At 34.9% G+C, this 72,089-nt stretch overlaps 5 protein-coding genes and 2 long non-coding RNA genes across 9 annotated transcripts; all 7 read right to left on the bottom strand.

The window, feature by feature from the left end:
- Positions 1-5,704: 5,704 nt before the first annotated feature.
- On the bottom strand, positions 5,705-8,130 carry LOC120332999 (uncharacterized). The gene is made up of 4 exons (XM_039400343.2): positions 7,756-8,130; positions 7,391-7,477; positions 6,451-6,674; positions 5,705-6,367 (listed from the first exon to the last, which is right to left on the bottom strand). The coding sequence occupies exons 1-4, from the start codon at positions 8,081-8,083 to the stop codon at positions 6,305-6,307; spliced, it is 702 nt and encodes a 233-aa protein (XP_039256277.2). The 5' UTR covers positions 8,084-8,130; the 3' UTR covers positions 5,705-6,304.
- Positions 8,131-19,246: 11,116 nt separating this feature from the next.
- Positions 19,247-23,821, bottom strand: LOC144431210 (uncharacterized). Its single transcript, XM_078119043.1, has 4 exons — positions 23,729-23,821; positions 22,990-23,152; positions 20,756-20,994; positions 19,247-19,608 (listed from the first exon to the last, which is right to left on the bottom strand). The coding sequence occupies exons 1-4, from the start codon at positions 23,819-23,821 to the stop codon at positions 19,423-19,425; spliced, it is 681 nt and encodes a 226-aa protein (XP_077975169.1). The 3' UTR covers positions 19,247-19,422.
- A 390-nt stretch (positions 23,822-24,211) lies between these two features.
- LOC120332875 (uncharacterized) lies at positions 24,212-26,692 on the bottom strand. Of its 2 annotated transcripts, XM_039400203.2 has the most exons (4): positions 26,366-26,692; positions 26,001-26,087; positions 25,060-25,283; positions 24,212-24,977 (listed from the first exon to the last, which is right to left on the bottom strand). In XM_039400203.2, the coding sequence occupies exons 1-4, from the start codon at positions 26,685-26,687 to the stop codon at positions 24,792-24,794; spliced, it is 819 nt and encodes a 272-aa protein (XP_039256137.2). In that variant the 5' UTR covers positions 26,688-26,692; the 3' UTR covers positions 24,212-24,791. The 2 variants fall into 2 exon arrangements, with proteins under 2 accessions (XP_039256137.2, XP_077975764.1); XM_078119638.1 differs by lacking the exon at positions 26,001-26,087.
- Positions 26,693-33,706: 7,014 nt separating this feature from the next.
- On the bottom strand, positions 33,707-38,201 carry LOC120332876 (uncharacterized). Its single transcript, XM_039400205.2, has 4 exons — positions 38,108-38,201; positions 37,358-37,504; positions 35,145-35,383; positions 33,707-33,892 (listed from the first exon to the last, which is right to left on the bottom strand). Exons 1-4 carry the CDS (start codon positions 38,199-38,201, stop codon positions 33,707-33,709), a joined length of 666 nt encoding a protein of 221 aa, XP_039256139.2.
- Positions 38,202-54,625: 16,424 nt separating this feature from the next.
- LOC144431181 (uncharacterized) lies at positions 54,626-57,717 on the bottom strand. Of its 2 annotated transcripts, none has more exons than XR_013479855.1 (2): positions 57,492-57,717; positions 54,626-54,951 (listed from the first exon to the last, which is right to left on the bottom strand). It is a non-coding gene; the product is annotated as an uncharacterized LOC144431181 (long non-coding RNA). The 2 variants fall into 2 exon arrangements; XR_013479856.1 differs by lacking the exon at positions 57,492-57,717 and adding an exon at positions 56,290-56,358.
- Positions 57,718-59,839: 2,122 nt separating this feature from the next.
- On the bottom strand, positions 59,840-62,360 carry LOC144431466 (uncharacterized). The gene is made up of 4 exons (XM_078119623.1): positions 61,986-62,360; positions 61,621-61,707; positions 60,675-60,898; positions 59,840-60,591 (listed from the first exon to the last, which is right to left on the bottom strand). Exons 1-4 carry the CDS (start codon positions 62,311-62,313, stop codon positions 60,406-60,408), a joined length of 825 nt encoding a protein of 274 aa, XP_077975749.1. The 5' UTR covers positions 62,314-62,360; the 3' UTR covers positions 59,840-60,405.
- Positions 62,361-65,966: 3,606 nt separating this feature from the next.
- On the bottom strand, positions 65,967-67,090 carry LOC144431464 (uncharacterized). The gene is made up of 3 exons (XR_013480036.1): positions 66,727-67,090; positions 66,472-66,593; positions 65,967-66,292 (listed from the first exon to the last, which is right to left on the bottom strand). It is a non-coding gene; the product is annotated as an uncharacterized LOC144431464 (long non-coding RNA).
- Between the last annotated feature and the right edge of the window lie 4,999 nt (positions 67,091-72,089).

The following is a 72,089-nucleotide window of genomic DNA, read 5'->3' as shown; positions in this document are numbered from 1 at the left end:
TTGCGGGTGACTCAAGTCGGCCTGTGTGCTTTCATTAAACAAATCGACATAAAAATTTTTGCAAATGCAAACAGTATTTCTTCGACTTTTGATGGAGCATTTGGGACCGTTTTTCAGCAAGCTTAAATACGAACGGCAGCGAAACGTTCAAATAATGCTACTGTTGTTGTTAATTCACTATGGACCTGACACTTTAGTGTCGAGATTTTATGATCTAACTGATTATATATCATGTCCTATCCGCCTATATTATACGGAAAACAAACAAATACAAAGAAGGTGTCGGGAAAACTGTCCATTGTGACAAGTGGAAAGATGGGGAATGCGATTTAGTCCAGAGATAAGCGCAAAACCTCACAGTCGAAAGTAAAGAAGAAATTCAAGAAAAAAATTCTTCGCGGTAAATAAACAACCTCGGACACATGATATTATTTATTGCTTTGTTATCATCATTAAATTCTAAATATGTAATTAACTTCAAATCAACATGTAAAATATAAATGATATAGAATGCAACATACAGGGTGATCAAACCAAGTGTAGACAAATGTTTATTATTTAAAATATCTACATTAAAAATGCGAGAAAGAAAAAAATATTTTGCAGAAAATATCATTATAAAATTTAATAATAAAATTCATTGTTATTTTTTGATATATCCTCCCTTTGCTTTCACTACACGCCTCGATCTGATTGAAACTTGACTGCACGAGGCACGTATGGTGTCTTCAGAAATCTTGTCCCAACAGGTCATCAATTTATGCCTTAATATTAGTTGTTGTCAGTCTGATACACGGGAGTATTTCACGTGGTACGAAAGCAGCTTTGAATTATTGCAACAATTAACTTTTGTATTCGCTAAACGGCGTTTATAAGGCTACCAATCCTTGTCGTTAGAGAGCGCCCTCGCCCATTACTTTACCAAGATTACCAAAACTACTGACTACCTGAAAACACGCGTATTCCTGCGTCGATCGGACCCGCTAGCTGTTTCAATCTAACTTGGAAAAAAAAAAATTTTAGAAACCCTTTCAAAATTTTTGGCTACGCCCCTGTGCCCACCTGAACGAAACAGGGACGTTTTTGCCAATTTGTCCGTTACGTCACAATACATCTTATCATAATCGCTAAATTATTGGAAACCTCGTACGAATACACTTTGAACAGTACTAGCCGCTATCACGAACGCTCCCTCATTTAATGCAGACGCACTGTAAAATATCATGCAAAATGGCGAAACATGCCCGTTCCGTTTTTAGTGGACAGTAACCGACGAGGGCGATCTTTAAAAGACAAGGATCTGTAGCGCTACAATCGCTTTTCAGCGAATACAAAGATTGATTGTTGCAATGATTCAAAGCTGCTTGCGTACCACTAGTGGTGCGCGTAACTCAGATTGAGAGCAACTGCTCTAAAGCATAGATGACTTATTGGGACAAGATTTCGGAAGAAACCATACGTGCCTCGTGCAGTCAAGTTCCGAACAGATCGAGGAGTGTGGTGAAGGCAAAGGGAGGATATATCAGAAAATAACAATGAATTATATTATTTATCTTTATAATGCCATTTTCCGCAAAATAATTTTTTCTCTCTCACATTTATATTGTAGATATTTCAATAAACATTTGTCTACATTTGGTCTGATCACCCTGTATGTAAAAGGTTTGTGAGCTGCACCACAAATATCATGGTATGGGAAACTAACCCACAGCTCCATATGTCATTCTGGAAGGATCCGAGTTGACAACAGTGGAAACAGGAAAATCAATGACAAACAAAAAAAGTCTTGTCCACGTTTTCTGCTGAGGAGCATCAAATATTCCATACCAAACGAAGTTGTCTAAACTACCCGGAGGAGAAACCACTCCAGTCTGAAATAAATCAAGAAGATTAATGGTATTAAACTTGATGAAAATGTAGATAGTTGTAATATCGGATAATCAATATGTTAACGTTTACACAACATAAATCGAACTGAATTATATTGGTAACCTGCGACAAAGGCAGAGACTCAAAATTAGAAAAGCTGAAATGTTTATACAGCTTTGTAGCATTGAGTCAACATCACGTATCTGATCTTCAAATCTCGAGAAAATATTGCTTTGATCGATGATTTCAACAATCTGATCAGAAAAAATATAATTCTTCCTACTCAATCTCTGAAAATTATGAAGGCAAAATTGGAAGTATGGAGACTGCAGCCTTTTATCAGAAAATTTTAAATTTGGGCATTATTGTTCATTGCGGTCAAGTAAGGAATGTAAGTTTGTTGATTTAATAGTCCAAGTTATGAAACTTTTTGAATAAAACTTTCTGTAAACACGATTTGAAATGGACGATAAATGGAATTGTCTACGATGACTGGCAACTGTGTTTTGTGCGACGATAACAGAAAAAAACCGAATCCACTATAATACACGTGGAAAAAAATATCGAACTCGCTTTACGATGATTAAGTTTTCAAAATAGTCTCATAAATTTGGTCGCGGATCTATAGCAAGGGCAATATTTTATATATGAAATAACGAATCAACAATTTATAAAGGTCAAATGTGCACATGATTGAACCAATATTTCTTAACCTTTATGCCTTTGAAAAAAATCGTGGGCGAGAAAATCTAAAAAAAATATATTTGGATTATCATAAAAATGTTGTTTCTTCATTATTAACCGTGAAAATAACTTACAGTCAAGTTTAAAAATCCATAATATAGTAGATAAACTGTGAATTTCAATACAATACAATTTTCGTGAGACCAAATTTACAACCAAAATTACAGAAAGATTTTTTGCTATAAACGAAATGAATTCTCCATTGATTGTCATGGCATTAGATTGATATTGATTTGTGATGGAATCTTTTTTTTTTTTGAGGTGATAAAACAGTTGCCACTGCTTTCCCCAATTTCCCGAACCCGATCTACGTTATATGTGATCATAAATCTTATCTATAGACATCAATATTAAGTAATGACGTCGGCATAATCGGAGATGAGATCATTGATCATGTTGATTATAAAATTGGTTCTGCAAAAGAACATCGATAGTAACGCACATCTTCAAAATCAATCCATCATGATAAACTCTAAAAAAAGTTTTAAATCTAACACACTTGGCGGTAGTTACGTTTATACCTTCAAATCAAAAGTCATATTTGTCCATGCGCTTGACCAATAACGATGTGGAGGAATCATTTTCATCAATTTCGAAGAAATGAACGTATCAATACTGGGATCATCTTTCGGTATGACAGCAATTTTAATCGACATTTGTTTGCAAATAGAAACTGCTCGTAAATAATCGACATCTGGTTTTCGATGGATTTCAGTCCAGTAACACAGACCTCTTTTTCATTTTTTACTTCACAAAATTCTGAGAAAACATAAACGCAAATAAAAAGATTCCTCAAAACATATCTCAATGTCATAGTTACATGCTTATATAGTATATAAATTATATCATGGTATACTGAAATTAGACTTTTTAGAAAATGTTCATAAGTCTTACTTTTTTGCTGTACGCTCATAGATACAGTCGATCCTGCGATAAACATTCCAAATTTATTTTATTTAAAACTTGCCGGATCCTCTGTCTAACTCAGGGTGTTCCAAGGTTATCGGCTTCGGGGCCCCAAAATTATTTTTGCATTGTTCGCGGGCCACAATAGTGCCAAGAATAGGTAATCAGTGCAATACATAACAAACACTTTTATTTTGCAAACACATTGATCAGTATCTGTCATTTATTAAGCTAACACATTAAGGCATGTAAAAACCACCAAAAAACTTTCTAAAACCTACAAAACTCTTTCTATATCTACATTTAATGTAGGATTTCAAACTCTTCATAACGGAAAAAGTGCTTCCGCAAATTTAAGTAAAATCTTGACTCCGGAAAAGCTCATTGCTCACAAGATTTCAAAATGTCGTTCTAAATTATATTCTTTTCTCACCGACACAACTTGCAGACATATCAAGTGAGCATTGTGGTGTTTTTCCTCCCACATCTAGTTAAAAATTTGTTTGAATTTGTCAACTTTTTTTTTCAAACTTACGTTTACAAAATAACAGATTGATTGATTACACAATGTGAGGTACAGGAGAGTAATTACTAAATTTTCCGACATATAGGCATCATTTTCCGCATTCGATTTTTAGATTTCTATGATGCCAAAATTGTTAGCATATATTCCCGACTAAACGTTGCCTCAGCTAGCCATATCACTAGTCAATTCAGTGACATTAGTGATGTAACAATACGTCAGAAAATTTTTCTGGTTAATTTTATGACTGAACAACACAAAATGCAATTTTTTGATTACCGTATATTTTCTCGTTTTGTAGCCCGGGCCCATATTTTTAAACCAAACTCACTAACCGGGCCCTTATTCAAGCACGGACGCTCGTTGTTTTGTCAGGTTGTTTGTTTGTCAAGTCACATATAGATAAGATCGATTGTTACAATAATTAATATATTGTCATTTCCAGTTCTCAAGTATGATTCGAACGAGAATAACGAAAATTTTGACTTTTTCTACGCACCGCAGGTACAAATCCGCAGAAGAGGAAAAGTTTTGCAAAGCCCTATCAATATTGAAACGAGAATATGATTATGGATGAATTATGTCGTATAATTAGCGAGTTATTTGTTAATTAGTGATGGTAAACGCGGTGTCACTATAGAGTCATGAATCGAAACCGCGGTTTCGATCGATAAGTCTTCGGTCCCCGACCGATATTCTCGTTTTTATGTTCTGTTCACACGGACGGCTATTCAAATGGGCCTTTATTAATCAAGATCGGGCGGTAAAACGAGCATATACGGTACTTTCCGAATGCGACGCGGGCCACAGATAATGAATCTGCGGACTGCATGTGTCCACGGGCCTGGACTTGCACCATTCCAACCCTTTTCACATCAGCCTTGGCTATTCCGTTTGTGCCGCCTCTCTACCGTGACGATATAAATTTTTTAATTATTCATGAATTTTTAATTTAATTTGACTACATAATATCAATATTCCTGAACTGTATTATGCTGGCATAGATCAATTTGTAAGTGTAACCGCTTGTATAACAACGTAACGCGTACCCAGAATCTTATGTAAACAACCCACAATCTAGCAATCCTGAATTTTGCACACTTTCTATATCTTTCTACGTATGCTACAGGCAGCACTTTCTCGTCGTAGTTGTTGAAAACCCCACTATTATATTATAGTCCAACATCGAAAACGAATTTTTTTAATTTAATTCTAAATACTCCTGTAGCAGGCATATAAAGCAGACCTTTAAATGTAAATTATTAGCTATGATTCATTTTTATTGCAAAATGCCTAAATTTATACCCAAGTCTATCGAACGTGTACCTAATTCAACGCTGCTAGATAATATTCAGCGATTTTTTCAAACGTTTGCGAAGATTTCTTAGGTATTGATTTAGGTTTAGTTCATAGTTCAGTACGAAGTTTCTTTTAATGCTTCATTTACTTTCATTTTCACCTTCGATAATTCCACAAGCTAGCTGTGTGACGCAAGAGATAATTGCATTCCAATGTACATTTATTTGAATTCTAAGTCAATTTAGACACATGCGGAAAGTTAACAAGTTCATGAAATGTTTTGTTTTATGTGTGTTATGAAAATCCATTAAAAGTCGGGTGTATCACGCACAAATTTTTGTGGCAAATTTGATTCTATGTTTGCGTTTACCGCTTCGTTTGAGAAACTCGAAAGTCAACCCTGCAGAAATCGTCTGATAACGAGCATGGTTCATTGATGAAGTAGTACTGAGATCTCATCGACTTAATTTTGCATTAGGCTGAAGGCATTTTCAGCGTTTTGTGTTCTCATTCAAATAGTAAGCTAATCCTATTGGGCTTTTCATTTCGATAGGGTTGGTAACGTGACATACAAATACAGCCAATATATTTAATACAGCCAACTAATATTCATATAGCGGCAATGCTGACTAAAATCTTCAAATTAGAATTGAACAGACACGGGAATAATGGGGTCATCATTCAGACACGTTGATGAGCAATTGTAAAAAGCAATTCTTATGTAATGTCTTTACAAAAGTTATGCAGTTTGCTGTTCATTCAGCCTTTTTATGAATACATAGAAAACATATACAAAAGAAAACTTTGAACGAAGTATCAATATTAAAGTTCGCTTTCAATCACATTTCACACAAAACCCCGAGAAGTCTGTATGAGGAATTTTCATCAAACATTCCTTGATTTACATGATTTGAATCTGATGGAACGTGAATGCCCATGTAAGGTCTTGCAGGATTGAATGGTCTATTTGGTAACCAGCGTGTGTAGGCAGCTGTTCTTCCATTGGATAAATAAATTTTTTTTTGTCTGAAAAGATCAAACAGAAAAAAGATGAACACAAAATTTGCAGTTATTAAACATTGTGGTTGTATTTGCAGGTGAAAACTTACACTCGTGTTTAATGTCATTCCCGTCCATAGGTGATGGTAATAATGCCCGATGACGATCCGTGACCGGATTAATGCAACCATCTTATAGAAGTGATCTTTGCTATAAATGTTTGCTGCATTCCCGCCGATCCTTCGACAACTCGCTTTTGCTTGGTCTAGATTTAGGCGGTTATCATTTGTGATCAACACGTAACACGTTCCATCGTAAACTTCATCGCAATTTTCTAAATATAAATGAAAATGTTTAGGATTGCCCATTTCAGAGGTTCCCAAACTTTTTGTTCGTTTGGCGCCAAATTATCAGTGAAAAACTCTAAAAAATAAAATAGAAAATATAAAAATTAAATAAAGTTTACAAAAATAAAACAAAAATGAAATGAAAACGGAATAAAAAATTAAGATTAAAATATCGTTGACAGGGGGTTTATTTTGAAAAATGTTGCTTCTGCCTTGCACCAACGTTGTCATACATACTTCTACGCTTACAAACGGTGTTCCTTGGGTTTCCAATTCACTACTAATTTGCATTGAGTGGAATAAGTTTAATTTCTAAATGATATATGGATTAACCTTTCCACAGGTTTCTACCTGCCCCGAGCAGAAGCAACACTTTTTCAAATAAAAACGTCTGACAAGGATAAACCTCTTTATTTTCATTTTAATCGTTTTTTTTTTGGCTATTTCATTATTTTTTTATTCCGTTTTTATTTTAGTTTCGTTTTTTTGCAAATTTTGTTTTATTTTGTTTTAAATTATTTTTTTTAATTTTCCGCGTGACAACGATGGACCACCATACTGGTCTATTTTATAGTCTTAGTGAATATAGCTTGCATAAAACTAATAAATTATTATTTAAAGATTTCTATATTTCAATCTGTGGAACATTTCCACAAAGTTTAAAACTCAAATAAAAGTAGAGAAATAATCTTGTGTATCATACCTAAATCTCTTCTTGTCATACACTTTCCTTCCAAATCGTTTAATCTAGTCTCAATACCTTTTGCTATACCATCAACGTCGGCAATGTCTAATAGAAAAAAATTAAAGCTATTTGAAATAATGTTCAGAAATTCCATTTTTATTTTGATATATGTAAGTTGGAAATACTTGTGGTCAAGTATAAGTTCTGGAATCTGTTGGCGTTGAATCGACTTATTAATGGTATTAATTAATTAATCAATTTCGGAAATTTAATATGCTTGATAAGCTTTTTCCTACACTTGCCATAGTATCGATAACAATTAGTCTCTCAGGCGCAGAAAGTTGGCAAAGTCATTGTTCAACAAATGTTGTTGTAATAATTACCTTGATGAATTCTTTGAAGTTCAGTTTCATCAGCAACACCAGGAGAGCCTGTTGCACCTTTCAATCCTCTCGTACCCGGTGGACCCAATAAACCTTGCCGCCCTGTGGTGCCAACATTTCCTTTCTCTCCCTTAATTCCAGGGGGCCCCTTTTTGCCGGGGGGTCCATTAACTTGAGACCGGACATCGGGTCTTTGTTGATTTTCATTTCCGAACACATCATCCAAGTCTTCACAGACCATTATTTTCTTATTGTCATGGCCTTGCGTATGACCTAAGATAAATGCCAACAAGAAAATGGCCAAATAAATGCAAACATGCATTTTCATTGTCAATCTATTCACTTGAATCGCAAATCAAACACGTATCTACAACGGAACCGATTTTCCTTTTCTTATAGTCTATATATTGACACGCTACTTATAGTGTGGTATGATACCCCTTTTTTCATTTTATGCTACAAAAAGCTGACATTTTCTCGAGTGTATATGTGTGATCGTTGACGTTGCCTAAAATCAATCACCAGTTTGATATCGTGAAAAACTTCACAAAAAGGTTTCTCAAGTTTATTACATACTTTATAAGTGGCCTCTTTTGTGCTATACCAAATGGATGAAAATGAGGCTAACTATATACAACCATAGTATTTGACCTCACTTAAATACGAAAAGTGATGCTGAAAGAAAATGTTTTCGAAAATGTCCATCAAACTTTTTTATTATTCTTTTACGTGTTTCCGTTACAATTGAATTACATTGAAATCGAGAGATACATTTAATTTTGTCTTCATTTAGATAAGTTAATCATTGATTTACTATGTCAACACGGAGAGCATCAACATTTATAACAACAACGTACGTATCAACATTATACGTACAATCGTATCTTTCTCCCATCACCAGAAATTCGTATTAGACCGTGCATATTCATTTTCACATCAGATTAAAAATATATCACTATCGTCTAGATAAGCAGTAGCCTATTTATTACATTGATGTTGGCAATATTGACATTTTGAAGTGAATTTTAAACTGAACAATACGGTTTTAAACCAAAGGTTCCGTTCTGCGGTGCTAGCCTTGTTAAGTTATATATTAACATAAATCGGATCCGAATCATGAAAATCACGGAATGTTTGATGAACCTACATACTACCAGACTTCCTGGGGTTTTGCGTGAAATGTGATTACACGATCAATATTGATTCTTCGTTCAAGGTTTATGTGTTTTATATGTGAAAAGTACTATCTATCAGATCAAAAATTATTGATTTGTCGAATTTGATAGCTTGAATGTTGAATTTATATCATGGAAGTATAATAGTTTTTTTCTTATAGCTTTGTTTCGAAAGTTCACTTGCGCTTCCACGATTCAAAATAGGAAAAATTCTTTGCTAATATTATGACAAACTAAGTATATATATTGTCATAAGCTGCTAAAATTTCAGTTTCAGCTGTAAAATTTAGGTTTATAGAAATGCACTGTCGTGTCACTTTGTCCCAATCCTTTCAACTTTCTTAAAGTGTTTACTAAATTTTAGATCGTTACCTCAGACAAAACATTGTAACATTAAAGTTTGTTTTTCCGACCTTATTGACCTGAATCATACTTAAGGTCTCACATGACTTCGGATCATCTAACTTCGGTAAATCACTTTCAGATCTTGGATTAAAGTTTTTCGAGTTTGCCAGGGAATCGGCTCGAGTTTATATCAGTTTTTTTCACATCATTTTCGCCATCGTTTTTGTAGAACAGCACTCAAAAATAAATTCCCACATTTGTTCTTAGAAGAAAACATGATAAAATACCCTCTGTTCAGGTTCAAACATTAATTTCAGATTTGTATTTGAATAGAACGACCGAAATAAAAACTCAGCCCCGAAACCCTATACCAACAATATAGTCTCATCTTAGCTAAAAACTTTTCTGAGATATTGATCTTGGGATTGACCTTAACTTCTATATATGGCGCTTGGCGCTTCGACGTGACATATATTTTAAAAAATATTTATACAATACAATACATTTATTAGACAATTATAATGAAAATATTAGTACATATTTTGAAGTCTGTAAATCGAACTTTTTAAAACGGACAGTTTTAAAACAGCTGAAATAAACAATGGCATTCTTTCGAATGCATCTTGAGCGTCACATGCGTTTTATATAATTGGTGATTAATTTTACATGTGATAATTATCTCAAAACTTTTCTTCTTCGATATAAGCAGTTTTACATGTATGTGTGGGCTGTTTGATATTTAGAGAAGAAACTGACCAACTTAAAATATACAAATAAATTGTGAGAATTTAACGTCATAACCATGACTAGTTATATAGGAAGCGACTGACTTGTTGAGCTTGTAGACAAACATTGCTTCATCGGATTATACGGATTTGTTATATTGACGGGGAAGAAAGCCAAGAAGGTCTAAAATGCAGTTACCAGATATTACAAAATATTTTTCAACTTAATTGCAGTAAAATACGAGCAATGAAATTATATATGGACTGCAGCACAGTAATTGGCTGTAAATACTATCATAATAAATGTTCTGAATGGGCAAATCAATGTCAGTCACTGTTATATGATTACCTTATCAAAGTCCTGCATATGGAACAATGAACTGGTCAACTAATTCAAAAACTAAGTTTGACTGGTAATCTGACGAATGTGCGGGGTCCATGAACTTTCCTTTATCGGGATCAGTATGAATAAGCTAAGATTTTTGTAAGAAAGTCTCAGAATGTGGCGTCTTCAAAATTAAAATTGACGATATAAACGAGTTATATTTCTAACGCTTCGATTTACATAAAATATGAACTATAAATGCAAAAAGGACCTACTGTGTAATTGTCTTCGATACGTTGGGTCCAATTGAACTACAACAAGCATATCATAAAACTATGTGAATAAATCTTCATATAACTATGTATATTTATATCTCAAAAATAAATATACCTTTGTACTCGGAGTTGGAGGTTGTGATAAGCGTAGTTTGAATGAAAATGCAATAAGATAAACTAGAAATGGTAAGAAAACGCGCCAACTATGCATGATTACTAAACCATAACGGCACTATCACTTGACACATTGCACAACCGTTTGTGATGTTTCCACCTCTGTCGAATGTCGAAAATCATCAATATGGAGAGCAAATTGAAAGAGAAATATTGAGAGCAAACTCAATATCCGTGAGTGTAAATTTTGTGGTAAAAAGCACATTTTTGGTAGAAATTATTGTCCAGGGTGGGGTAAAGTTTGCAACAGATGCAATATGAAAAATCACTTTGCAGTAAAATGTCGACTGAGAACTAAATATAACCATGGTACCGATGGCCCAAATGCTGAATGTGTCGATACTTATTATAAAAATGACATTGATATGTGTGAAAAAATTTATACCAATAGCAGTACCCATTTATCTCATAAGAAGTTGTTGTTATGTTAATGTTATTTCGAAGAGCCACTATATTGAGGCCAGCAACGACTTTAAATTAATTAAACTAGTACCTACATCTGCTGAATTATCGATGTACAACAAGACGTTAATCTTGCCGTTGGGGAAGATTTCTTTACCGGTTTATAACCCGAAAAATCGTATATCTTATTTTTTAAATTTTATGGTTTTAAAACGACCATTAGTACCATTACTGGTATTTGGGGCAATTCAAGAACTGAATTTAGTTACTGTCAATTATGAAAATATTTTTTGTACCATTTCCAATTCATGTAATTTTGAAAAATTCTCAAGATGTCGCTCAGCCAAATTTTTGCCGAGTTTGCTGATATATTTACTGGCACGGGCAAACTTGAAGAAAAATTGAAACTGGAGGTTGATAATACGGTTACTCCAGTTCAAATGCCAGTGCGAAAAGTACCATTATCACTTCAAAACAAGGTTAAGAATGAGCTGGACAGATTGGTGAATGACGGTATTATATCCCCTGTAGATTGTTATACGCCATGGATTTCAAATTTGATTGTAGTATCAAAGAAATCTGGAAATATTCGTTTATGTCTTGACCCAAAGCCTTTGAATAAGGCTTTTAAACGAAACAATCATCCAATGCCTACTATTGACGATGTATTACCTACCTCACTTGCACAAGGCAAAAGTATTCACCATTGCCGATGTTAAAAATGGTTTTTGGCATATTGAACTCGATGTTAAAAGTAGTTATCTGACAACGTTTGGTACTCCATGGGGTCGCTATTGGTGGCGAAGAATGGCATTCGGACTTAAGCCGTCCCCTGAAGAGTTTGTGCGCCGTCTGAACTTTGCTCTTAATGGTTTAAGTGGAGTTATGCCAGTTACCGATGATATCTTGATATATGGTGTGGGTGATACCATAGAATAGGCAACGCCCGATAACAAGAAAAAAAATTTATGATCTTCTACAAAGATCTAGAGAGAAGGGTATTAAATTGGATAAAGATTAATTACAATATATGAAAACATAAGTTGCTTACTTGGGTCTCGTTATCAGCAAAGACGGTTTAAAACCAGATTTGGCAAAATTGGAAGGTATCAGAGATATGCCTCATCCGACTGATAAACAAGAGGTGCAAAGAATTTTGGCTAACACAATATTTCTACAGCGATTTGCTCCGAAATTATCTCAAATTAGTGCACCTATTAGAAAACTTATTAGAAACTATAATGAGTTCATATGGGACAAAAAAGTACACGGTACATGTTTCAATACAATGAAAGATACTCTGATGAAATCTCCTATTTTGCAATATTGTGATGAGAAATCCCCCATTGTCCTACAATGTGATGCTTCTTCAAAGGGCTTGGGAGCTTGCTTGATGCAAAATGACCACCCTGTTGCTTATGCTTCACGTGCCCTGACATCTACTGAGTGCAATTATGCCCAAATAAAAAAAAGTCTTGGCGATTTTGTTTGGCATGGAAAAATTTAAACACTATGTGTATGAAAAGACTGTACGAGTTGACTCCGATCACAAACTACTCGAAACTATTACTAAAAGCCATTAGTAGATGCACCAAAACGACTACAAAGAATGCTTCTTCAATTACAAAAATATGACTTTGTGGTAAATTACAAAAAAGGTGCAAATATGTTCATTGCCGATAGTCTGAGCCGAGCATATATTGATAAAAGTACTGACACGATTGGTGAAGATGATGTGTATCAACTGTCACTGGCTAATGAAATTGAAGAAATTGATAAGTTGGAAGATATTCCAGTGTTGGACAAAACAATGCATGTTTTACAAAAATTGACACAGAAAGAATCGTCAATGCAAACTCCTAGAGCCATCATTGAAGATGGATGGCCGATTATCAAGAAACAGCTTCCACGGTTCATGCAAGAATATTTCAATTTTAGAGAAGAACTTACTGTTCAAAATGGGCTAATTTCGAAAGGATGTCGCATTGTGGTACCAGAATCTGCCAAACAATATATTCTGCAGCGCATACACGCAAGTCACATTGGAATACAGGCTTTCATTCGTAGGGCAAGAGAGGTTCTACTCTGGCCAAAAATGGCCAGTGACATACATGATTATGTCTCGTCATGCACTACTTGTCGAGTGTTTCAACCTAATCAACAAAAAGAGCCGATAATTAACCATGAGATTCCTTCTCGACCATGGCAAATTATTGCGTCCGATTTATTTGAACTGCAAGGCAGAAACTGTCTGGTAACAGTTGATTTTTACTCCAATTTTTGCGAAGTTGACAGACTTCATACGACCACATCTGCAGAAGTTATCAAAGCGTTGAAACAACACATGGCTAGACACCGCTTACCAGAAAAACTGATTTCTGACAACGCTCCTCAATATAGTAACGAGGAATTTAGAATATTTGCTGAAGAATATGAATTTCAGCATGTTACAAGCTCTCCTACATATAGCCAAAGCAACGACAAAGCAGAGTCCGCCGTAAACAAATGAAGAGCATAATGATAAAAGCTATTGAGAGTAAGGGTGATGTATTTCTTGCGTTGCTCGATTGGCGTAATACGCCGAGTGAAGGAATACCAGGTTTACCAGCACAAAGGTTATTTGGAAGACGCACAAGAACTCTGCTTCCAACATCAAAATCTCTTTTGCGTCCGAAAATTGTTACGAATATCGAACCCCATTTAAAGAAGCGTAAAGACATTCAAGCTAACGAGGGAGCTGATGAAATTGTATCCGGGTCAGTTGGTCAGAATAAAGCCGGACCGTGGGAAAAGATGGCGCAAATGTAGAATTGAACGACAAGTTGTCATCAGATCGTATCTGATCCGAACTGAAGATGGTGGTCTTTATTGAAAAAACTTACAGCTATAGTGTAAGTTTGAGGGGTGCAACATACGGTCCGCTGACCCTTGTCCGACCCACGGTGCCCCGCTAGAGACTCGGTACCCCAGTATTTTCAAAACGTTTTATCAATTTGTAACGTAACTACCGGTGTTTTCTACGTTTTGTCATGTAACTACGTCAGACTGGGATAACAATTTGTCTGACAATGAATCATAAACGTGAAATTTTTCATTGGTGCCATGTTGTGACTAAAAAAAGATAAAATATCTATCAGTACAAGGCAAAATTGGTTATGAATGGCAAAATTTTCACTATATTTGGGGTATGAAATACTTCATTGTTGAACACAATCAAAATGTGGTTATCGTCATTTGTCAAAGCAAGCATCAATATTGTATGAAACTTTCTGCTAGTTACGATGATAAATGCGGGTTCAAAATATTTATTAAAAAGTATCTTTGGAGAAAGGTATATTGTGGCAGCAAGACTTATAAATCAAACAGAATGGTCATTGTTATCCTTGCTACAGTACCCATGCATTAAACGTATACAAATCCATTGGCGCAAATGCATAGAGCAGGTAAAATTAGTAAGTCTAGCGTAATCCCAACCGATAATAATGTCTAATGGTAAGCAACGTGAAAGGTGAAGTTGAAAACAAAGGTAAGTATAGTGAAGATTATATATGACTTTATCAATACTAGTTACGGAGAACAGAGACTTTGGTTTCAAACCTTATATAGTTCAGTTTAGATTTTAGTTCGATATGTAAATATTGCCATCATCAATGTAATAGTTTCAGCCTATCTAATTTATAATGGTTTATTTCTAATCTGATGTGAAAATGAATATGAACGGTCTAATGCGAATTTCTGGTGATGGGAGAAAGATACGGTTGTACGCCAAAAAATGTTGAGGCTTTCATTGTTGACATACTAAATAAATAATTAAGCTAAATGGAGACAAAAGTAAACGTATCTCTTGATCTGATTATAATTCAATTTTAAAGAAAACCCGTAAAAAATATTGAAAAACTTTGATGAACCTTTTCGAAAAACATATTCTTCCAGCCTCACTTTCGTAGTTAAGAGAGGTCAAATACTATGGTTGTTTTCAGCTAGCCTCTTTTGCATTCCTTGCGTATATTAATAGGAGGCCACTTATGAAGTGAAGTTTCTCATGATATCAAACTGGTGATTGATTTTCGGCAACATCAACGCTCACACATATACACTCGAGAAAATGTCAGCTTTTTGTAGCATAAAAAGGAAAAAGGGTATCGTACCACACTGGTGACCGTACATTTGAACCCATGTACATTTGAACCCATGCGTATATCCACGGGTTCAATCTATATGCGGGTGCTAAAACCCATGGGTTAGGATTAGTATGGGTTTAACTATCCGTGAAACAAAAAAAATTCCATAGGTGCACTAGCATACAGGTGCAATTGTCATGGGTTCAAATGTACGTGGGTTCAAATGTAATGGAACCTACCACACTATGAGTAACGTTTCAAAATAGAAATCAGAAGAAAAGGAAAATCAGTTTCATTGTATATACGTGTTCGATTTGAGATTTAATCAATCATAAGCTTACTCCGATATTTTGTTTTAATAGATGTCATTGCAGAGAATCCTACTTCACAGCGGTAAGTTGAAGGACATTGAATCGAAAATCTCAATGCCTTCTTAGAGAGAATGGTATATTCATGTTGGAGGCTAGTCCATAATTTTCCGATGTCTGTCCTTGCAAAATCAATTTTGAGAACTAAATCTTTACGCAAACTGGAAAATAAAATCTGAAAATATCGGTATCACTAATGGTGCTTTCTTTGCACAAAAATGATTTACAAATCCACATGTCCTAGTGTTGTTCTACAATTCCAGGAAAGTACCGATCGATCATCATCCATCATCCATCCAGCCACCATCAGCAGGAAATCATGTCTGCGGTGCCCCTTGTAACTGAAATAATGTCGTTTTCGGAAATGCACAGAGTATAAAACAATAATTGAGCACATGGAGAAACATCCGTGGATTCATCTAATTGCAAAGAGAACAACGGACTGGTCCTTAAATCTTCCACAACGTGCTGTAAAATATCGTCACTCGTTTTAGAAATACGATGTTTGATTGTATTGTTTATTAGTCAAATTAACTTGGTAGATTGCTGCTTTCCCAAAGTAGCTGCTTCGATGAGACAGGGCTTTATCAGTTATTCACCGACGGCGTGGGGTTTATTTGCTTGGGAGATCCGGAAGGCGATGCGGTACGATCCCTCCAATAATGAATAATTTTGGCGTGCTCACATTCCACAGGAATAAAGACGAGAAAATTTCAAATTCTCAGATTTTCTCCTGAAATAATCAACTGTTTATCCTGCCAAGTCGCCATGACACGACTCAAAGTGTTTCCTCAGTTTACCGGTTCCATACTTTTCTGGATGAGTATTTTACAGCAAACGACGCATTGCGGATTGTCCGCGAAATTTTTGATACTACTTGTAAAGCCGAATTCTATAAAAGACTGTTTTTAAGTTCTTTTACTCAAATACATCTCAACAGATTGCACAAGAATAAACACTGCAGCCTTATTAATATGGCCCGCTGGTGGCTGAACTCTGATCTAAAGTCTTCATACTTTGGTTTCCCGCAATGCTTATTATGTTTTGTGGTAGTATTGTGGGCACTGATTACTGATTTCCCCCTTTCTTGATGTCGCAATAGTAATAGTTATTAGCAAATTCCTTTTCATATTCGAAACTCTGACTCCTAGAAGAATGACTTCCTGCTGATACTCATGGAGGTGGCTTTCTCGGCAGTTTGAATAATCCTAGGTTTTTGTTTAGTTCGGGCATCTTCAATTGTTATCGTGATGATTATCGCTATTTCGTCGTCGTCATCTTTAGTGTGTTGTTTTTTGCATCCGACGTGTCGCCTTTTTCTCTTTCACGTGTCGTCGTTTTATGTATTGAATTTATCATCGTCCCTCCAAGCTCAGTAAGATATTTAGGATTGCATTTCTGGTGGTAACAGTTAAAAATGTATTTCTTGTTATGGCAGTTTAAGATTACATTGCCTTAAATAGCGTTGTGGTTTGAATTCATTTAGTAATCTCCATGTAAAGCGTCCTTTTATGCTGTATTTTGGATCGTTCAGTAACATTATGATATTTGCATGTACACAGTTCGATTTGTGTTGCATTTACATGTATTGTTTTACATTGATTGTGTATCAGGCATTTTGGTACTAGGCTTTTATATGGAGTTGTTTCCGTGTGTATTAGTTTTTTATTCCGTATCAGTTGTCTTTATTTGTTTGGTGCTAATTATTTTCATTTATGTTTCAGGCAACAGTTTTGAATATTCTCAATAAAACGAGTCTGGCAAATCGACATGCCCTCTTTTTAGAGTTTGTCATGTCTTGTGCCCCCCTTCAAAAACAACTAGCTAACAATAAGCTGCAAATAACAGATAGTGAGCCGAAAGTATGTTTTATTCAAAAACACGTTGAAAATGTGTGGATGAAACGTAAATATTCAAAATAAAGAAATGTAAATATCTAAAATAAGGCGGACAAGATCAAACCTTTAGTTTTCGTCCGAAGTAGCCAAATCTGGTAAAGGAAATTCATTTCACTACCGGTACCAGGCATTCTGACATTTAATATATTCCAGTGTTCGGCACTTACCGGTACAGGGTAACAGCGTATGGTACCGGTGTTAGAACTGAGACAACGCAGTTACCGGTACGGTATTAGGAATAAAATATTTTACATGTTCCTATTTATAATACAATGACTGAATAACCGTATTGGTCTAGTTACGGTCCACATACCGGTACATACTTGGTCTACATACCGGTACTGGTCTACAGGACATACCACAGTCTACAAATATACTGACACGAAGCAAGCAGTCCATGATTTCGAAAAACAAATACCGGTAGCGAAGAGCAAAGCAGTATTTATCTTTGACGCCACCGATACCCACAAAAAATTCCGAGTTTCGCGTAGAAATAATTTGCAGAATCAAACCGGACAGCCAGTGTTCCCATGGATAAAATAAGACAGCGAAATTTTAGACGGAATATCAGATTTCAGGCGAAATTTAGAAATAAATAAAAGTGATAGGCTTCTGGCAAAAAAATCAATCTTTAATCACTGAAAATTTGAAAGTAATTGGTCCAGTATTCGAAGAGAAACCCGATTTTTCAATGATAATGACGAAAGAAAATAACAATAACAACAAAATTTTGAAACGATCGTTATGGCCACTAAACGTGTCCAATAAACGTGTCCAAAAATAAATATTAAAATTCATTGTTATTTTTCGATAAATCCTCCCTTTGCCTTCACTACACGCATCTGATTGAAACTTGACTGCACGAGGCACGTATGGTGCTTTCTGAAATTTTGTCCCAACAGGTCATCAATTTTTGCCTTAAGATTAGTTGATGTCAGTCTGATACACGGGAGTATTTCAGCTTTGAATTATTGCAACAATTAACTTTTGTATTCGCTAAACGGCGTTCTTGTCGTCAGAGACCGCCCTCGACCATTACTGTCCAATTAGTGGCGTAGCCAGGGAGGGTGGTTTTGCGGGTGGACCCCCCCCCTATTGAAATATAAAAAAAATAAAATCAATTTTCTGTATCATAGTCCATAGATAACATTTTTCGTAGCTTGAAATGTTTTTTAGAACCTCCAAGACTACTAAAAACACGCGTATTCCAGCGTTCGATCTGACAGAACCCCCTACCTTTTGAAAAATTTCTGCTACGCCCCTGTGCCCACCTGAAACGAAACGGGCACGTTTTTGCCAATTTGTCCGTTACGTCACAATACATCTTATCATAATCGCTAAATTATCCGAAACCTCGTACGATTACACTTTGAACAGTGCTAGCCGCTATCACGAACGCTCCCTCATTTAATGCAGACGCACTGTGACATATCATGCAAAATGCCGAAAACATGCCCGTTCCGTTTTGAATGGTCAGTGATGGACGAGGGCGATCTATAAAAGACAAAGATCGGTAGCGCTATAATCGTCCTTCAGCGAATAGAAAAATTAATTGTTGTAATGATTCAAAGCTGCTTGCGTACCACTAGTGGTGCGCGGAACTCAGAACTTCTCTAAAGCATAGGTTGATGACTTATTGGGACAAGATTTCGGAAGAAACTATACGTGCCTCGTGCAGTTAAGTTCCACTCAGATCGAGGCGTGTGATGACGGCAAAGGGAGGATATATCGAAAAATAAAAATGAATTCTATTATTTATATTTGTAATGCTATTTTGCTATATTGTAAATATTTCACTAAAACATTTGTCTACACTGTCTGATCACCCTGTATATAGAAGGTGAGCTGCACCAAAAATATCATGGTATGGGAAACGAACACACAGCTCCATAGGTCATTTTGGAAGGATCAGAATTGACAATAGTGCAAGCAGCAAAATCAATGACAATCAAAACAATTCTTGTCCACGTTTTCTGCTGAGGAGCATCAAATATTCCATACCAAAGGAAGTTGTCTAAACTACCCGGAGGAGAAACCACTCTAGTCTGAAATAAATAAAGAAGATTAATGGTATTAAACTTGATGTAAAATCTAGATAGTTGTAATATTGGATAATCAATATGTTAACGTTTACACAAAATAAAGCGAACTGAATTATGTTGGTAATCTACGACAAAGGCAGAGATTCAAAGTTCGAACAGCTGAAATGTTTATACAGCTTTGTAGCATTGAGTCAACATCACGTATCTGATCTTCAAATCTTGAGAAAATATTGATTTGATCGATGATTTCAACAATCTGATCAGAAAAAATATAATTCTTCCTACTCAATCTCTGAAAATTATAAAGGCAAAATTGGAAGTAGGGACTGCAGTCTTTTATGAGAAACTTTTAAATTTGGGCACTATTGTTCAATGCGGTCAAGCAAAGAATGTAAGTTATGAAACTTTTTGAGAAAAACTTTTTGATTTCAAATGGACGATAAATTGAATTGTATACGATGACTGACAACTTTGTTGTGTGCGACGATAACAGAAAAACCGAATCCACTATAATACACGTGGAAAAAAATATCGAACTTGCTTTACGATGATTAAGTTTTCAAAATAGTCCTATAAATTTGATCGCGGATGTAGAGCAAAAGCAATATTTTATGTATGAAATACTAAATCAAAAATTTGAAAAGGTTCAATGTGCACATGATTAAACCAATATTTCTCAACCTTTATTCCTTCGAAAGAAATCGCGTGCGAGAAAATCTTTAAAAAAATATTTGGATTATCATAAAATAAATATTTATTCATTATTAACCGTGAAAATACAGTCAAGATTAAAAATCTATATTATAGTAGATAAACTGTGAATCTTAATACAATACAATTTTCGTGAGACGTGTGATGGGATCTTTTTTGAGGTGATAAAACAGTTGCCACTGCGTTCCCCAACCCGATCTAAGTCTGCGCACAGGACCTATACGAGATTCAAACGTTATATCTGATCATAAGTCTTATCTATAGACATCAATATTAAGCAATGACGTCAGCATAATCTGAGATCATTGATCATGTTGGTTATAAAATTGGTTCTGCAATAGCACATCGATAGTAACGCACATCTTCAAAACCAATCCATCATGATAAACTCTAAGAAAAGTTTTAATTCTAACACACTTGACGGTAGTTACGTTTATACCTTCAAATCAACAGTCATATTTGTCCATACGCTTGTCCAATAACGATGTGGAGGATTTGATTTCAGCAATTTCGAAGAAATGAACGTATTAAAAATGGGATCATTTTTCTGTATGACAGCAATTTCCATCGACATTTGTTTGCAAATAGAAACTGCTCGTAAATAATCGACATCTGGTTTTTGATGGATTTCAGTCCAGTAACACAGACCTCTTTTGTCATTTTTTACTTCACAAAATTCTGAGAAAACATAAACGCAAGAGAAAAGATTCTTCAAAACATATCTCAATGTCATAGTTACATGCTTATAATAGTATATAATTATATCATGGTTTACTGAAATTAAACTTTTTGAAAAATGTTCATAAGTCTTACTTTTTTGCTGTATGCTCATAGATACAGTCGATCCTGCGATAAACATTCCAAATTTATCTTATTTAAAACTTGCCGGATCCTATGTCTAACTCAGGGTGGTCCAAGGTTGTCGGCTCCGGGGCCCCAAAATTATTTTTGGGGCCACAATAGTGCCAAGAATAGGTAAGCAGTGCAATACATAACAAACACTTGTATTGTGCAAACACATTGATCAGTATTTGTCATTTATTAAGCTAACACATTAAGGCATGTAAAAACCACCAAAAAATTTTCTAAAACCTACAAAACTCTTTCTATATCTACATTTAGTGTAGGATTTCAAACTCTTCATAACGGAAAAAGTGCTTCCACAAATTTAGGTAAAATCTTGACTCTGGAAATGCTCATTGCTCACAAGATTTCAAAATGCCGTTCTAAATTATATTCTTTTTTCATCGACACAACTTGCAGACATATCAAGTAAGCATTGTGGTGTTATTCCTCCCGCATCTAGTTGAAAACCTGTTTGAATTGTCAACTTTTTTTTTCAAACTTATGTTTACAAAATAACAGATTGATTGATTTCACAATGTGAGGTACAGGAGAGTAATTACTAAATTTTCCGGCATATAGACATTATTTTCCGCATTCGATTTTTAGATTTCTATGATGCCAAAATTGTTAGCATATATTCCCGACCAAACGTTGCCTCAGCTAGCCATATCACTAGTCAATTCAGTGACATTAGTGATGTAACAATACGTCAGGAGATTTTCTGGTTAATTTTATGACTAAACAACACAAAATGCAATTTTTTTATTACCGTATATTTCCTCGTTTTTTAGCCCGGGCCCATATTTTTAAACCAAACTCACTAACCGGGCCCTTATTCAAGCACGGACGCTTGTTGTTTTGTCAGGTTGTTTGTTTGTGAAGTCACATATAGATAAGATCGATCGTTACAATTATAAATATATTGTCATTTCCAGTTCTCAATCTCAAGTATGATTCGAACGAGAATAACGAAAATTTTGACTTTTTCTACGCACCGCAGGTACAAATCCGCAAAAGAAGAAAAGTTTTGCGACGCCCTTTCAATATTGAAACGAGAATATCGATTATGGATGAATTATGTCGTATAATTAGCGAGTTATTTATTAATTAGTGATGGTACACGCGGTGTCACTATAGAGTCATGAATCGAAACCGCGGTTTCGATCGATAAGTCTTCGGTCTCCCACCGATATTCTCGTTTTTATGTTCTGTTCCCACGGACGGCTATTCAAATGGGCTCTTATTAATCAAGATCGGGCGGTAAAACGAGCATATACGGTACTTTCCGAATGCGACGCGGGCCACAGATAATGAATCTGCGGACCGCATGTGTGGGCCTGGATTTGCACCATTTCAACCCTTTTCACATCAGCCTTGGCTATTCCGTTTGTGACGCCTCTCTACCGTGACAATATATATTTTTAAATTTTTCATAAATTTTAAATTTAATTTGACCACATAATATCAATATTCCTGAACTGTATTATGCTGGCATAGATCAATTTATAAGTGTAACCGCTTGTATTACAACGTAACGCGTACCCCGAATCTTATGTAAACAACCGACAATCTAGCAATCCTGAATTTTTCACACTTTCTATATCTTTCTACGTATGCTACAGGCAGCACTTTCTCGTCGTCGTCGTTGAAAACCCCACTATTATATTATAGTCCAACATCGAAAACGAATTTTCATCTCACTACCAGATTGTAGGCCTGAGACAGTTATTGACATGAAATTGACCGTAATTGTAAAATATACAATTAACTGATTAAAAACTAACGAAAAAAAATATTGACTATAATTTTTTGCTTGAAATTACTTACCATGCATATTCCCCGATGTTGTTGCCCGCGTTGATGCCGTCGTATCTGGAATAGTTTCTTTTTTGAGACCCAATAAAGTCACCGGCACAGCTATTGACACAGCCATGATCACGATCACCACTCCAATAACAATGAATTTACGTTTTGCTGTTGAAAACACGAACTTGAAAAAATATTTCGGCAGAGTTTGTATGCTAAATTTAGAATATTTCCACTTAGGTTTCATGAAAACCATTCGACATATAATTGCTGTTTGTTGTATAACGTTATAATGAAGTACTATGTACAACACGTATAAATTGAAGCATCAATATTGGAAATATTCCATTTAAAGAACGATTCCACAAAACGGCACGTAATCACAATGAAGTGTTGTTGAAAGTTGCAACCAATCATTTGATCTTTATCAAACGTGGGCTAAGATCCACTGTTTGGGCTGAACTCTTTGGGTCGCCGAATGAAATACTGACCTAGTGACTCTACTAAGTTGTGAGTGTGTCCTTAGCAGGGATTACTATGTATTTTCATTATTTTTTATTATTGCAATTAATTAATTAGATGATGCTGTGTTCACAGTAACACTGTGCATTCTCATTTGTCACCAAAAAATCATTATATACCATAGAAAGCGTGCAAACCTCAGTACTTCAGCAAATATTTCACTTATAACTAAAGGGTTTGAATACGACAACGTGATGAACAACTGACCTTATTCAACAGTTTTTATAAATAAACTTACTTTTAGTATTTTCATTCCATAAAGTGCCAGTAGCTGATGTTTACCCAACTGCTTGTGTATTTTTTTCTTGCGATCATCTTTGTCTTTTACCATTGCGAGCCGTTATTGTCTGTATTGAAAGTTCTTCAAATTTTGTTTTAAAATTTAATTCCAGATACTCCTGTAGCAGGCATATAAAGCAGACTATAAAAGTAAATTATTAGTTATGATTCATTTTTAGTGCAAAATGCCCAAATTTATACCCAAGTCTATCGAACGTGTACCTAATTCAACTCTGCTAGATAATATTCAGCGATTTTTCCAAACGTTTGCGAAAATTTCTTAGGTATTGATTTAGGTTCAGTACGAAGTTTCTTTTAATGCTTCATTTACTTTCATTTTCACCTTCGATAATTCCACAAGCTAGCTGTGTGACGCAGGCGATAATTGCATTCCAATGTACATTTATTTGAATCATAAGTCAATTTAGACACAGGCGGAAAGTTAACAAGTCTATGAAATGTTTTGTTTTATGTGTGTTATGAAAATCCATTAAAAGTCGGGTGTATCACGCACAAATTTTTGTGGCAAATTTGGTTCTATGTTTGCGTTTACCGTTTCGTTTGAGAAACTCGAAAGTCAACCCTGCAGAAATCGTCTGATAACGAGCATGGTTCATTGATGAAGTAGGACTGAGATCTCATCGACTTAATTTTGCATTAGGCTGAAGGCATTTTCAGCGTTTTGTGTTCTCATTCAAATAGTAAGCTAATCCTATTGGGCTTTTCATTTCGATAGGGTTGGTAACGTGACATACAAATACAGCCAATATATATAATACAGCCAACTAATATTCATATAGCGGCAATGCTGACTAAAATCTTCAAATTAGAATTAAACAGACACGGGAATAATGGGGTCATCATTCAGACACGTTGATGAGCAATTGTAAAAAGCAATTCTTATGTAATGTCTTTACAAAAGTTATGCAGTTTGCTGTTCATTCAGCCTTTTTATGAATACATAGAAAACATATACAAAAGAAAACTTTGAACGAAGTATCAATATTAAAGTTCGCTTTCAATCACATTTCACACAAAACCCCGAGAAGTCTGTATGAGGAATTTTCATCAAACATTCCTTGATTTACATGATTTGAATCTGATGGAACGTGAATGCCCATGTAAGGTCTTGCAGGATTGAATGGTCTATTTGGTAACCAGCGTGTGTAGGCAGCTGTTCTTCCATTGGATAAATAAATTTTTTTTGTCTGAAAGATCAAACAGAAAAAAGATGAACACAAAATTTGCAGTTATTAAACATTGTGGTTGTATTTGCAGGTGAAAACTTACACTCGTGTTTAATGTCATTCCCGTCCATAGGTGATGGTAATAATGCCCGATGACGATCCGTGACCGGATTAATGCAACCATCTTATAGAAGTGATCTTTGCTATAAATGTTTGCTGCATTCCCGCCGATCCTTCGACAACTCGCTTTTGCTTGGTCTAGATTTAGGCGGTTATCATTTGTGATCAACACGTAACACTTTCCATCGTAAACTTCATCGCAATTTTCTAAATATAAATGAAAATGTTTAGGATTGCCCATTTCAGAGGTTCCCAAACTTTTTGCTCGTTTGGCGCCAAATTATCAGTGAAAAACTCTAAAAAATAAAATAGAAAATATAAAAATTAAATAAAGTTTACAAAAATAAAACAAAAATGAAATGAAAACGGAATAAAAAATTAAGATTAAAATATCGTTGACAGGGGGTTTATTTTGAAAAATGTTGCTTCTGCCTTGCACCAACGTTGTCATACATACTTCTACGCTTACAAACGGTGTTCCTTGGGTTTCCAATTCACTACTAATTTGCATTGAGTGGAATAAGTTTAATTTCTAAATGATATATGGATTAACCTTTCCACAGGTTTCTACCTGCCCCGAGCAGAAGCAACACTTTTTCAAATGAAAACGTCTGACAAGGATAAACCTCTTTATTTTCATTTTAATCGTTTTTTTTTTTGGCTATTTCATTATTTTTTTATTCCGTTTTTATTTTAGTTTCGTTTTTTTGCAAATTTTGTTTTATTTTGTTTTAATTTATTTTTTTTAATTTTCCGCGTGACAACGATGGACCACCATACTGGTCTATTTTATAGTCTTAGTGAATATAGCTTGCATAAAACTAATAAATTATTATTTAAAGATTTCTATATTTCAATCTGTGGAACATTTCCACAAAGTTTAAAACTCAAATAAAAGTAGAGAAATAATCTTGTGTATCATACCTAAATCTCTTCTTGTCATACACTTTCCTTCCAAATCGTTTAATCTAGTCTCAATACCTTTTGCTATACCATCAACGTCGGCAATGTCTAATAGAAAAAAATTAAAGCTATTTGAAATAATGTTCAGAAATTCCATTTTTATTTTGATATATGTAAGATGGATATACTTGTGGTCAAGTATAAGTTCTGGAATCTGTTGGCGTTGAATCGACTTATTAATGGTATTAATTAATTAATCAATTTCGGAAATTTAATATGCTTGATAAGCTTTTTCCTACACTTGCCATAGTATCGATAACAATTAGTCTCTCAGGCGCAGAAAGTTGGCAAAGTCATTGTTCAACAAATGTTGTTGTAATAATTACCTTGATGAATTCTTTGAAGTTCAGTTTCATCAGCAACACCAGGAGAGCCTGTTGCACCTTTCAATCCTCTCGCACCCGGTGGACCCAATAAACCTTGCCGCCCTGTGGTGCCAACATTTCCTTTCTCTCCCTTAATTCCAGGGGGCCCCTTTTTGCCGGGGGGTCCATTAACTTGAGACCGGACATCGGGTCTTTGTTGATTTTCATTTCCGAACACATCATCCAAGTCTTCACAGACCATTATTTTCTTATTGTCATGGCCTTGCGTATGACCTAAGATAAATGCCAACAAGAAAATGGCCAAATAAATGCAAACATGCATTTTCATTGTCAGTCTATTCACTTAAATCGCAAATCAAACACGTATCTACAACGGAACCGATTTTCCTTTTCTTATAGTCTATATATTGACACGATACTTATAGTGTGGTATGATACCCCTTTTTTCATTTTATGCTACAAAAAGCTGACATTTTCTCGAGTGTATATGTGTGAGCGTTGACGTTGCCAAAAATCAATCACCAGTTTGATATCGTGAAAAACTTCACATAAAGGTTTCTCAAGTTTATTACAGACTTTATAAGTGGCCTCTTTTGTGCTATACCCAATGGATGCAAATGAGGCTAACTATAAACAACCATAGTATTTGACCTCATTTAAATACGAAAAGTGAGGGTGAAAGAAAATGTTTTCGAAAAGGTTCATCAAACTTTTTTATTATTCTCTTACGTGTTTTCGTTACAATTGAATTACATTGAGATCGAGAGATACATTTAATTTTGTCTTCATTTAGATAGGTTAATCATTGATTTACTATGTCAACACGGAGAGCATCAACATTTATAACAACAACGTACGTATCAACATTATACGTACAATCGTATCTTTTTCCCATCACTGAAATTCGTATTAGACCGTGCATATTCATTTTCACATCAGATTAAAAATATATCACTATCAATTAGATAAGCAGTAGCCTATTTATTACATTGATGTTGACAATATTGACATTTTGAAGTGAATTTTAAACTGAACAATACGGTTTTAAACCAAAGGTTCCGTTCTGCGGTGCTAGCCTTGTTATGTTATATATAAACATGAATCGGATCCGAATCATGAAAATCACGGAATGTTTGATGAACCTATTACAACCAGATTTCTTGGGGTTTTGCGTAAAATGTGATTACACGATCAATATTGATTCTTCGTTCAAGGTTTATGTGTTTCATATGTGAAAAGTACTATCTATCTGATCAAAAATTATTGATTTGTCGAATTTGATAGCTTGAATGTTGAACTTATATCATGGAAGTATAATAGTTTTTTTCTTATAGTTTTGTTTCAAAAGTTCACTTGCGCTTCCACGATTCAAAATAGGAAAAATTATTTGCTAATATTATGACAAACTAAGTATATATATTGTCATAAGCTGCTAAAATTTCAGTTTCAGCTGTAAAATTTAGGTTTATAGAAATGCACTGTCGTGTCACTTTGTCCCAATCCTTTCAACTTTCTTAAAGTGTTTACTAAATTTTAGATCGTTACCTCAGACAAAACATTGTAACATTAAAGTTTGTTTTTCCGACCTTATTGACCTGAATCATACTTAAGGTCTCACATGACTTCGGATCATCTAACTTCGGTAAATCACTTTCAGATCTTGGATCAAAGTTTTCCGAGTTTGCCAGGGAATCGGCTCAAGTTTACATCAGTTTTTTTCACATCATTTTCGCCATCGTTTTTGTAGAACAGCACTCAAAAATAAATTCCCACATTTGTTCTTAGAAGAAAACATGATAAAATACCCTCTGTTCAGGTTCAAACATTAATTTCAGATTTGTATTTGAATATAACGACCGAAATAAAAACTCAGCCCCGAAACCCTATACCAACTAGGTATGTTACAAAAAAATTAAAGTTCATCCGATTAAAATAAAACTGCACCAGTGGATGGATCTAAGTGAAAATAAGAAAACAATACCAAGTTTGCGAAAAACGGTCAAGAATTAACGGAGATATCGGCATTTAAGTACCGCCCGATAGGCCAATTTTTTCCATAAGGATTGTATTGTGCCGACTCAAAAACTGTGACCGCGAGAATGTCAGACCGATAAACAACAGAAAGTATCTCGACTATTTTTGAAGGTAATCGAAAAAAATTAGGAACGAAAAGTTATTGTGAATAGAAGAACCTAATGCAAAAAAGTTTACAAATTCTTTTTAACGATATTAGCTGCTTTCCAATTAATTATGTACGAGAAAGTTTCTGAACTTTACATAACCTCTGGTCGTCAACGACTTTCCCACTACGCAAGTCCCCGCCTACGCGGCAATTAACTGATTTAGCGTTTTTGATATCCAATCTTAATGAACGATTAATTATCATTTAATATTCCTTAACTCATAAGATATTTACCGCGCTTAGTGACACGCTAAACGAGAGAAATCGCTGCGAGGGAAATGTCGGCATTCAGTCGATAACTAATGCGCGTTGACAGACGCGTGCAAAGATCATACTTCTCGTGCCTTGAATTAATTTGTACCGTTTCGTAAACGTATGCGAATTGACTTTTTTAATAAGAACTTTAATAAATATGAAAAAAAAAATATATATCAATCCTTAATTTTTCGATGTGCGTCACATCTAAGAAAATTGAGATTATTTTAGGATTTCATTCTGGCAACGATCATTGAAGCCGTCGGAAGATCGTCGCAAATTAACCCTGGAGTTGAGCATATTAGTTTGACAGTGCCTCGTTGCGGGTAATAATTAACGATGTTCTGATTGAACAAACTTCATAAAAATTGGTAAGTATCAAGTTAGGAATGACATACATGCGTCCATATATATTTTATTGGTGTCCATAGACAATATCATTAATTTGCAGTACGTATAACTTTAGCGTAATTTTTAAAAGCCCCGAATGTTGGGAAATTTATGCGCTAATGAAAAAACTCAAATAACGAATCATAGTTGCGCATTTTATCTAAGGTATGTCAAAATTTCATGGAATTCCAAACAACAGCAGGCAGTCCGTAGTCGTTTTTATGAGCGGTATTCTGACACGGCGTTACGGTACTTAGCAGACGTGGTGCGTACATTTTTTGGCGCGAAAAAGCGCGTTTTGTAACATTCCTATACCAACAATATAGTCTCATCTTAGCTAAAAACTTTTCTGAGATATGGATCTTGGGATTGACCTTAACTTCTATATATGGCGCTTGGCGCTTCGACGTGACATATATTTTAAAAATATTTATACAATACAATACATTTATTAGACAATTATGATGAAAATATTAGTACATATTTTGAATTCTGTAAATCGAACTTTTTAAAACGGACAGTTTTAAAACAGCTGAAATAAACAATGGCATTCTTTCGAATGCATCTTGAGCGTCACATGCGTTTTATATAATTGGTGATTAATTTTACATGTGATAATTATCTCAAAACTTTTCTCCTTCGATATAAGCAGTTTTACATGTATGTGTGGGCTGTTTGATATTTAGAGAAGAAACTGACCAACTTAAAATATACAAATAAATTGTGAGAATTCAACGTCATAACCATGACTAATTATATAGGGAGCGACTGACTTGTTGAGCTTGTAGACAAACATTGCTTCATCGGATTATACGGATTTGTTATATTGACGGGGAAGAAAGCCAAGAAGGTCTAAAATGCAGTAACCAGATATTATAAAATATTTGTCAACTTAATTGCAGTAAAATACGAGCAATGAAATTATATATGGACTGCAGCACAGTAATTGGCTGTAAATACTATCATAATAAATATTCTGAATGGGCAAATCAATGTCAGTCCCTGTTATATGATTACCTTATCAAAGTTCTCGATATAAACTCGATAAACTCGATATAAACTCGATATAAACGAGTTAAATTTCTAACGCTTTGATTTACATAAAATATGAACTATAAATGCAAGAAGGACCTACAGTGTGATTGTCTTTGATACATTGGGTCCAGTTGAACTACAACAAGCATATCATAAAACTATGTTAATAAATCTTCATATACCTAAGTATATTTATATCTCGAAATTAAATATAGTTGAGTCCTCAGAGTTGGAGGTTGTGATAAGCGTAGTTTGAATGAAAATGCAATAAGATAAATAGAAATGGTAAGAAAACGAACCCACTATGCATGATTACTAAACCATAACGGTACCATTACTTGGCACATTTCACAACCGTGTGTGATGTTTCCACCTCTGTCGAATGTCGAAAAACATCGTCAGAGGTGAATTATATGTAGTTAATTGAAAGTAAAAAGATATGATAAACTAAGTACATCTTACCTAATTTATTCAGTGTCTAGTAAAAGTAAATATTAAAGTGACAATGACTAATATATTATAAATATAACTACTATTACAGTTTTAAAAGTATTTTTAAATATTTATCAATATACATATAACAAAACACCTATTATTCGGCTTTCGTTTCTTTCGATTTGCAATACTTTTTCGGGTTCAGTTGAGCGGCAATAAGTGTATATATGAATAATATTTAAAAATACGAAATTCCTATTTTGAGAACTTTGTATCCTAAATGTCAGTACTAAGCCATGTCGCGAATTGATATTTCATATTGGCACAAAATCGCTCTAAGTTAAGTTAACGACATTAACTATCGGGAAAAGTCGCGAGATGGCCGAGTGTCCAAAACCAATTCTCTATTATTTGAGCAGAATCTTAAACTGTGGGTCGGTCACTCCTCGAGGGAGGCGTAGTCTGCTGCCCATGACTAGTTAATCACTGTCACAAATAAACAAGCATATGATCAGCAGTCGATTGCCGCAATTTTTTCAGTTGTCTTTATTTGTTTGGTGCTAATTATCTTCATTTATGTTTCAGGCAACAGTTTTGAATATTCTCAATAAAACGAGTCTGGCAAATCGACACGCCCTCTTTTTAGAGTTTGTCATGTCTTGTGCCCCCCTTCAAAAACAACTAGCTAACAATAAGCTACAAATAACAGATAGTGAGCCGAAAGTATGTTTTATTCAAAAACACGTTGAAAATGTGTGGATGAAACGTAAATATTCAAAATAAAGAAATGTAAATATCCAAAATAAGGCGGACAGGATCAAACCTTACAAATATTTATATTTTTACTTAGCTTCACGCCCACTAGAAATATTGTCTACGCGCCCCAGCGTTTCAGAACCACTGATTTAGAGTAAGATGCTACTAAAAACTAAATAGGTTGAAAGGAAGCACTACTTTACTTGGCATCATAAAACGAGATGAATGTTTACCCACCAGATCATGGAAAACGGACTTAAGAAAACTTTTTGTTCAACATTTTATGGACAAGTATATAATATATGTGAATGAACAAATAGCCTACCCCTACAAAGACTAATTGAAGATAGCTCATTCAAAATTCGATTAACCAACTCCATATTCAGTTATTGAAATGCAACACACCTTTTGTTTATTCGAAACTAAGTTAGGTCATATGTACAGAAATGTAATTTATAAAAAGTCATACAAACAAACAAAAGTTTGTACAATCAAAAAGAGGCTTTTCAGCGACATTGCAAACGTAAATATAAAGGCTTCGATTTGCGACCAATATTTTCAAGCATTGTTCCCTCAAAGTATCTTGGAAATTGTAAATTGCGGGTGACTCAAGTCGGCCTGTGAGCTTTCATTAAACAAATCGACCTAAATATTCGCAAATGCAAACAGTATTTCTTCGACTTTTGATGGAGCATTTGGGACCGTTTTGTCAGCAAGCTTAAATACGAACGGCAGCGAAACGTTCAAATAATGCTACTGTTGTTGTTAATTCACTATGGACCTGACACTTTCGTGTCGAGATTTTATGATCTAACTGACTATATATCATGTCCTATCCGCCTATATTATATGGAAAACAAACAAATACAAAGAAGGTGTCGGGGAAACTGTCCATTGTGACAAGTGGAAAGATGGGGGTTGCGATTTAGTCCAGAGATAAGCGCAAAACCTCACAGTCGAAAGTAAAGAAGAAATTCAAGAAAAAAATTCTTCGCGGTAAATAAACAACCTCGGACACATAATATTATTTATTGCTTTGTTATCATCATTAAATTCTAAATATGTAATTAACTTCAAATCAACATGTAAAATATAAATGATATAGAATGCAACATACAGGGTGATCAAACCAAGTGTAGACAAATGTTTATTATTTAAAATATCTACATTATAAAAATGTGAGAAAGAAAAAAATATTTTGCAGAAAATATCATTGTAAACATAAATATTAAGATTCATTGTTATTTTTCGATATATCCTCCCTTTGCCTTCACTACACGCCTTGATCTGATTGAAACTTGACTGCACGAGGCACGTATGGTGTCTTCTGAAATTTTGTCCCAACAGGTCATCAATTTATGCCTTAATATTAGTTGTTGTCAGTCTGATACACGGGAATATTTCACGTGGTACGAAAGCAGCTTTGAATTATTGCAACAATTAACTTTTGTATTCGCTAAACGGCGTTTATAAGGCTACCAATCCTTGTCGTTAGAGAGCGCCCTCGCCCATTACTTTACCAAGATTACCAAAACTACTGACTACTGAAAACACGTGTATTCCAGCGTTCGATCGGACCCGCTAGCTGTTTCAATCTAACTTGAAAAAAAAAAAAAAAATTTCAGAAACCCTTTCAAAATTTTTGGCTACGCCCCTGTGCCCGCCTGAAACAAAACAGGGACGTTTTTGCCAATTTGTCCGTTATGTCACAATACATCTTATCATAATCGCTAAATTATTCGAAACCTCGTACGAATACACTTTGAACAGTACTAGCCGCTATCACGAACGCTCCCTCATTTAATGCAGACGCACTGTAAAATATCATGCAAAATGGCGAAACATGCCCGTTCCGTTTTTAGTGGACAGTAACCGACGAGGGCGATCTTTAAAAGACAAGGATCTGTAGCGCTACAATCGCTTTTCAGCGAATACAAAGATTGATTGTTGCAATGATTCAAAGCTGCTTGCGTACCACTAGTGGTGCGCGTAACTCAGATTGAGAGCAACTGCTCTAAAGCATAGATGACTTATTGGGACAAGATTTCGGAAGAAACCATACGTGCCTCGTGCAGTCAAGTTCCGAACAGATCGAGGAGTGTGGTGAAGGCAAAGGGAGGATATATCAGAAAATAACAATGAATTATATTATTTATCTTTATAATGCCATTTTCCGCAAAATAATTTTTTCTCTCTCACATTTATATTGTAGATATTTCAATAAACATTTGTCTACACTTGGTCTGATCACCCTGTATGTAAAAGGTTTGTGAGCTGCACCACAAATATCATGGTATGGGAAACGAACACACAGCTCCATATGTCATTCTGGAAGGATCCGAGTTGACAACAGTGGAAACAGGAAAATCAATGACAAACAAAAAAAGTCTTGTCCACGTTTTCTGCTGAGGAGCATCAAATATTCCATACCAAACGAAGTTGTCTAAACTACCCGGAGGAGAAACCACTCCAGTCTGAAATAAATCAAGAAGATTAATGATATTAAACTTGATGAAAATGTAGATAGTTGTAATATCGGATAATCAATATGTTAACGTTTACACAACATAAATCGAACTGAATTATATTGGTAACCCGCGACAAAGACTCAAAGTTCGAAAAGCTGAAATGTTTATACAGCTTTGTAGCATTGAGTAAACATCACGTATCTGATCTTCAAATCTCGAGAAAATATTGCTTTGATCGATGATTTCAACAATCTGATCAGAAAAAATATAATTCTTCCTACTCAATCTCTGAAAATTATGAAGGCAAAATTGGAAGTATGGAGACTGCAGCCTTTTATCAGAAACTTTTAAATTTGTGCATTATTGTTCATTGCGGTCAAGCAAGGAATGTAAGTTTGTTGATTTAATAGTCCAAGTTATGAAACTTTTTGAATAAAACTTTCTGTAAACACGATTTGAAATGGACGATAAATGGAATTGTCTACGATGATTGGCAACTGTGTTTTGTGCGACGATAACAGAAAAACCGAATCCACTATAATACACGTGGAAAAAAATATCGAACTCGCTTTACGGTGATTAAGTTTTCAAAATAGTCTTATAAATTTGGTCGCGGATCTATAGCAAGGGCAATATTTTATATATGAAATAACGAATCAACAATTTGTAATGGTCAAATGTACACATGATTGAACCAATATTTCTTAACCTTTATGCCTTTGAAAAAAATCGTGGGCGAGAAAATCTAAAAAAAATATATTTTGATTATCATAAAAATGTTGTTTCTTCATTATTAACCGTGAAAATAACTTACAGTCAAGTTTAAAAATTTATAATATAGTTGATAAACTGTGAATTTTATTACAATAAAATTTTCGTGAGACCAAATTCACAACCAAAATTACAGGAAGATTTTTTGCTATAAACGAAATGAATTCTCCATTGATTGTCATGACATTAGATTGATATTGATTTGTGATGGAATCTTTTTTTTTGAGGTGATAAAACAGTTGCCACTGCTTTCCCCAATTTCCCCAACCCGATCTACGTTATATGTGATCATAAATCTTATCTATAGACATCAATATTAAGTAATGACGTCGGCATAATCGGAGATGAGATCATTGATCATGTAGATTATAAAATTGGTTCTGCAAAAGCACATCGATAGTAACCCACATCTTCAAAATCAATCCATCATGATAAACTCTAAAAAAAGTTTTAAATCTAACACACTTGGCGGTAGTTGCGTTTATACCTTCAAATCAACAGTCATATTTGTCCATGCGCTTGACCAATAACGATGTGGAGGAATCATTTTCATCAATTTCGAAGAAATGAACGTATCAATACTGGGATCATCTTTCGGTATGACAGCAATTTCCATCGACATTTGTTTGCAAATAGAAACTGCTCGTAAATAATCGACATCTGGTTTTTGATGGATTTCAGTCCAGTAACACAGACCTCTTTTTTCATTTTTTACTTCACAAAATTCTGAGAAAACATAAACGCAAGAGAAAAGATTCTTCAAAACATATCTCAATGTCATAGTTACATGCTTATAATAGTATATAATTATATCATGGTATACTGAAATTAGACTTTTTGGAAAATGTTCATAAGTCTTACTTTTTTGCTGCACGCTCATAGATACAGTCAATCCTGCGATAAACGTTCCTAATTTATTTTATTTAAAACTTGCCGGATCTTCTGTCTAACTCAGGGTGGTCCAAGGTTGTCGGCTCCGGGGCCACAAAATTATTTTTGCATTGTTCGCGGGCCACAATAGTGCCAAGAATAGGTAAACAGTGCAATACATAACAAACACTTTTATTTTGCAAACACATTGATCAGTATTTGTTATTTATTAAGCTAACACATTAAGGCATGTAAAAACCACCAAAAAACTTTCTAAAACCTACAAAACTTTTTCTATTTCTACATTTATTGTGGGATTTCAAACTCTTCATAACGGAAAAAGTGCTTCCACAAATTTAAGTAATATCTTGACTCTGGAAATGCTCATTGCCGCTCTAAATTATATTCTTTTATCACCGACACAACTTGCAGTGAGCATTGTGGTGTTTTTCCTCCCACATCTAGTTAAAAATCTGTTTGAATTTGTCAACTTTTTTTTTCAAACTTATGTTCACAAAATAACAGATTGATTGATTACACAATGTGAGGTACAGGAGAGTAATTACTAAATTTTCCGACATATAGGCATCATTTTCCGCATTCGATTTTTAGATTTCTATGATGCCAAAATTGTTAGCATATATTCCCGACTAAACGTTGCCTCAGCTAGCCATATCACTAGTCAATTCAGTGACATTAGTGATGTAACAATACGTCAGAAAATTTTTCTGGTTAATTTTATGACTAAATAACACAAAATCAATTTTTGATTACAGTATATTTTCTCGTTTTGTAGCCCGGGCCCATATTTTTAAACCAAACTCACTAACCGGGCCCTCATTCAAGCACGGACGCTTGTTGTTTTGTCAGGTTGTTTGTTTGTCAAGTCACATATACGGAAGATCGATCGTTACAATAATTAATATATTGTCATTTCCAGTCCTCAAGTATGATTCGAACGAGAATAACAAAAATTTTGACTTTTTCTACGCACCGCAGGTACAAATCCGCAAAAGAAGAAAAGTTTTGCGACGCCCTATCAATATTGAAACGAGAATATCGATTATGGATGAATTATATCTTATAATTAGCGAGTTATTTATTAATTAGTGATGGTACACGCGGTGTCACTATAGAGTCATGAATCGAAACCGCGGTTTCGATCGATAAGTCTTCGATCTCCGACCGATATTCTCGTTTTTATGTTCTGTTCACACGGGCGTCTATTCAAATTGGCCCTTATTAATCAAGATCGGGCGGTTAAACGAGCACATACGGTACTTTCCGAATGCGACGCGGGCCACAGATAATGAATCTGCGGACCGCATGTGTCCACGGGCCTGGATTTGCACCATTTCAACCCTTTTCACATCAGCCTTAGCTATTCCGTTTGTGACGCCTCTCTACCGTGACGATATATTTTTAAATTATTCATAAATTATTAAATTTAATTTGACCACATAATATCAATATTCCTGAACTGTATTATGCTGGCATAGATCAATTTATAAGTGTAACCGCTTGTATTACAACGTAACGCGTACCCAGAATCTTATATAAACAACCCACAATCTAGCAATCCTGAATTTTGCACACTTCCTATATCTTTCTACGTATGCTACAGGCAGCACTTTCTCGTCGTAGTCGTTGAAAACCCCACTATTATATTATAGTCCAACATCGAAAACGAATTTTTACCTCACTACCAGATTGTAGGCATGAGACAGTTATTGACATGAAATTGACCGTAATTGTAAAATATACAATTAACTGATTAAAATCGAACCAAATAAAAATATTGACTATCATTTTTGGCTTGGAATTGCTTACCATGCATATCCTCCCGTGTTGTTGCCAGCGTTGATGCCGTCGTATCTGGAATAGTTTCTTTTTTGAGAACCAACAAAGTCACCGGCACAGCTATTGACACAGCCAAGATCACGATCGCCACTCCAATAACAATGAATTTACGTTTTGCTGTTGAAAACACGAACTTGAAAAAATATTTCGGCAGAGTTTGTATGCTAAATTTAGAATATTTTCACTTCGGTTTCATAAAAACCGTTCGACATATAATTACTGTTTGTTGTATAACGTTATAATGAAGTACTATGTACAACACGTATAAATTGAAGCATCAATAATAGAAATATTCTCATTAAAGAATGATTCCACAAAACGGCATGTAATCACCATGAAGTGTTGTTGAAAGTTGCAACCAATCATTTGATCTTCATCAAACCCGGGCTAAGATCCACTGTTTAGACTGAACTCTTTGGGTCGCCGAATGAAATACTAACCTAGTGAGTCTACTAAGTTGTGAGTGTGTCCTTAGCAGGGTTTACTATGTATTTTCATTAATTTTTTATTATTACTAATTAATTACAACTAATTAATTAGATGATGCTGTGTTCACAGTAACACTGTGCATTCTCAATTGTCACAAAAATTCATTATATACCATTGAAAGCGTGCAAACCTCAGTACTTCAGCACATATTTCACTTAAAACTAAAGGATTTGAATACGATAACGTGATGAACAACTGACCTTATTCAACAGTTTTTGGAAATAAACTTACTTTTAGTATTTTCATTCGATAAAGTGCCCCGTAGCTGATGTTTACCCAACTGCTTGTGTATTTTGTTCTTGCGATCATCTTTGCCTTTTACCATTGCGAGCCGTTATTGTCTGTATTGAAAGTTCTTCAATTTTTTTTTTTTAATTCAATTCTAGATACTCCTGTAGCAGGCATATAACGCAGACCTTTAAATGTAAATTATTAGCTATGATTCATTTTTATTGCAAAATGCCTGAATTTATACCCAAGTCTATCGAACGTGTACCTAATTCAACGCTGCTAGATAATATTCAGCGATTTTTCCAAACGTTTGCGCAAATTTCTTAGGTATTGATTTAGGTGTAGTTCATGGTTCAGTACGAAGTTTCTTTCAATGCTTCATTTACTTTCATTTTCACCTTCGATAATTCCACAAGCTAGCTGTGTGATGCAGGAGATAATTGCATTCCAATGTACATTTATTTGAATTATAAGTCAATTTAGACACATGCGGAAAGTTAACAAGTTCATGAAATGTTTTGTTTTATGTGTGCTATGAAAATCCATTAAAAGTCGGGTGTATCACGCACAAATTTTTGTGGCCAAATTTGGTTCTATGTTTGCGTTTACTGCTTCGTTTGAAAAACTCGAAAGTCAACTCCACAGAAATCACTTGATAACTAGCATGGTCCGTTGATGACGTAGTACTGAGATCTCATCGAGGTAATTTTGCATTAGGCTGAAGGCATTTTCAGCGTTTTGTGATCTCATTCAAATAGTAAGCTAATCCTATTGGGCTTTGCATTTTGATAGGGTTGGTAACGTGACATACAAATACAGCCAATATATATATGCAGCCAACTAATATTCATATAGCGGCAATGCTGACTAAAATCTTCAAATTAGATCGCGATCGACTGGTCGGTTATAAGGTCATACCATCAATATGGAGATGTTCTTGTACATAGACGTAAAGCCAACGGTTCCATTACATTTGAACCCACGTACATTTGAACCCATGACAATTGCACCTGTATGCTATTGCACCTATGGAATTTTTTTTGTTTCACGGATAGTTAAACCCATACTAACCCTAACCCATGGGTTTTAGCACCCGCATATAGATTGAACCCGTGGATATACGCATGGGTTCAAATGTACATGGGTTCAAATGTACGGTCACCAAAGCCAACTAATATTAAAAATAGAACATCTTATTATAATTGAACAGACAGGGGAATAATGGGGTCATCATTCAGACACGTTGATGAGTTGGAAAAAACCCTAAAGGCTATTTACAATTACAAATCGTGAAATCATTTTCTCTGTTGCTTTATGCGTACTTCTAATATTTTCTCATATTTTTCTAGTATTAAAAAAAATTCCCCTTTATGTTCCGATGCAACGGTGTGTGTACTCATTTTTAAACATTACTCACTTATACGATGTTCCCAACTGCCTGTCTTTTTCTCTCTTTATATATATGCCTAATTGTTTTTTTTTTGCATTAGACTTTATTGAGGTTTCTTATATAAAATCAATTGACTCCTAATTAATCCTTACAACATTTTCATTACTTTGCAGCTCCCGTTCTTTGAATAAAAAAAGCACGTTAATACCAATATGTGTGGTGAAGATTTTTGTGCATGATACGCAAAAAGCAATTCTTATGTAATGTCTTTACAAAAGTTATGCAGTTTGCTGTTCATTCAGCCTTTTTATGAATACATAGAAAACATATACAAAAGAAAACTTTGAACGAAGTATCAATATTAAAGTTCGCTTTCAATCACATTTCACACAAAACCCCAAGAAGTCTGTTTGAGGAATTTTCATCAAACATTCCTTGATTTACATGATTTGGATCCGGTTTAACGTGAATGCCCATGTAAGGTATTGCAGGATTGAGTGGTCTATTTGGAAACCAGCGTGTATAGGCAGCTGTTCTTCCATTTGATAAATGAATTCCCCTTGTCTGAAAGATCAAACAGGAAAAAGTTGAACAAAAAATTTGCAAATTCATTAAACATTGTGTTTTTTTTTTGCAGGTGAAAACTTACACTTGCGTTTATTGTCATTCCCGTTCATATGTGATGGTAATAATGCCCGATGACGATTCGTGACCGGATCAATGCAATCATCTTATAGAAGTGATCTTTGCTGTAAATATTTGCTGCATTTCCGCCGATTCTTTGGCAACTCGCTTTTGCTTGGTCTAGATTTAGTCGGTTATCATTTGTGATCAACACGTAACACTTTCCATCGTAAACTTCATCGCAATTTTCTAAATACAAGTGAAAATGTATAAGATTTCCCATTCCAGAGGTTCCCAAACTTTTTGTTCGTGCGGCGCCAAATTATCAGTGAAAAACTCACGGCGCACTTACACGAAAAAAAAATCTGCTTTTAAATAAAACTCAATATTGTGATCGTTAATGTGTACTTTATGCCTTTTAAAGATTGTAAACATGTAGGCCTAATAAATAAAGGCAAAGAGTCAACTCTTCTTACGTAACAGAAAGTCAATGACATTAAAAGGTGAAATGAAATTATTGATTTAAATTACACAGCATTTAAAATAAAAAACATTGAAACATTTATGATAAATGCATTTTAGTTATGTTTAACACAATTTTGTTGATTTTTCCTTTGGGAATACTGGTTTATGGTGGCCCATCGTTGTCACGCGTAAAAGGAAAGATTAATTTTAAAAACAAAATATTAAATAAAGTTTACAAAAATAAAACAAAAATGAAATGAAAACGGAATTAAAAATTAGGAATAAAATTAAAATATCGTTGACAAGCGTTTTTATTTTGAAAAATGTTGCTTCTGCCTGGAACCAACGTTGTCATAAATAATTCTACGCGTACAAACGGTGTTCCCTGGGTTTCCAATTGACTACTAATTTTCATTGAGTGCAATAAGTTTAATTTCTAAATGATATATAGATTAACCTTTCCACAAGTTTCTACCTGCCCCAAGCAGAAGCAACATTTATCAAAATGAAAACGTCTGACAAGGATGAACCTTCTTTATCTCATTTTAATCGTTTTTTTTATTATTTTTTTTGCATTTTTATTATTTTTTCATTTCGTTTTTATTTTAGTGTCGTTTTTTTTTGCAAATTTTGTTTTATTTTTTTAATTTTTTAATCTGTTTTAAATTTTTTTTTCTATTTTTCGCGTGACAACGATGGACCACTATACTAGTCTATTCTATCATTATAGTGAAGATAGCTTGCATAAAACTTTTAATTATTATTTAGAAATTTTTATATTTCACTCTGTGGAACATTTCCACAAAGTTTAAAACTCAAATAAAAGTAGAGAAATAAATAATTTTGTGTATCATACCTAAATCTCTTCTTGTCATACACCTTTCTTCCAAATCGTTTAATCTGGCCTCAATACCTGTTGCTATATAATCAACTTATACTTGGCAATGTCTGATAGAAAAAAATTGAAGCTATAATTAGCAGTAATTCTGCGCGAAACTGATCTGAAGCCTATGAATTTCCTTGTTTATTTCCGTAATAATTACCAATCAGCAAAAATTCGACGATGACCTAAAAATATTATATTTGTCGCTCAGACAGATATTGAAAAACATGATTGTAAACATTGCCTCGTTTTCGCGGTTTTGCGTGTTATTTATGAATTTTCAGTTCTGTTTCCAAAATTTAGTTGTAAATGGGTATTTTAATTGCCTTTTTGTCTTCCAATGAGCATTAGTTTAGTGGCAGTAATCAAAAATTAGTCTCGCAAAGGCTGCGATAGACTAGTCTAAAAATAGCTATTAGCATTTTAATGAAAATGATGGTTTTAAATAAGCAGACCAGTTTGTAAGCTCTAACTCTCCAAAACTTTATATATGGACTGCAGCACAGTAATTGGCTGTAAATACTATCATAATAAATGTTAACGACATTACCTATCGGGAAAAGTCTCGAGATGGCCGAGCGTCCAAAACCAATTCTCTATTAATCACTGTCACAAATAAACAAGCGTGTGATCAGTAGTCGATTACCGCAATTTTTTCCATTAGATATTGCCGACGTTGATGGTATAGCAAAAGGTATTGATACCAGAATAAACGATTCGGAAGAGAAGTATATGACAAGAAGAGATTTAGGTATGATATACAAGTTTTTCTCTCCAGGTTCTCTACGATTACTTTTAATTGAGTTTTAAACTTTGTGGAAATGTTTCAGAGATTATAATATAAAAGCTCGTAATAATAATAAAATAGCTTTATGTATATATATTCATTATAAGATAACTATCGACCATCTTACACATTTTCACTTGTATTTAGAAAATTGCGATGGAGTTTACAATGGAAAGTGTTACGTGTTGATCACAAATGATAACCGACTACATCTAGACCAGGGGTGCACAACACGAGGCACGCGTGCCAAATTTGGCACGCCAAACGCTCAAACGTGACACGCGAACGGTTTTGTAAAATAAAGAAATATTTATGATATACATTGAAATATCACGTTTATATCAAAAACAGCAGTTTTTTTTTTCAGGACCATAAATTGTTTTAATAAATAGATATCCGTTATCATGTATTGTTATTGCAATTTGTTTGTTTTACGGAGTTAATTTACAATACCACAATTGGGCGTGGCACGCGACAAGATTGTTTTGAAAAATTTGGCACGTACCCTCATTTGAGTTGTGCACCCCTGATCTAGACCAAGCAAAAGCGAGTTGTCAAAGCATCGGCGGAAATGCAGGAAATATTTACAGCAAAGATCACTTATTCGGTCACGAACCGTCATCGGGCATCATTACCATCACATTTGGACGGGTATGATAATAAACACGCAAGTCTTCACTTGCAAGTAAGTAAAACCACAATGTTTTGGATCATTTGCATTTTTTAACTTTGCTCAAATTTTATGTTCAACTTTTTTCTGCTTGGTCTTTCAGACAAAAATAATTTATTTATCCAATGGGAGAACAGCTGCCTGTACACACTGGTTTCCAAATCGACCATTCAATCCTTCAAGATCTTACGTGGGCATTAACGTTGAATCGAATCCGAACAGTGTAGGCCACAGAATGTTCGGTGAAAATTCTTCTCACAGATCCCTTGAGGTTTTGTGTGAAATGTGATTAAACGCGAACTTTCATATGGTTTCCTTGTTCAAAGTTTTCTTTGGACTTTGTAAAGCTGTATAAATAAGTGACCGAATGAACAGCTAGCTAACTGCTTTACTTTTGTGAAGACATTACCTAAGAATTGCTTTTTACAAATTATCCACGAAAATTGTCCACGCATACTGGCAATAACATGCTTTTTAACGTTAAAAGAATGGTTAGACCTGTGACGTAATGTGATTACTGTGACGTAAATGATGAGTAGCGCGACAACTCTCAATTGTTGCGGCGCAATGCATCTCATCTATTCGTCTGGCTCAGCAGTCGATTTACAGTTGTGTTAACTTGTAGACGTTTGTTTATGATCGTTGTTTTGTTGTATTGTTTAACGTGGTGCCGCTGTTCTCAATAAACGTAGTTCAGTTGTATACGAATTTCTATTCTGAGCAGATAGCAATTAAGAAACGAAACATGGTGTCAGAAGTGGTTCTATTCTTTGTGGAATAGCGAGGATACGAATTACGCCTACATAAAATTGCTCATCTGCAGATAGAAAATGAATCTTCCTACTCCAGCGCCATTTAATGTTAAAAGTGGCAGTTTGTCTCTAAATTGGAAGATATTTAAAAGGTCGTGGGACTACTATGAAATTGCCTGCAAGTCCTATCCTGCGTACTGCAACTCTATTGACTATAATTGATAATAGATAATTGATGGAGTACTCGATAATCACCTTAGACGAAGATTTTTACAAGAACGAGATTTAACTCTTGTAAAGAGTATTGATAGCTGTCGAGCTCATGAGTCGACAATGATTCGCCTGAAAACAATGAAGTCGTCGATGGAGTATGTCAACGCAACTCATAATAAATGTTCTGAATGGGCAAATCAATGTCAGTCCCTGTTATATGATTACCTTATCAAAGTCCTGAATATGGAACAATTAACTGGTCAACTAATCCAAAAACTAAGTTTGACTGGTAATCTGACGAGTGTGCGGGGTCCATGAACTTTCCTTTATCGGGATAAATATGAATAAGCTAAGATTTTTGTAAGAAAGTCTCAGAATGTGAAATCTCAAAAATTAAAATTGACGATATAAACGAATTAAATTTCTAACAGTTTGATTTACATAAAATATGAACTATGGATGCAAGAAGGACCTACTGTGTGATTGTCTTCGATACATTGGGTCCAGTTGAACTACAACAAGCATATCATAAAACTATGTGAATAAATCTTCATATAACTAAGTGTATTTATATCTCAAAAATAAATATACCTGTGTACTCGGAGTTGGAGGTTGTGATAAGCGTAGTTTGAATGAAAATGTAATAAGATAAACTAGAAATGGTAAGAAAACGCGCCAACTATGCATGATTACTAAACCATAACGGCACTATCACTTGACACACTTCACAACCGTGTGTGATGTTTCCACCTCTGTCGAATGTCGAAAATCATCAATATGGAGAGCAAATTGTAAGAGAAATATTGAGAGCAAACTCAATATCCGTGAGTGTAAATTTTGTGGTAAAAAGCACATTTTTGGTAGAAATTATTGTCGGGGTAAAGCGTGGGGTAAAGTTTGCAACAGATGCAATATGAAAAATCACTTTGCAGTAAAATGTCGACTGAGAACTAAATATAACCATGGTACCGATGGCCCAAATGCTGAATGTGTCGATACTTATTATAAAAATGACATTGATATGTGTGAAAATATTTATACCAATAGCAGTACCCATTTATCTCATAAGAAGTTGTTGTTATGTTAATGTTATTTCGAAGACCCACTATATTGAGGCCAGCAACGACTTTAAATTAATTAAACTAGTACCTACATCTGCTGAATTATCAATGTACAACAAGACGTTAATCTTGCCGTTGGGGAAGATTTCTTTACCGGTTTATAACCCGAAAAATCGTATATCTTATTTTTTAAATTTTATGGTTTTGAAACAACCATTAGTACCATTACTGGTATTTGGGGCAATTCAAGAACTGAATTTAGTTACTGTCAATTATGAAAATATTTTTTGTACCATTTCCAATTCATGTAATTTTGAAAAATTCTCCAAGATGTCGCTCAGCCAAATTTTTGCCGAGTTTGCTGATATATTTACTGGCACGGGCAAACTTGAAGGAAAATTGAAACTGGAGGTTGATAATACGGTTACTCCAGTTCAAATGCCAGTGCGAAAAGTACCATTATCACTTCAAAACAAGGTTAAGAATGAGCTGGACAGATTGGTGAATGACGGTATTATATCCCCTGTAGATTGTTATACGCCCTGGATTTCAAATTTGATTGTAGTATCAAAGAAATCTGGAAATATTCGTTTATGTCTTGACCCAAAGCCTTTGAATAAGGCTTTAGAACGAAACAATCATCCAATGCCTACTATTGACGATGTATTACCTACCTCACTTGCACAAGGCAAAAGTATTCACCATTGCCGATGTTAAAAATGGTTTTTGGCATATTGAACTCGATGTTAAAAGTAGTTATCTGACAACGTTTGGTACTCCATGGGGTCGCTATGGGTGGCGAAGAATGGCATTCGGACTTAAGCCGTCCCCTGAAGAGTTTGTGCGCCGTCTGAACTTTGCTCTTAATGGTTTAAGTGGAGTTATGCCAGTTACCGATGATATCTTGATATATGGTGTGGGTGATACCATAGAATAGGCAACGCCCGATAACAAGAAAAAAAATTTATGATCTTCTACAAAGATCTAGAGAGAAGGGTATTAAATTGAAAAAAGAATAATTACAATATATGAAAACATAAGTTGCTTACTTGGGTCTCGTTATCAGCAAAGACGGTTTAAACCCAGATTTGGCAAAATTGGAAGGTATCAGAGATATGCCTCATCCGACTGATAAACAAGGGGTGCAAAGAATTTTGGCTACTACAATGTTTCTACAGCGATTTGCTCCGAAATTATCTTAAATTAGTGCACCTATTAGAAAACTTATTAGAAAATATAATGAGTTCATATGGGACAAAAAAGTACACGGTACATGTTTCAATACAATGAAATTTACTCTGATGAAATCTCCTATTTTGCAATATTATGATGAGAATGTCCCTATTGTCCTACAATGTGATGCTTCTTCAAAGGGCTTAGAGCTTGCTTGATGCAAAATGACCACCCTGTTTCTTATGCTTCACGTGCTCTGACATCTAATGAGTGCAATTATGCCCAAAGAGAAAAAGTACTTTTGGCGATTTTGTTTTGCATGGAAAAATTTGAACATTATGTGTATGGAAGGACTGTACGAGTTGACTCCGATCACAAACCACTCGAAACTATTACTAAAAGCCATTAGTAGATGCACCAAAACGACTACAAAGAATGCTTCTTCAAAATTATGACTTTGTGGTAAATTACAAAAAAGGTGCAAATATGTTCATTGCCGATAGTCTGAGCCGAGCATATATTGATAAAAGTACTGACACGATTGGTAAAGATGATGTATTTCAACTGTCACTGGCTAATGAAATTGAAAAAATTGATATGTTGGAAGATATTCCATTGTTGGACAAAACAATGCATGTTTTACAAAAATTTACACATAAAGATTCGTCAATGCAAACTCTTAGAGCCATCATTGAAGATGGATGGCCGATTACCAAGAAACAGCTTCCACGGTCCATGCAAGAATATTTCAATTTTAGAGAAGAACTTACTGTTCAAAATGGGCTAATTTCGAAAGGATGTCGCATTGTGGTACCAGAATCTGCCAAACATTATATTCTGCAGCGCATACACGCAAGTCACATTGGAATACAGGTTTTTATTCGTAGGGCAAGAGAGGTTCTGTTCTGGCCAAAAATGGCCAGTGACATACATGATTATGTCTCGTCATGCACTACTTGTCGAGTGTTTCAACCTAATCAACAAAAAAAGCCGATAATTCACCATGAGATTCCTTCTCGACCATGGCAAATTATTGCGTCCGATTTATTTGAACTGCAAGGCAGAAACTATCTGGTAACAGTTGATTTTTACTCCAATTTTTGCGAAGTTGACAGACTTCATACGACCACATCTGCAGAAGTTATCAGAGCGTTGAAACAACACATGGCTAGACACAGCTTACCAGAAAAACTGATTTCTGACAACGCTCCTCAATATAGTAGCGAGGAATTTAGAATATTTGCTGAAGATTATGAATTTCAGCATGTTACAAGCTCTCCTACATATAGCCAAAGCAACGGCAAAGCAGAGTCCGCCGTTAAACAAATGAAGAGCATAATGATAAAAGCTATTGAGAGTAAGGGTGATGTATTTCTTGCGTTGCTCGATTGGCGTAATACGCCGAGTGAAGGAATACCAGGTTTACCAGCACAAAGGTTATTTGGAAGACGCACTAGAACTCTGCTTCCAACATCAAAATCTCTTCTGCGTCCGAAAATTGTTACGAATATCGAATCACATTTAAAGAAGCGTAAAGACATTCAAGCTAAATATTACAACAGGGGAACGAGGAAGCTGATGAAATTGTATCCGGGTCAGTTGGTCAGAATGAAGCCGGACCGTGGGAAAGATGGCGCAAATGTAGAATTGAACGACAAGTTGACATCAGATCGTATCTGATCCGAACTGAAGATGGTGGTCTTTATCGAAGAAATCGAAGGCATTTGAGGCATACAAGAGAACCAGATGAGTTCCAACCCTTTACAAATAATAATGATTACGACTGTAGTATTTCTGATCCATACACATCTTCCTATAATAATGGCGATATAAAAACACAACATGACCCAATTATTAATGATGATATTCCCGATAGCAGTGTTTTAGTTAATCCTAGTGTATCTGATCAAATAGAACATAGATCAACCCCCCTCTTCGCAGATCCACACGCACTGTTAAAAGACCTGATAGATATGGGTATTGAATAATAATGTTTTATGTTATTGCACATTTATTGAAGCTATTTGTATTAATATGCTATTTATTGTTTGACGGGAAGATGTGACGTAATATGATTACTCCAATGATGAGTAGCGCGACAACTCATAATTGTTGCGCCGCATGCATCTCATCTATTCGTCTGGCTCAGCAGTCGATATACAGTTGTGTTAACTTGAGACGTTTGTTTATGATCGTTGTTTTGTTGTATTGTTTAACGTTGTGCCGCTGTTCTCAATAAACGGAGCTCAGTTGTATACGAGTTTTATTCTGAGCAGATAGCAATTAAGAAACGAAACAAGACCTACAGCAATGTAATGGAAAAAATTCTAAGAATTAATTAGGAGTTGGTTGATTTTAAACAAGAGTGCTAAATTAATTTTTAATGCAAACGACACAATTAGGTATACATGTATATAATATAAAGAGAGAGAGAGAGAGTTGGAAAACAATATTCGATTCGTTTTGGACAACCCTTAGTCTGTATATTTTTATGATTTCGCCTGAAATGGACAGGAAGGTCGCAAAATAATCACTTGGTCTCTTTGACAGCCGTCAGCTATAGTGTAAGTTTGAGGGGTGCAACATACGGTCCGCTGACCCTTGTCCGACTCACGGTGCCTCGCTAGAGACTCGGTACCCCAGTATTTTTAAAACGTTTTTTCAATTTGTAACGTAACTACCGGTGTTTTCTACGTTGTGTCATGTAACTACGTCAGACTGGGATAACAATTTGTCTGACAATGAATCATAAACGTGAAATTTTTCATTGGTGCCATGTTGTGACTAGAAAAAGATAAAATATCTATCAGTACAAGGCAAAATTGGTTAGGAATGGCAAAATTTCCACTATATTTGGGGTATGAAATACTTCATTGTTGAACACAATCAAGATGTGGTTATCGTCATTTGTCAAAGCAAGCAACAATATTGTATGAAACTTTCTGCTAGTTACGATGGTAAATACGGGTTGAAAATATTTATCAAAAAGTATCTTTGGAGAAAGGTATATTGTGGCAGCAAGACATATAAACCAAACAGAATAGTCATTGTTATCCTTGCTACAGTACACATGCATTAAACGTATACAAATCCATTAGCGCAAATGCATAGAGAAAGTAAAGTTAGTAAGTCTAGCGTAATCCCAACCGATAATAATGTCTAATGGTGAGCAACGTGAAAGGTGAAAGTGAAAACAAAGGTAAGTATAGTGAAGATTATATATGACCTTAAAATACTAGTTACGGAGAACAGAGACTTTGGTTTAAAACCTTATATAGTTCAGTCTAGATTTTGGTTCGATATGTAAATATTGCCATCATCAATGTAATAGTTTCAGCCTATCTAATTCATAATGGTTTATTTCTAATCTGATGTGAAAATGAATATGAACGGTCTAATGCGAATTTCTGGTGATGGGAGAAAGATACGGTTGTACGCCAAAAAATGTTGAGGCTTTCATTGTTGACATACTAAATAAATAATTAAGCTAAATGGAGACGAAAGTAAATGTATCTCTTGATCTAATTATAATTCAATTGTAACGAAAACCCGTAAAAAATATTGAAAAACTTGGATGAACCTTTTCGAAAAACATATTCTTCACGCCTCACTTTCGTAGTTAAGAGAGGTCAAATACTATGGTTGTTTTCAGTTAGCCTCTTTTGCATTCCTTGCGTATATTAATAGGAGGCCACTCATGAAGTGAAGTTTCTCATGATATCAAACTGGTGATTGTTTTTCGGCAACGTCAACGCTCACACATATACACTCGAGAAAATGTCAGCTTTTTGTAGCATAAGTGAGCATAAAGAAAAAAGGGTATTGTACCACACTATGAGTAACGTGTCAAAATGGAAATCAGAAGAAAGGGAAAATCAGTTCCATTGTATATACGTGTTTGATTTGCGATTTAAGTGGATATATTGACAATAAAAATGAATGTTTGCATTTCCTTTTTTTTGGTTTTCTTTTTAGTATCAAACTCCGGCCGTATACAAGCCAATGACAACAAGAGAATGGTCTGTGGAGAATTAAAATCTAATCTGGTTCCCAAACTTTTTAACATCGTTACCCCGAAATCCAATTCCCCAAAGCTCAATTACCCTTTTTCGTAAAAATAAAAAGTCTAGCATGTATACAAAAAATTTAATAGCAACAGTAAAAAAAGGAATCAAACAATGGAACATGGTCTTGATTTAATTTCAGTGAGAAGAGTGACACTGTTTCTGCAAAATTAAACGATCAAATCTAGGCATCTCATATCATCATCAATCAGAAGCTTATTTCGATATTTTGTTTTAATAGATGTCATTGCAGAGAATCCTACTTCACAGCGGTAAGTTGGGAGGACATTGAATCAAAAATCTCAATGCCTTCTTAGAGATGATGGTATATTCATGTTGGAGGCTAGTCCAAAATTTTCCGATGTCTGTCCTTGCAAAGTGAATTTTGAGACCTAAATCCTTACGCAATCTGGAAAATCAAATCTGAAAATATAGTTATCACTAATGGTGCTTTCTTTGCACAAAAATGATTCGCATATCCACATGTCCTAGTGTTGTTCTACAATTCCAGGAAAGTACCGATCGATAGCAGTGACTATTGGAATCAAATGGTTGACAGTCTCATGTGTAAAGTTACATTCTTTCTTTGGATCAGACTTCATAAGCATTGTCATATTTGAAAAAATGCTCATGTTTCCCTTTTGTAACATTCTCTCATACAGCTGAATTTTGCTTTTAAAAGCTGCTACTTCATTGCGAGTCGTATGCAATCACTGAAGTCGTCCTTGGGACCTAAAATTTAGGGAATTCACTGCAGCAAAAAAAATCACCCAAGTAAGCCACCATCAGCAGGAAATCATGTCTGCGGTGCCCCTTGTAACTGAAATAAAGTCGTTTTCGGAAATGCACAGAGTATAAAACAATAATTGAGCACATGGAGAAACATCCGTGGATTCATCTAATTTATTAGTCAAATTAACTTGGTAGATTGCTGCTTTCCCAAAGTAGCTGCTTCGATGAGACAGGGCTTTATCAGTTCTTCACCGACGGTGTGGGGTTTATTTGCCTGGGAGATCCGGAAGGCGATGCGGTACGACGCCTTCAATACTGAATTATTTTGGCGTGCCCACATTCCACAGGAATCAAGACGACAAAATTTCAAATTCTCATATTTTCTCCTGAAATAATCACTTGTTTTTCTTGCCAAGTCGCCATGACACGACTCAAAAGTGTTTCCTCCGGTTCCATACTTTTCTGGATGAGTATTTTACAGAAAACGACGCATTGCGGTTTGTCCGCGAAATTTTTGATAACACTTGTAAAGCCGAATTCTATAAAAGACTCTTTGTAAGTTCTTTTTCTCAAATACATCTCAACAGATTGCACAAGAATAAACACTGCAGCCTTATTAATATGGCCCGCAGGTGGCCGGACCCTGATCTAAAGTCTTCATACTTTGGTTTCCCGCAATGCTTATTATGTTTTGTGGTAGTATTGTGGGCACTGATTACTGATTTCCCCTTTTCTCGATGTCGCAATAGTAGTAGTTATTAGCAAATTCCTTTTCATATTAGAAACTCTGACTCCTAGAAGAGTGACTTCCTGCTGATAGCCATGGAGGTGGCTTTCTCGGCAGTTTGAATGATCCTAGGTTTTTGTTTAGTCCGGGCATCTTCAATTGTTATCGTGATGATTATCGCTATTTCGTCGTCGTCATCTTTACTGTGTTGTTTTTTGCATCCGACGTGTCGTCTTTTTCCCTTTCATGTGTCGTCGTTTTACGTATTGAATTTATCATCGCCCCTCTAAGCTCAGTAAGATATTTAGGATTGCATTTCTGGTGGTAACAGTTAAAAATGTATTTCTTGTTATGGCAGTTTAAGATTACATTGCCTGAAATATAGCGTTGTGGTTTGAATTCATTTAGTAGTCTTCATGTATAGCGTCATTTCATGCTGTATTTTGGATCGTTCAGTAACAATATGATATTTGCATGTCTACAGTTCGATTTGTGTTGCATTTATATGTATTGTTTTACATTGATTGTATATCTGTCGTTTTGGTACTAGGCTTTTATATGGAGTTGTTTCTGTGTGTATTAGTTTTTTATTCCGTGTCAGTTGTCTTTATTTGTTTGGTGCTAATTATTTTCATTTATGATTCAGGCAACAGTTTTGAATATTCTCAATAAAACGAGTCTGGCAAATCGACACGCCCTCTTTTTAGAGTTTGTCATGTCTTGTGCCCCCCTTAAAAAACAACTAGCTAACAATAAGCTACAAATAACAGATAGTGAGCCGAATATATGTTTTATTCAAAAACATGTTGAAAATGTGTGGATGAAACATAAATATTCAAAATAAAGAAATGTAAAACTCTAAAATAAGGCGGACAAGATCAAACCTTATAAATATTTATATTTTTACTTAGCTTCAAGCCCACTAGAAAAATTGTCTACGCGCCCCAGCGTTTCAGAACCACTGATTTAGAGTAAGATGCTACTAAAAACTAAATAGATTGAAAGGAAGCACTACTTTACTTGGCATCACAAAACGAGATGAATGTTAACCTACCAGATCATGGAAAACGGACTTTTCGTTCAACATTTTATGGACAAGTATATAATATGTGTGATTAAATAAATAGCCTACCGCTACAAAGACGGTAGATAGCTCATTCAAAATTCGATTAACCAAATCCACAGTTATTGAAATGCAACACACCTTTTGTTTATTCGAAACTAAGTTAGGTCATTAAGTACAGAAATGTAATTTGTAAAAAGTCATACAAACAAACTGAAGTTTGTACAATCAGAAAGAGGCTTTTCAGCGACATTGCAAACGTAAATATAAAGGCTTCGATTTGCGACCAATATTTTCAAGCATTGTTCCCTCAAAGTATCTTGGAAATTGTAAATTGCGGGTGACTCAAGTCGGCCTGGCCTGTGTGCTTTCATTAAACAAATCGACCTACATATATTCGCAAATGCAAATAGTATTTCTTCGACTTTTGATGAAGCATTTGGGACCGTTTTGTCAGCAAGCTTATATACAAACGGCAGCGAAACGTTTAAATAATGCTACTGTTGTTGTTAATTCACTATGGAGATGTTATTGGGACCTGACACTTTCGCGTCGAGATTTTATGATCTAACTGACTTTATATCATGTCCTATCCGCATATAATATACGGAGAACAAACAAATACAAAGAAGGTGTTGGGGAAACTGACCATTGTGACAAGTGGAAAGATGGAGTTTGCGATTTAGTCCAGAGATAAGCGCAAAACCTCACAGTCGAAAGTAAAGAAGAAATTCAAAAAAACAAATTCTTCGCAGTAAATAAACAACCTCGGATATATAATATTATTTATTGCTTTGTTATCATCATTAAATTCTAAATATATAATTAACCTCAAATCAACACGTAAAATATAAATGATATTAAATGCAACATACAGGGTGATTAAACCAAGTGTAGACAAATGTTTATTATTTAAAATATCTACATTAAAAATGTGAGAAAGAAAAAAATATTTTGCAGAAAATATCATTATAAAAAAAATATTAGAATTCATTGTTATTTTTCGATATATCCTCCATTTGCCTTCACTACACGCCTCGATCTGATTAAAACTTGACTGCACGAGGCACGTATGGTTTCTTCTGAAATCTTGTCCCAACAGGTCATCAATTTATGCCTTAAGATTAGTTGTTGTCAGTCTGATACACGGGAGTATTTCACGTGGTACGAAAGCAGCTTTGAATTATTGCAACAATTAACTTTTGTATTCGCTAAACGGCGTTTATAAGGCTACCAATCCTTGTCGTTACAGAGCGCCCTCGCCCATTATTTTACCAAGATTACCAAAACTACTGAATACTGAAAACACGCGTATTCCAGCGTTCGATCGGACCCGCTAGCTGTTTCAATCTAACTTGAAAAAAAAAAATAAAAATTTAGAAACCCTTTCAAACTTTTTGGCTACGCCCCTGTGCCCACCTGAAACGAAACAGGGACGTTTTTGCCAATTGGTCCGTTACGTCACAATACATCTTATCATAATCGCTAAATTATTCGAAACCTCGTACGAATACACTTTGAACAGTACTAGCCGCTATCACGAACGCTCCCTCATTTAATGCAGACGCACTGTAAAATATCATGCAAAATGGCGAAACATGCCCTTTCTGTTTTTAGTGGACAGTAACCGACGAGGGCGATCTTTAAAAGACAAGGATCGGTAGCGCTATAAACGCTCTTCAGCGAATACAAAAATTTATTGTTGCAATGATTCAAAGCTGCTTGCGTACCACTAGTGGTGCGCGTAACTCAGATTGAGAGCAACTGCTCTAAAGCATAGGTTGATGACTTATTGGGACAAGATTTCGGAAGAAACCATACGTGCCTCGTGCAGTCAAGTTCCGAACAGATCGAGGAGTGTGGTGAAGGCAAAGGAAGGATATATCAGAAAATAACAATGAATTATACTATTTATCTTTATAATGCCATTTTCTGCAAAATAATTTTTTCTCTCTTACATTTATATTGTAGATATTTCAATAAACATTTGTCTACACTTGGTCTGATCACCCTGTATGTAAAAGGTTTGTGAGCTGCACCACTAATATCATGATATGGGAAACCAACACACAGCTCCATATGTCATTCTGGAAGAATCCGAGTTGACAACAGTGGAAACAGGAAAATCAATGACAAACACGTTTTTGTCACGTTCTTGTCCACGTTTTTTGCTGAGGAGCATCAAATATTCCATACCAAACGAAGTTGTCTAAACTACCCGGAGGAGAAACCACTCCAGTCTGAAATAAATCAAGAAGATTAATGATATTAAACTTGATGAAAATGTAGATAGTTGTAATATCGGATAATCAATATGTTAACGTTTACACAAAATAAATCGAACTGAATTATATTGGTAACCTGCGACAAAGGCAGAGACTCAAAGTTCGAAAAGCTGAAATGTTTATACAGCTTTGTAGCATTGAGTCAACATCACGTATCTGATCTTCAAATCTCGAGAAAATATTGCTTTGATCGATGATTTCAACAATTTGATCAGAAAAAATATAATTCTCCCTACTCAATCTCTGAAAATTATGAAGGCAAAATTGGAAGTATAGCCCAATACAAGCCTCAAGCCCTGCCCATTTTATGGGTATTTTTAAACTTATTTTTTTATGTCAACCATTAAGCCCTAAAGCTTTACTCATGGGTTTTTAAAAGCGTCTGCTAGAGTTCTATTCAGCAATATATCTTTAAAACACACCCCTCGAAAAAAATTTTTGCAAAAAAATTTCAAAAATTTCTAAAAAAAAATTGGACTTTGAGATATTCTGTGTACAGTAGAGGGTTAATAATTAATTCCTAATTAATTAATTTTTTCTTCAACGTTTTCGTCAAGTTTTTCCTAACATAACAATACCAAAACGACTATTATAGCATAAATGGTTATTACTCTGAAATTCACAATTGTATTTACAGTATTGTCAAGTTCAAGGTCAAATTACCGATACTGATGACGTCACAGCTCTTATTATTACTGCACAGACAACCCCCAATGCAAAACAATTTTTTCGACGGAAATGCGCGTAGAACGGCGTAAACAATCTCATACGCGCATTTACGCGTTAAAATTACCATTAATTTTACGTTTTTTTTTACATACAAAAATCTCCATACCTCTGCCAACTATGGAGCATTCGAAATCATATTTATCAAAACAACACAGCGCCAGGGATGGTCAGGGATAGTTAGTATGACTGAAAATACATGCTAAAACAATAACGAGAATATCGGTTGGAAACCGAAGACTTATCGATCGATAGTTAGGGGATCCCCCAAAACAGAAACTGCAGTTTCGATTCATCCGCTCTTGTAACTTGCACACTGCGCATCGCACACACACACTCGGTGGGTTTCAAAATTCTCTCGCTTTACAAAAATCTAGATCACTATATCAATAATTGATTGATAACTCGCTAATTATACGACATAATTCGCCCGAAATCAATAGGCTTCTGGTCCGAGATAAGATGAATGCACATGCAAAATCTGGAGCAGATTCAAACTCGCTTTCGTGAGATATCGCGTGCATCTAACAGACAGACATACAGACAAATACCTATCAACATACTTACCGATTAAAATCGATAAGTAATAAGTCGTTATAAAGGAGTATTTCCCGTCTGAGCTGAGTCACATTTTTTAGACGTCTGACAGGTGAATTTGAAATCCAGGCTTTTTATACGATTCGCACTTTGCGTCACGGCTGGAAGGTTTTATCGCTTCTCTCATATCAGGGCATTACGTCGATAAACAGCTAAGAAGGATATTGACCCTATAAGTACCGAAATTTAAAAACTATAGGAAAGTAAACCCATATGAGCGTTCCGGGAAGGGATAGAGACTGCAGCCTTTTATGAGAAACTTTTAAATTTGGGCACTATTGTTCAATACGGTCAAGCAAGGAATGTAAGTTTGTTGATTTAATAGTCCAAGTTATGAAACATTTAAAATAAAACTTTCTGTAAACACGATTTGAAATGGACGATAAATGGAATTGACTACAATGACTGGCAACTTTGTTTTGTGCGACGACAACAGAAAAACCGAATCCACAAAATACACGTATAGAAAAATATCGAACTTGCTTTACGATGATTAAGTTTTCAAAATAGTCTTATAAATTTGGTCGCGGATCTATAGCAAGGGCAATATTTTATATATGAAATAACGAATCAACAATTTGTAAAGGTCAAATGTGCACATGATTGAACCAATATTTCTTAACCTTTATGGCTTTGAAAATTATCGTGGGCGAGAAAATCTTAAAAAATATATTTGGATTATCATAAAAATGTTGTTTCCTCAATATTATCCATGAAAATAACTTACAGTCAAGATTAAAATCTATATTATAGTACATAAACTGTGAATTTCAATACAATATAATTTTCGTGAGACCAAATTCACAACCAAAATTACCAAAAGATTTTTTGCTATAAACGAAATGAATTCTCCATTGATTGTCATGACATTAGATTGATATTGATTTGTGATGGAATCTTTTTTTTTGAGGTGATAAAACAGTTGCCACTGCTTTCCCCCATTTTCCCCAACCCGATCTACGTTATATCTGATCATAAATCTTATCTATAGACATCAATATTAAGTAATGACGTCGGCATAATCGGAGATGAGATCATTGATCATGTAGATTATAAAATTGGTTCTGCAAAAGCACATCGATAGTAACGCACATCTTCAAAACCAATCCATTATGATAAACTCTAAGAAAAGTTTTAAATCTAACACACTTAGTCGGTAGTTACGTTTATACCTTCAAATCGAAAGTCATATTTGTCCATACGCTTGACCAATAACGATGTGGAGGAATCATTTTCACCAATTTCGAAGAAATGAACGTATCAATACTGGGATCATCTTTCGGTATGACAGCAATTTCCATCGACATTTGTTTGCAAATAGAAACTGCTCGTAAATAATCGACATCTGGTTTTCGATGGATTTCAGTCCAGTAACACAGACCTCTTTTTCATTTTTTACTTCACAAAATTCTGAGAAAACATAAACGCAAATAAAAAGATTCCTCAAAACATATCTCAATGTCATAGTTACATGCTTATATAGTATATAAATTATATCATGGTATACTGAAATTAGACTTTTTAGAAAATGTTCATAAGTCTTACTTTTTTGCCGTACGCTCATAGATACAGTCGATCCTGCGATAAACATTCCAAATTTATTTTATTTAAAACTTGCCGGATCCTCTGTCTAACTCAGGGTGTTCCAAGGTTATCGGCTTCGGGGCCCCAAAATTATTTTTGCATTGTTCGCGGGCCATAATAGTGCCAAGAATAGGTAAACAGTGCAATACATAACAAACACTTTTATTGTGCAAACACATTGATCAGTATCTGTCATTTATTAAGCTAACACATTAAGGCATGTAAAAACCACCAAAAAACTTTCTAAAACCTACAAAACTCTTTCTATATCTACATTTAGTGTAGGATTTCAAACTCTTCATAACGGAAAAAGTGCTTCCGCAAATTTAAGTAAAATCTTGACTCTGGAAAAGCTCATTGCTCACAAGATTTCAAAATGTCGTTCTAAATTATATTCTTTTTTCACCGACACAACTTGCAGACATATCAAGTGAGCATTGTGGTGTTTTTCCTCCCACATCTAGTTAAAAATCTGTTTGAATTTGTCAACTTTTTTTTTCAAACCTATGTTTACAAAATAACAGATTGATTGATTACACAATGTGAGGTACAGGAGAGTAATTACTAAATTTTCCGACATATAGGCATCATTTTCCGCATTCGATTTTTAGATTTCTATGATGCCAAAATTGTTAGCATATATTCCCGACTAAACGTTGCCTCAGCTAGCCATATCACTAGTCAATTCAGTGACATTAGTGATGTAACAATACGTCAGAAAATTTTTCTGGTTAATTTTATGACTAAACAACACAAAATGCAATTTTTTGATTACCGTATATTTTCTCGTTTTGTAGCCCGGGCCCATATTTTTAAACCAAACTCACTAACCGGGCCCTTATTCAAGCACGGACGCTTGTTGTTTTGTCAGGTTGTTTGTTTGTCAAGTCACATATAGATAAGATCGATCGTTACAATAATTAATATATTGTCATTTCCAGTTCTCAAGTATGATTCGAACGAGAATAACGAAAATTTTGACTTTCTCTACGCACCGCAGGTACAAATCCGCAAAAGAGGGAAAAGTTTTGCGAAGCCCTATCAATATTGAAACGAGAATATCGATTATGGATGAATTATGTCGTATAATTAGCCGCGGTTTCGATCGATAAGTCTTCGGTCCCCGACCGATATTCTCGTTTTTATGTTCTGTTCACACGGACGGCTATTCAAATGGGCCTTTATTAATCAAGATCGGGCGGTAAAACGAGCATATACGGTACTTTCCGAATGCGACGCGGGCCACAGATAATGAATCTGCGGACCGCATGTGTCCACGGGCCTGGATTTGCACCATTCCAACCCTTTTCACATCAGCCTTGGCTATTCCGTTTGCGCCGCCTCTCTACCGTGACGATATATATTTTTTAATTATTCATAAATTTTAAATTTAATTTGACCACATAATATCAATATTCCTGAGCTGTATTATGCTGGCATAGATCAATTTGTAAGTGTAACCGCTTGTATTACAACGTAACGCGTACCCAGAATCTTATGTAAACAACCCACAATCTAGCAATCCTGAATTTTGCACACTTTCTATATCTTTCTACGTATGCTACAGGCAGCACTTTCTCGTCGTAGTCGTTGAAAACCCCACTATTATATTATAGTCCAACATCGAAAACGAATTTTTTTAATTTAATTCTAAATACTCCTGTAGCAGGCATATAAAGCAGACCTTTGAATGTAAATTATTAGCTATGATTCATTTTTATTGCAAAATGCCTAAATTTATACCCAAGTCTATCGAACGTGTACCTAATTCAACGCTGCTAGATAATATTCAGCGATTTTTCCAAACGTTTGCGAAAATTTCTTAGGTATTGATTTAGGTTTAGTTCATAGTTCAGTACGAAGTTTCTTTTAATGCTTCATTTACTTTCATTTTCACCTTCGATAATTCCACAAGCTAGCTGTGTGACGCAGGAGATAATTGCATTCCAATGTACATTTATTTGAATTATAAGTCAATTTAGACACATGCGGAAAGTTAACAAGTTCATGAAATGTTTTGTTTTATGTGTGTTATGAAAATCCATTAAAAGTCGGGTGTATCACGCACAAATTTTTGTGGCAAATTTGGTTCTATGTTTGCGTTTAGCGCTTCGTTTGAGAAACTCGAAAGTCAACCCTGCAGAAATCGTCTGATAACTAGCATGGTTCATTGATGAAGTAGTACTGAGATCTCATCGACTTAATTTTGCATCAGGCTGAAGGCATTTTCAGCGTTTTGTGTTCTCATTCAAATAGTAAGCTAATCCTATTGGGCTTTTCATTTCGATAGTGTTGGTAACGTGACATACAAATACAGCCAATATAATACAGCCAACTAATATTCATATAGCGGCAATGCTGACTAAAATCTTCAAATTAGAATTGAACAGACACGGGAATAATGGGGTCATCAGTCAGACACGTTGATGAGCAATTGTAAAAAGCAATTCATATACAAAAAAAAACTTTGAACGAAGTATCAATATTAAAGTTCGCTTTCAATCACATTTCACACAAAACCCCAAGAAGTCTGAATGAGGAATTTTCATCAAACATTCCTTGATTTACATGATTTGGATCTGATTGAACGTGAATGCCCATGTAAGGTCTTGCAGGATTGAATGGTCTATTTGGTACCCAGCGTGTGTAGGCAGCTGTTCTTTCATTGGATAAATAAATTCTTTTTGTCTGAAAAGATCAAACAGAAAAAAGATGAACACAAAATTTGCAGTTATTAAACATTGTGGTTGTATTTGCAGGTGAAAACTTACACTCGTGTTTAATGTCATTCCCGTCCATAGGTGATGGTAATAATGCCCGATGACGATCCGTGACCGGATTAATGCAACCATCTTATAAAAGTGATCTTTGCTATAAATGTTTGCTGCATTCCCTCCGATCCTTCGACAACTCGCTTTTGCTTGGTCTAGATTTAGGCGGTTATCATTTGTGATCAACACGTAACACTTTCCATCGTAAACTTCATCGCAATTTTCTAAATATAAATGAAAATGTTTAGGATTGCCCATTTCAGAGGTTCCCAAACTTTTTGTTCGTTTGGCGCCAAATTATCAGTGAAAAACTCTAAAAAATAAAATAGAAAATATAAAAATTAAATAAAGTTTACAAAAATAAAACAAAAATGAAATGAAAACGGAATAAAAAATTAAGATTAAAATATCGTTGACAGGGGGTTTATTTTGAAAAATGTTGCTTCTGCCTTGCACCAACGTTGTCATACATACTTCTACGCTTACAAACGGTGTTCCTTGGGTTTCCAATTCACTACTATATAATTTGCATTGAGTGGAATAAGTTTAATTTCTAAATGATATATGGATTAACCTTTCCACAGGTTTCTACCTGCCCCGAGCAGAAGCAACACTTTTTCAAATGAAAACGTCTGACAAGGATAAACCTCTTTATTTTCATTTTAATCGTTTTTTTTTTTTGGCTTTTTCATTATTTTTTTATTCCGTTTTTATTTTAGTTTCGTTTTTTTGCAAATTTTGTTTTATTTTGTTTTAAATTATTTTTTTTAATTTTCCGCGTGACAACGATGGACCACCATACTGGTCTATTTTATAGTCTTAGTGAATATAGCTTGCATAAAACTAATAAATTATTATTTAAAGATTTCTATATTTCAATCTGTGGAACCTTTCCACAAAGTTTAAAACTCAAATAAAAGTAGAGAAATAATCTTGTGTATCATACCTAAATCTCTTCTTGTCATACACTTTCTTTCCAAATCGTTTAATCTAGTCTCAATACCTTTTGCTATACCATCAACGTCGGCAATGTCTAATAGAAAAAAATTAAAGCTATTTGAAATAATGTTCAGAAATTCCATTTTTATTTTGATATATGTAAGTTGGAAATACTTGTGGTCAAGTATAAGTTCTGGAATCTGTTGGCGTTGAATCGACTTATTAATGGTATTAATTAATTAATCAATTTCGGAAATTGAATATGCTTGATAAGCTTTTTCCTACACTTGCCATAGTATCGATAACAATTAGTCTCTCAGGCGCAGAAAGTTGGCAAAGTCATTGTTCAACAAATGTTGTTGTAATAATTACCTTGATGAATTCTTTGAAGTTCAGTTTCATCAGCAACACCAGGAGAGCCTGTTGCACCTTTCAATCCTCTCGCACCCGGTGGACCCAATAAACCTTGCCGCCCTGTGGTGCCAACATTTCCTTTCTCTCCCTTAATTCCAGGGGGCCCCTTTTTGCCGGGGGGTCCATTAACTTGAGACCGGACATCGGGTCTTTGTTGATTTTCATTTCCGAGCACATCATCCAAGTCTTCACAGACCATTATTTTCTTATTGTCATGGCCTTGCGTATGACCTAAGATAAATGCCAACAAGAAAATTGCCAAATAAATGCAAACATGCATTTTCATTGTCAATCTATTCACTTGAATCGCAAATCAAACACGTATCTACAACGGAACCGATTTTCCTTTTCTTATAGTCTATATATTGACACGCTACTTATAGTGTGGTATGATACCCCTTTTTTCATTTTATGCTACAAAAAGCTGACATTTTCTCGAGTGTATATGTGTGATCGTTGACGTTGCCTAAAATCAATCACCAGTTTGATATCGTGAAAAACTTCACAAAAAGGTTTCTCAAGTTTATTACAGACTTTATAAGTGGCCTCTTTTGTGCTATACCAAATGGATGAAAATGAGGCTAACTATATACAACCATAGTATTTGACCTCACTTAAATACGAAAAGTGAGGCTGAAAGAAAATGTTTTCGAAAATGTCCATCAAACTTTTTTATTATTCTTTTACGTGTTTTCGTTACAATTGAATTACATTGAGATCGAGAGATACATTTAATTTTGTCTTCATTTAGATAGGTTAATCATTGATTTACTATGTCAACACGGAGAGCATCAACATTTATAACAACAACGTACGTATCAACATTATACGTACAATCGTATCTTTCTCCCATCACCAGAAATTCGTATTAGACCGTGCATATTCATTTTCACATCAGATTAAAAATATATCACTATCGTCTAGATAAGCAGTAGCCTATTTATTACATTGATGTTGGCAATATTGACATTTTGAAGTGAATTTTAAACTGAACAATACGGTTTTAAACCAAAGGTTCCGTTCTGCGGTGCTAGCCTTGTTATGTTATATATAAACATGAATCGGATCCGAATCATGAAAATCACGGAATGTTTGATGAACCTATTACTACCAGACTTCTTGGGGTTTTGCGTGAAATGTGATTACACGATCAATATTGATTCTTCGTTCAAGGTTTATGTGTTTCATATGTGAAAAGTACTATCTATCAGATCAAAAATTATTGATTTGTCGAATTTGATAGCTTGAATGTTGAATTTATATCATGGAAGTATAATAGTTTTTTTCTTATAGCTTTGTTTCGAAAGTTCACTTGCGCTTCCACGATTCAAAATAGGAAAAATTCTTTGCTAATATTATGACAAACTAAGTATATATATTGTCATAAGCTGCTAAAATTTCAGTTTCAGCTGTAAAATTTAGGTTTATAGAAATGCACTGTCGTGTCACTTTGTCCCAATCCTTTCAACTTTCTTAAAGTGTTTACTAAATTTTAGATCGTTACCCAGACAAAACATTGTAACATTAAAGTTTGTTTTTCCGACCTTATTGACCTGAATCATACTTAAGGTCTCACATGACTTCGGATCATCTAACTTCGGTAAATCACTTTCAGATCTTGGATTAAAGTTTTTCGAGTTTGCCAGGGAATCGGCTCGAGTTTATATCAGTTTTTTTCACATCATTTTCGCCATCGTTTTTGTAGAACAGCACTCAAAAATAAATTCCCACATTTGTTCTTAGAAGAAAACATGATAAAATACCCTCTGTTCAGTTTCACACATTTACTTCAGATTTGGATTCGATTATAACGACCGAAATAAAAACTCAGCCCCGAAACCCTATACCAACAATATAGTCTCATCTTAGCTAAAAACATTTCTGAGATATTGATCTTGGGATTGACCTTAACTTCTATATATGGCGCTTGGCGCTTCGACGTGACATATATTTAAAAAATATATATACAATACATTTATTAGACAATTATGATGAAAATATTAGTACATATTTTGAAGTCTGTAGACCTAACTTTTTAAAACGGACAGTTTTAAAACAGCTGAAATAAACAATGGCATTCTTTCGAATGCATCTTGAGCGTCATATGCGTTTTATAAAATTGGTGATTAATTTTACATATGATAATTATCTCAAAACTTTTCTTTCTCGATATAAGCAGTTATACATGTATGTGTGTGCTGTTTGGTATTTGGAGAATAAACTGACCAACTAAAAATATACAAATAAATTGTGAGAATTTAACGTCATAACCATGACTGGTTGTATAGGAAGCGACTGACTTCTTGAGCTTGTTGACAAACATTGCTTCATCGGATTATACGGATTTGTTATATTGACGGTAAGAAAGCCAAGAAGGTCTAATATGCAGTTACCAGATATTATGAAATATTTGTCAACTTAATTGCAGTAAGATACGAGCAATAAAATTATATATGGACTGCAGCACAGTAATTGGCTGTAAACACTATCATAATAAATGTTCTGAATGGGCAAATCAATGTCAGTCCCTGTTATATGATTACCTTATCAAAGTCCTGCATATGGAACAATTACCTGGTCAACTAATCCAAAAACTAGGTTTGACTGGTAATCTGACGAGTGTGCGGGGTCCATGAACTTTCCTTTATCGGGATAAATAGGAATAAGCTAAGATTTTTGTAAGAAAGTCTCAGAATGTGAAGTCTTAAAAATTAAAATTGACGATATAAACGAGTTAAATTTCTAACGCTTTGATTTACATAAAATATGAAATGAACATAAAATATGCGAGAAGGACCTACTGTGTGATTGTCTTCGATACATTGGGCCCAGTTGAACTACAACAAGCATATCATAAAACTATGTTAATAAATCTTCATATAACTAAGTATATTTATATCTCGAAAATAAATATACTTGAGTCCTTGGAGCTGGAGGTTGTGATAAGCGTAGTTTGAATGAAAATGCAATAAGATAAATAGAAATGGTAAGAAAACGAACCCACTATGCATGATTACTAAACCATAACGGTACCATTACTTGACACATTTCACAACCGTGTGTGATGTTTCCACCTCTGTCGAATGTCGAAAATCATCGTCAGAGGTGAATTATATGTGGGTGATTAAAAGTAAAAAGAGATGATAAACTAAGTACATCTTACCTAATTTATTCAGTGTCTAGTAAAAGTAAATATTAAAGTGGCAATGAAATAAATATAACTACTATTACAGTTTTAAAAGTATTTTTAAATATTTATCAATATAAATATAACAAAACACCTATTATCCGGCTTTCGTTTCTTTCGATTTGCAATACTTTTTCGGGTTCAGTTGAGCGGCAATAAGTGTATATATGAATACTCTAATAATTAAAAATACGAAATCCCTATTTTGAGAACTTTGTATCCTAAATGCCAGTACTAAGCCTTGTCACGAATTGATATTTCATATTGGCACAAAATCGCTCTAAGTTAAGTTAACGACATTAACTATCGGGAAAAGTCGCGAGATGGCCGATCGTCCAAAACCAATTCTCTATTATTTGAGCAGAATCTTAAACTGTGGGTCGCTCACTCCCCGAGTGAGGCGTAGTCTGCTGCCCATGACTACACTCTAAGAAATATTTACCGGCAATCGCCTGGCATTACATATTACTGGAATGTAGTTGTGAAATTTTAATGCGATTTTAAGGTGAATATCACAAGAATTTTCGGTAAAATCGCTGTTGATCACCTGTAAATTTTACAGGATTTCCCTAGTAATCCTTACAATTTTTTTACGGTAATTTTCACCGACAATGCGTAGAAATATTTACCGACGCTAGCCTGTGAATTTACATTACAAATTCGGTGAATTTACATTCAGAACACGGTAAAAATTACCGTAAATATCCTGGCATTACATTTTACAGGACATGATCAGTAAAAATCACAGACTATTATTCTATGAAACAAGGTTTATTCAAAAAATAAATGTGAACGTGAAATGAATGATTAAACTTGGAAAAATGAGAAATTGTATAGTGAAAAGTTAGAAATGCGAGGTAAACAGAAACTTCTTGTTGAAGAAGTTTATGCTCGCAGGGTATCCGTTCACATAGTTTCTTTAAACAAGTCTCTATAGACAGTCCTTGTGAGAGAATAGTCTATGGCAGAAGGGGAGTCTTTCCGGGTTAGTGTTGCCCATGCTGATTGTATTGCATCATCCATTTGCTTTTACGAACTCTTACGAACTGGTATTTTCTTCTTCATAACTTCAAGTTATCTGAAATGGAATGTACAAAGAGTTTTACCCAAACAACTCCAAAATTTAAAAATATTACCTAATTTTCGAATAAGATTTAACATTTTGTAGTATTCAATCAACCAATCTAATTCTTTTGCAAGTGAGAAATATCTGAAATTATTTAATTGCATGTACTAGCATACATTACAATATCCCACCTTTCTATAAACTTTTATATTTTCTTTTCCTCTTGGAGTTCAAGGACAAAAATCTGTGGGCAATCAATCGATACAGACTTTTCCAGTATTACCAAACTTTGTAGATCAGATGGAAGAGGTACCTGAAATAGTATTTAAATGGAATAAATTATTTAAAAGTTCCTAAATAATAAAAAGTACACTCCTAATACTTTATTGCCAGAGCAGATGACAAAGTTCCTCTTTTAGCAATTCAAAATTAACATTATAACTAACCTCAAATACTTCTTCCTTGAAATAACATGTTAGTAAGAATCTCAAATATTTTGAAGCCTATGACATTGAATTTTTCACAGTTCAGAGTTGGGGCAGACAATTTGTTCATGCCTGCATAATCAGATTCTTCAGTTTCTAAAGCGAAAACACTGTTAAAAAGGAATGTATTCATTCCCCAACTTCATTATATGTAATATGTTCAAATTCGGTCTTATTCAAAGGAGAAATTCAACCAAATTTATAGAATTGGTTTTAGTAAATATGCAGAATAAGGTAGATAAATGTTGTTTTAATTTTCTATTTATAGTGTCATAAGTTAAAGGGAAATCTAGTGTTTTTATGACAGTTAAATGTGAATTGCTGTTTTTCAAATTCAATAATTTAAAATATCATTATCAAATATGTCTGTCTGTAGATGATTTTCAATCACTGAATCAGTATATAAATATATGAGTATATGTAATTGATACCTGTATATTCTTCAAGCCACGGTTTCTGGGTGTGGAGCAACGTTACCCCTTCCCCTGTCTGCCTGTTCATGTTTTCCCTGTAGTCCAGTCTGGGTTTGCGATCATCATAAAGCTGTTGGTAATTTGACGGTTTATCTTGATTCAGTAATTAGATGTTAACATTTCAAGTCTAGAGCTGTAAAGAGGGCATATTCAGATATTGTATTGTCATTTCAACATTCTGACATTTGCCAGTCTACTGACAAAAAAAAATTCAGACTTGGTAATACGAATTAAGCTCTGGCTGTGTTAAGTATCGACAGGCGTAACATGGATCTGCATCCAATCAACCTTATACCAGTACCGTATACTACTGTACTGTCAGACTGTTATAGCCAGTACTGAAGTATGTCTGTATGTATTCATATATATATTAATTCAGTAATTGGTACGGTATAGATCTTACCCTACTTCCAGACTGCCCCATAATCACACTGAACAATACATTAATAACCAGCACTAAATAACACAACACCTGCACTGACATTATTGAATCCAAGATGCATTGCCTTAGGCTTAGAGAAATACTGCCAACGCATCACTGCAGTAATAACAAAAGCGACCAAGATATAAATGTCGGCTGACCAAATATCGAAGTCCAAAAGTCTGGAATTCGTCAAATCAAACGGACAAATTAAGGAGTAAAGCAACAAAAAACCGCGCGTGATAAATTACGCGTTTGAAATATAGCGTCTGATTGGCTGCTCTTCTTTACCAGTGTGCGCGCCCAACATTGACTAATGCCACGCCTCCAATGTCGGTGATTATTACCGACATTTGTCGGTGAATCAGTTTACCGACCTTATTTTTTAATTTTTTACCCCTAAAATGACAGTAAAATTTACCGAACATTTCTTAGAGTGTAGTTAATCACTGTCACAAATAAACAAGCGTATGATCAGTAGTCGATTACCGCAATTTTTACCATTAGATATTGCCGACGTTGATGGTATAGCAAAAGGTATTGATACCAGAATAAACGATTCGGAAGAGAAGTGTATGACAAGAAGAGATTTAGGTATGATATACAAGTTTTTCTCTCCAGGTTCTCTACGATTACTTTTAATTGAGTTTTAAACTTTGTGGAAATGTTTCAGAGATCATAATATAAAAGCTCGTAATAATAATAAAATAGTTTTATATATATATATTCATTATAAGATAACTATCGACCATCTTACACATTTTCACTTGTATTTAGAAAATTGCGATGGAGTTTACAATGGAAAGTGTTACGTGTTGATCACAAATGATAACCGACTATATCTAGACCAAGCAAAAGCGAGTTGTCAAAGCATCGGCGGAAATGCAGAAAATATGTACAGCAAAGATCACTTATTCGGTCACGAACCGTCATCGGCATCATTACCATCACATTTGGACGGGAGTGACAATAAACACGAGTGTAAGTCTTCACTTGCAAAGATCTTACGTGGGCATTAACGTTGAATCAAAATCCGAACAGTGTAGGCCACAGAATGTTTGGTGAAAATTCTTCTCACAGATCCCTTGGGGTTTTGTGTGAAATGTGATTAAACGCGAACTTTCATATGGTTTCATTGTTCAAAGTTTTCTTTGGACTTTGTAAAGCTGTATAAATAAGTGACCGAATGAACAGCTAGCTAACTGCTTTACTTTTGTGAAGACATTACCTAAGAATTGCTTTTTACAAATTATCCACGAAAATTGTCCACACATACTGGCAATAACATGCTTTTTAACGTTAAAAGAATGGTTAGACCTGTGACGTAATGTGATTACTGTGACGTAAATGATGAGTAGCGCTAATTGTTGCGGCGCAATGCATCTCATCTATTCGTCTGGCTCAGCAGTCGATATACCGGTCTTACTACTTACTGAATACAGCGCGAAACACCACAAAGAGCGCAAAACAGCGCGAAACAGCGCAAAACAGCGCGAAACAGCGCAAAACAGCGCGAAACAGCGCAAAACAGCGCGAAACAGCGCAAAACAGAGGGAAACAGCGCAAAACAGTGGGGAAACAGCGCGAAAGAGCGCAAAACAGAGGAAAACAGTGTGAAGCAGAAAAAAATTTTGCAATGAGTTCGGGGCACTTTGTTTTGAGTTGGAGTACCACGGCAGCAAATTAAAAACACGAACCAACGTATGTAGCCAGTAATGCTGTAATGGCAGGTCTGCCCCTGCTGGTGACACATTTTGGGTACCATAATTTAGAACATTTTCCATATGGATATGGTTGGCTTTAGGGTTAGGGTTAGGTAAAAAGGGACCTCCAGAAGTATGTGCACCAAGATGGCGCCCAACCTGAAAATAGTATGTGTGTGTGTTGCGGATTCAGGTTGTGCGACATATTGCTGCACATACTTCTGGAGCACCAAAAAGGTAGATAAAATTTCGCATGATGACCTTTAATCCGGTACATAACCTTGTATATATGCCGGAAATAGCGCCATAAAACCATGGCGAGAGGCGCCGTGGTTCTTTCGTGGCAGGAGGTGGTAATGACTGCGTCTCCTGTTTTGCGCTGTTTCCCTCTGTTTTGCGCTGGTTTCCTTCTGTTTCGCGCTGTTTTCCTCTGTTTCGCGCTATTTTGCGCTGTTTTGCGCTCTATCGCGCTGTTTCGCGGTGTTTCGCGCTGTATTCAGTAGGTAGTAAGACCCGTCGATATACAGTTGTGTTAACTTTTAGACGTTTGTTTATGATCGTTGTTTTGTTGTATTGTTTAACGTGGTGCCGCTGTTCTCAATAAACGTAGTTCAGTTGTATACGAATTTCTATTCTGAGCAGATAGCAATTAAGAAACGAAACATGGTGTCAGAAGTGGTTCTATTGTGGAATAGCGAGGATACGAATTACGCCTACATAAAATTGCTCATCTGCAGATAGAAAATGAATCTTCCTACTCCAGCGCCATTTAATGTTAAAAGTGGCAGTTTGTCTCTAAATTGGAAGATATTTAAAAGGTCGTGGGACTACTATGAAATTGCCTGCAAGTCCTATCCTGCGTACTGCAACTCTATTGACTATAATTGATAATAGATAATTGATGGAGTACTCGATAATCACCTTAGACGAAGATTTTTACAAAAACGAGATTTAACTCTTGCAAAGAGTATTGATCGCTGTCGAGCTCATGAGTCGACAATGATTCGCCTGGAAACAATGAAGTCGTCGATGGAGTATGTCAACGCAACTCATAATAAATGTTCTGAATGGGCAAATCAATGTCAGTCCCTGTTATATGATTACCTTATCAAAGTCCTGCATATGGAACAATTAACTGGTCAACTAATCCAAAAACTAAGTTTGACTGGTAATCTGACGAGTGTGCGGGGTCCATGAACTTTCCTTTATCGGGATAAATATGAATAAGCTAAGATTTTTGTAAGAAAGTCTCAGAATGTGAAGTCTTAAAAATTAAAATTGACGATATAAACGAATTAAAATTCTAACAGTTTGATTTACATAAAATATGAACTATAAATGCAAGAAGGACCTACTGTGTGATTGTCTTCGATACATTGGGTCCAGTTGAACTACAACAAGCATATCATAAAACTATGTGAATAAATCTTCATATAACTAAGTATATTTATATCTCAAAAATAAATATACCTGTGTACTCGGAGTTGGAGGTTGTGATAAGCGTAGTTTGAATGAAAATGCAATAAGATAAACTAGAAATGGTAAGAAAACGCGCCAACTATGCATGATTACTAAACCATAACGGCACTATCACTTGACACATTTCAGAACCGTGTGTGATGTTTCCACCTCTGTCGAATGTCGAAAATCATCAATATGGAGAGCAAATTGAAAGAGAAATATTGAGAGCAAACTCAATATCCGTGAGTGTAAATTTTGTGGTAAAGAGCACATTTTTGGTACAAATTATTGTCCAGCGTGGGGTAAAGTTTGCAACAGATGCAATATTAAAAATCACTTTGCAGTAAAATGTCGACTGAGAACTAAATATAACCATGGTACCGATGGCCCAAATGCTGAACGTGTCGATACTTATTATAAAAATGACATTGATATGTTTGAAAAAATTTATACCAATAGCAGTACCCATTTATCTCATAAGAAGTTGTTGTTATGTTAATGTTATTTCGAAGAGCCAATATATTGAGGACAGCAACGACTATAAATTAATTAAACTAGTACCTACATCTGCTGAATTATCAATGTACAACAAGACGTTAATCTGGCCTTTGGGGAAGATTTCTTTACCGGTTTATAATCCGAAAAATCGTATATCTTATTTTTTAAATTTTATGGTTTTAAAACAACCATTATTACCATTACTGGTATTTGGGGCAATTCAAGAACTGAATTTAGTTACTGTCAATTATGAAAATATTTTTTGTACCATTTCCAATTCATGTAATTTGGAAAAATTCTCCAAGATGTCGCTCAGCCAAATTTTTGCCGAGTTTGCTGATATATTTACTGGCACGGGCAAACTTGAAGGAAAATTGAAACTGGAGGTTGATAATACGGTTACTCCAGTTCAAATGCCAGTGCGAAAAGTACCATTATCACTTCAAAACAAGGTTAAGAATGAGCTGGACAGATTGGTGAATGACGGTATTATATCCCCTGTAGATTGTTATACGCCCTGGATTTCAAATTTGATTGTAGTATCAAAGAAATCTGGAAATATTCGTTTATGTTTTGACCCAAAGCCTTTGAATAAGGCTTTAGAACGAAACAATCATCCAATGCCTACTATTGACGATGTATTACCTACCTCACTTGCACAAGGCAAAAGTATTCACCATTGCCGATGTTAAAAATGGTTTTTTGGAAATATTGAACTCGATGTTAGAAGTAGTTATCTGACAACGTTTGGTACTCCATGGGGTCGCT

Source organism: Styela clava, chromosome 13 (assembly GCF_964204865.1).
Source record: "Styela clava chromosome 13, kaStyClav1.hap1.2, whole genome shotgun sequence".
NCBI lineage: Eukaryota > Metazoa > Chordata > Ascidiacea > Stolidobranchia > Styelidae > Styela > Styela clava.
The sequence above is the reverse complement of the archived record's forward strand: the minus strand, read 5'-3'. Positions and strand labels throughout refer to the sequence as shown.

Coding starts and splice junctions, on each gene's coding strand:
- LOC120332999 (XM_039400343.2), bottom strand. CDS start 8,083: ATGAAAATGCATGTTTGCATTTATTTGGCCATTTTCTTGTTGGCATTT. Junction 6,675..7,390: donor TATGACAAGAAGAGATTTAG/GTATGATACACA, acceptor ATTTATATTTAG/AAAATTGCGATGAAGTTTAC. Junction 6,368..6,450: donor GAATGACATTAAACACGAGT/GTAAGTTTTCAC, acceptor TGATCTTTTCAG/ACAAAAAAAAATTTATTTAT.
- LOC144431210 (XM_078119043.1), bottom strand. CDS start 23,821: ATGGTAAAAGACAAAGATGATCGCAAGAAAAAAATACACAAGCAGTTG. Junction 23,153..23,728: donor ATGGAATGAAAATACTAAAA/GTAAGTTTATTT, acceptor TATTTTTTCAAG/TTCGTGTTTTCAACAGCAAA. Junction 19,609..20,755: donor ATATGACTGTTGATTTGAAG/GTATAAACGTAA, acceptor TATTTATTTCAG/ACTAGAGTGGTTTCTCCTCC.
- LOC120332875 (XM_039400203.2), bottom strand. CDS start 26,687: ATGCATGTTTGCATTTATTTGGCCATTTTCTTGTTGGCATTTATCTTA. Junction 26,088..26,365: donor ACTTCAAAGAATTCATCAAG/GTAATTATTACA, acceptor TTTTTCTATTAG/ACATTGCCGACGTTGATGGT. Junction 24,978..25,059: donor GAATGACATTAAACACGAGT/GTAAGTTTTCAC, acceptor TTGATCTTTCAG/ACAAAAAAAATTTATTTATC.
- LOC120332876 (XM_039400205.2), bottom strand. CDS start 38,201: ATGGTAAAAGGCAAAGATGATCGCAAGAACAAAATACACAAGCAGTTG. Junction 35,384..37,357: donor AACACGGGAGGATATGCATG/GTAAGCAATTCC, acceptor ATGTTTTCTCAG/AATTTTGTGAAGTAAAAAAT. Junction 33,893..35,144: donor ATATGACTGTTGATTTGAAG/GTATAAACGCAA, acceptor GATTTATTTCAG/ACTGGAGTGGTTTCTCCTCC.
- LOC144431466 (XM_078119623.1), bottom strand. CDS start 62,313: ATGAAAATGCATGTTTGCATTTATTTGGCAATTTTCTTGTTGGCATTT. Junction 60,899..61,620: donor TATGACAAGAAGAGATTTAG/GTATGATACACA, acceptor ATTTATATTTAG/AAAATTGCGATGAAGTTTAC. Junction 60,592..60,674: donor GAATGACATTAAACACGAGT/GTAAGTTTTCAC, acceptor TGATCTTTTCAG/ACAAAAAGAATTTATTTATC.